The sequence below is a fragment of the Amphiprion ocellaris genome, chromosome 5, assembly GCF_022539595.1.
Source record: "Amphiprion ocellaris isolate individual 3 ecotype Okinawa chromosome 5, ASM2253959v1, whole genome shotgun sequence".
NCBI classification, from domain to species: Eukaryota; Metazoa; Chordata; class Actinopteri; family Pomacentridae; genus Amphiprion; species Amphiprion ocellaris.
This window is the reverse complement of record NC_072770.1, coordinates 24280064-24339218: the sequence shown is the minus strand read 5'-3', so window position 1 is coordinate 24339218 and position 59155 is coordinate 24280064. Positions and strand designations below refer to the sequence as shown.

General features: G+C 39.4%; 3 protein-coding genes across 5 annotated transcripts; 2 read left to right on the top strand and 1 right to left on the bottom strand.

Moving 5' to 3' along the window:
• The first annotated feature begins 3905 nt into the window (after positions 1 to 3905).
• Positions 3906 to 13635, top strand: avil (advillin). Its single transcript, XM_023287132.3, has 20 exons — positions 3906 to 4042; positions 4239 to 4352; positions 4550 to 4624; positions 4778 to 4974; positions 5058 to 5166; positions 5249 to 5359; positions 6763 to 6968; positions 7084 to 7162; positions 7320 to 7418; positions 7503 to 7656; positions 7789 to 7889; positions 8941 to 9078; positions 9188 to 9346; positions 9463 to 9642; positions 10586 to 10743; positions 10850 to 10994; positions 11553 to 11741; positions 11830 to 11898; positions 12059 to 12172; positions 13279 to 13635. Exons 2-20 carry the CDS (start codon positions 4293 to 4295, stop codon positions 13390 to 13392), a joined length of 2457 nt encoding a protein of 818 aa, XP_023142900.2. The 5' UTR covers positions 3906 to 4042; positions 4239 to 4292; the 3' UTR covers positions 13393 to 13635.
• A 1347-nt stretch (positions 13636 to 14982) lies between these two features.
• On the bottom strand, positions 14983 to 23601 carry si:ch1073-456m8.1 (leucine-rich repeat flightless-interacting protein 1). Of its 2 annotated transcripts, XM_035955799.2 has the most exons (6): positions 23382 to 23600; positions 23028 to 23102; positions 18727 to 18765; positions 18278 to 18439; positions 17998 to 18081; positions 14983 to 17737 (listed from the first exon to the last, which is right to left on the bottom strand). In XM_035955799.2, exons 1-6 carry the CDS (start codon positions 23478 to 23480, stop codon positions 17267 to 17269), a joined length of 930 nt encoding a protein of 309 aa, XP_035811692.2. In that variant the 5' UTR covers positions 23481 to 23600; the 3' UTR covers positions 14983 to 17266. The 2 variants fall into 2 exon arrangements, with proteins under 2 accessions (XP_035811692.2, XP_035811693.2); XM_035955800.2 differs by lacking the exon at positions 18727 to 18765 and having other exon boundaries at positions 23382 to 23601.
• A 5904-nt stretch (positions 23602 to 29505) lies between these two features.
• Positions 29506 to 50660, top strand: gdf11 (growth differentiation factor 11). 2 transcript variants are annotated; one of them, XM_023287120.3, is made up of 3 exons: positions 29506 to 30321; positions 41805 to 42178; positions 47177 to 50660. In XM_023287120.3, the coding sequence occupies exons 1-3, from the start codon at positions 29907 to 29909 to the stop codon at positions 47552 to 47554; spliced, it is 1167 nt and encodes a 388-aa protein (XP_023142888.1). In that variant the 5' UTR covers positions 29506 to 29906; the 3' UTR covers positions 47555 to 50660. The 2 variants fall into 2 exon arrangements, with proteins under 2 accessions (XP_023142888.1, XP_023142887.1); XM_023287119.3 differs by having other exon boundaries at positions 47174 to 50660.
• Positions 50661 to 59155: the final 8495 nt, after the last annotated feature.

The window sequence follows — 59155 nt, the reverse complement described above, 5'->3', positions numbered from 1 at the left end:
TGATGACATATTTGATGTTATATAAATAAGATTGAATTGAACTAAATTAAATGTAGTCCCATTCTGCGTGTGTCTGCTTTGTGTTCCAGCTGTAGCAGCTCCAGTAGTAGTAATGATGCCCATAGCCGAACAAAAACAGCAGTTAGAACTGTGAATTACTCCGAATAGGAAGGAAATAGTGCTAAAACTGTCTGTCTTGTAATTACATGCCCACTTTGCTACACAAAAACTGGATTACGGCATTGAACAAACTTTTCCAAAAGGTTTGCTTTATTGTTTTTCCACTTAGCTTTAAAATTCAGCCCAACACAAAGTAATTAGTGTGTATGTTGTTGTATTCATGCTAGAAATAACACCTAAATCTTCCTGCTGTATTTTTGAGTTTTACAGTTGTGTCATTCATTAAACTGTGGCTCTTATATGTCTGTTACATAACGTTCAGTAGAGACACACATGGAAAAAAGTTGTTCAAGTAAGACGTTTCACTATTTTCTGTGACTGTGAAAGCAAAAGCAAAAACACACGCATTTGCTGTTAAACTAGTACAGTCAGCTTCCCCAAGCTCATCTGAAGTGGTAAATGGATTTTGCAAATCAAAACAGTGTTATTTAATTCAATATGAACAACAATGGAATTCATTTGCATGTTCATATTAGAGGAAGCGCTGCAGCATGTCTGTCTGCACACAGTCTACTGCCATCATCTCCACAGACAGCATGAAGGCTTCTATTACTGTAATAATCAAACCAGAATCTGTGAAAGATGACATCTGCTCTCTACTGTTCAGCCCCGCATCTATGCAATAATATTATCTATGGCATTAAAATATTGTGGAATATCTATATTTAGTTATTTGCAGTGTAGCTGACAGACTGGTGACCTGTCCTGGGTGTTTCCTGCTTGCACAGACTTTGACAGGATCACAGGATTAAGTTTCAATAGATTCAATGATAATGTATCTAAATATTCTACACTCTTGCAGAATTCATGTTTTGGATATGTTTTTCTCATCTTTCTTTGTATATTGAAGGACCAGGCCTCTGATAAAGTTGAGGTGCGGCGCATGTTTTAAAACAAAAATGTGCAAATTAACGCAACAGATGCTGTTGATGCAGTAACATAATGTAGTGGTGGTTTTTTCTTTATAACCTTTCAAGTGCAACAACATAATGTCGTACTCTTACTCTCTGTAACATTTTAAATACAATTCAACAATATGTGTCTTCTACAATGTGTGTACGACTATCTGTCACGCCAAATCTGTACATATGAAAGGTGTACAGTTCTAATCTTAATTATTCTTATTTTTATATTTATTCTACTTTTGTGTTTCACATCATGTTTCTTTTGTTTGTTTTAATATCTAGCTGCTGTAATGTGTGGATTTCCCTGGTGAGCGATCTTGACTGGGTGCTCGTATTGGTATGTCAAAAACACTGCATTCTACGTTTCCAGTATGTGAGCTGTAATTTCTCAGACACTTCCTACTTTTTTAGTGCCCAAGTGATTCCAACCTTGCACTGCTTGTATCCAGTGCAGACTCACTGTTAAATAGTTCTTACTCTAAGCACCAAGTACTTGGACTGCAAACCATATGGGTGCAGATTCTCTGATGGGAAGAATTTGCTGCATGTCATTGCCCTACTTTCTTCCCCACATTTCCTGTCTCTCTCCATGGCCACAATGAAATAAAGACTTACAAATGCCCCAAAACAGTAACATTACAATAACGCCAAGAGCTTCAGAAAACTGAAATTCATGTGTAAAAGTAGTGGAGGACACATTAAAGAATTCAAATGCGATTAGAGTACCAGCAAACGATAAAACTATCATCAATACCGAAGTAAGGTAACTCTACTGATACCAAATCAGGTACTACACAAAGGCCAGAAAGACTAATATGGTATTTATGTGTAATTTAACTGAAAACAGAGCAAGTAATTTAGACCTCTACACCTCTGAGCTCTAGTGGCAGCTCTTCACCTGTGGATCTTTCCATTCCAGCATATAACCAAGTAAAATATGACAGTGTCGTGCCAATGGACCTGATTTGTGAGTAATTTCCTCCTAGCAGCAGTACTCTGCTGTATAGGGCTATAATTCATTTGTAAATCTACCAAATCTGCTCTGAAGCTCCATGTATGTAGATGATGTAGATGTTCCACCAGTGATGCTGTAGTTACTGTTTGACATCACTACAACTGAAGGTCTATTGTGTTGCTCAGCATTTACAATATGGTTATTCTTCCACTATAATGCCGTGTGAGGCATATTTATGGCTTCCCTCGGTTCCATCAGTGGTTGAGGTTTGTTTGTGTAAGGACGTGCTTATTTGAATGGGAGATTTTTTTCTGTTTAAATTAGTTTTCATTTTTAAAAAGGCATGAAAAACAAAACGAAGCAAAACAACACCTGGCAGTCAGGTAACTACAACAACCAGGATATAGACAGCAGCATTGGATTATTATTATTAAATGACATGTTTAAAGGTAGTTGTGTAGCAAACGTGTATGTGCAAGTGTGTGTAGGTGGTTCTGTGCAGGTATGAAAATGTTTTTGTGTTGAGAGGCCAGCAGGTGTGGCTTGTTAGTTCAGACAATTTATGCATGAGACATTTTCTATTTTAATTTTGCTATTTATCCTATTTTAATTCGTATTTTAACTCTATGGTCAACTGCTCTATGTGCCTTTGAACTGCCCCCAGGGGACAAATAAAGTTTTTTGAATAGAAGTGAACTGAAATTACCTTTATATATTGTCTATTCTGTGACAGATTCAATCACTAAGAATGTATTCAGGAGAACGCAGTCATCTAATAAATCATGATACATGAATCATGACAGTAACTTTAATATTGTCAAATATCAGTACTGATATCAGTGATTCTACTTGGTGTCAGGTCAGAGCCAAATTCTGTGGGAATTTTTCCCTCTAGCAACAGAAAGTGTACTGTTATAAATGTACTAATGAAGGATGGAACCTCCTGAACAGGAGTTTAATTGCAAACCTGCAGTCTGTATTTTATTTTAGAGGAATACTTCACTGATTCAACAATGCACACATGAAAAGCACACACTTGGTGCAGCAGTTCTAATAATATAATATTTTTTATTCTATAATTTCCTCTTCCTGGTCAGGATCTGGCTGCTGTAACTCCTGTTATTTAAAAAAAATCTTTATGTACATGCTCATTCAGGGCAGGACCCACCCAGGAAGTTATGTCCAGTCTGATGTTGCCTCCAACATGTTTTTAAACACCTGCAGAGTAAAAACACAACCAGGCCGGACACTTCAGGTCTGAGTGTGTCTGAATGTGTGACGGCTTTTATCATCATCATATTCATTTAATCTACAGTGAGTAGTTGAAGTGATATTACACTTTCCACAGCAATGGCTTTTAAAATAAGATCGGAAATTCTTGTGCCAGATATTGCTCAAAAAATGACAATAGTATGAGCAAAAATGCCGTCTAACAAAAATTCAGTAAGATATAAGATAAAATAAGACCAGAATAGAAAAGTAAGACGTAATACCAGCAATAACAATGAAGCAGCAAAGTAATACTATATATAATCTTAAAACATTGCACGTGAAACCAAATGGCTACTAACAATAATAGAAATATGGTTCCCAGTAACTACAACAATTACCTAATTAGAATATTCCGTTCTTGTAAAAGCTCATTAACATGTGTTTAACTCGCAGACAGTACGTCTGCTAGCTGTGCAGGTCTCCATATATGGTGTGGATGTGGTGGTACGGGCCGATTGGGCCGGGAAACCAATGGGCATCATGATCAGTGTTACTGTGTGCATTTGAATATGAGTCAATCCTTTTTTTTCTGCACATTTGCCTACAGGATTTCATGTCTTCTCCAGTGATTGGACAGAATGCAGCGAAAGGACCTGAAACATGCAAACACAGGCAAATCTTTTAGGGGCGCTGTCAGGATGAGAATTGAGGGTCTTTTGTTATCAGACAGAAAATCAGCTGTTCGCAGATCATATAGGCACACAGGAACCTCTTCATACGGGAGTATCAGGTATGAAGTGTTTGATAGGATGCAGTTTAGATGATTATCAGTCTTGAGGTTAGTATTTTGTACAGTTTGTCAATAGAAAAGAGAGACTAAAACTAGACACATTTTTATCTGTACAGAAGAAAATAGTATTTTATCCACTAAAATGAAAGAAGCTGGAGGTCTGCATCAATTCTTTTGCAACAATTTCTCCTTCCAGAAAAGGAAAGCCAAGCTACAAAGGTGTCGCTGAAGCTGAGTGTGTCCGAGCAACATGGAGTACACATTTAGAGCAGTGACTCAAAACCCTGGGATTATAATCTGGAGAATTGAGGTAATTTGATTTCAATTGTGGCGGTCAAGTGTGTTTTCTTTAATCAGCTAAATGATTTCATTGTTGTAAAAATGGTGAACTCATCTGCTCATTCAGGAAAAGTGCTTATAATTGAGCACTACTTAGAAATATTTTTTAAACCTGAAATGTAGATTGTTTGGTAAATGTAAAAATATTATCTTCTCTCTGTGCAACAGAAAATGGAGCTGGTTCAAATCCCTGAGAAATCTTATGGAAACTTTTATGAGGGTGACTGCTACATACTTCTGTCTGTAAGTCTGGGAAGCTGACTGATGAATCATTCTAGCTTTAGGTGCCAGTTCATGCTCCTGCTGTGTCTGTATTCTTTGCCTTTGGTCATTCAGTTTGTCAGGGTGCATCATCCTCCCCCACACAGTTTAACCACAGTTTCTCCACTTCTGCAGACCCATAAGGTGAAGAACTCTCTGTCTTATGATATCCACTACTGGATCGGCTCCGAGTCTTCTCAGGATGAACAGGGTGCAGCTGCTGTTTACACCATACAGCTGGATGAGTTTTTGGGCTGCACGCCGGTGCAGCACAGAGAAGTGCAGCACCATGAGTCTGATTCTTTCAGGGGCTACTTCAAACAAGGAGTAATGTGAGTGAACAAAATGTTTTAACAGCAGCCCGTTCATAAGAAATTAAAAAACCCCACTAAATTCATCATTCTCTTTTATTTAGCTACAAGAAAGGTGGAGTTGCGTCAGGCATGAGGCACACTGAAACCAACACATACGATGTAAAGAGGCTGCTTCATGTGAAGGGAAAGAAGAGAGTGATTGCCAAGGAGGTAAATTATGCGTCACAGTGATTCTATAACAGACAGAGGAGGTCATGTAGACAGAGTTGCTTTATGCTTTAATCTGTTTCAGGTGGAGATGAGCTGGAAGAGCTTCAACCTTGGAGATGTGTTTTTGTTGGACATTGGCAAAATCATCGTTCAGTGGAACGGGCCAAAGAGCAACAGACAAGAAAAGCTTAAAGTAAGATTTTTGTGACTACATGGGTATCTGCATATGTTGCCAAGAGCAGGATTTATTGATTAAAAAATATGATAAAGAAGAAAAAAGAAATCTTTAGTATGAAGATGCTCATTGTCAGATTTAGTTTGTGCAGAAATGACTAGTGAGGATGCTCTCAGTAACCTTGTGTAAACTGTTCCACATTATACCTGCTTATAGGTCTAGCTACAGGGCCAGAGAGTTGTGGGTGTGCACAGCTGAGGCTCATTTCCTTCTTCCTGCTGAAGGCTGCAGGCTCTGCAGGAAAAAAAAATAGCTTTGTATAATAACCTTGCACTGAGGACTGAAAGTTTTAATTATCAATATTTAGAATGTAGGTATTTACATTATTATGTCTGGCTTATGCTGTAGAAATTTCAGTCATGTTTAGCTGTTAGTGTACATGCTGATCCAAGTTATGTGTGCTGGAATAATAAAAAGATTTCCAAATTATCACCATAGAAAGACTAAAATTAACTTCAGATTACACTAGATCGGTTCTGAACAGATGTCCTTTTGCAGTTGTGGAGAAAGTATTCAAATCATACACAGTATACAAAATCACTTAAACGTGTGTTTCCTTTTATGAGCAATCTAAAACACATACTTTAGAAACACTGTATTGCAGATACAGGCCTCAGAGTAGGAACTCCAACTACCAATTTCATGAACATGGCAATAAAATGATCTGTGAACACCAGAACTTTTTCAGATTTGGACCTATGACCTGTGTCTATCTTTATGTCTGCATCATGGCTCCACAGGGAAAAGAACCATCAGAGGAACTGAAAATGTGATCGTAAGACTTCTCAAAGATGAAAAAAGATACAGGAAGATCTGTGACCAACTAAAGATTTATCAAAACAGTAACCAGAAGGGGTAGGAGCCATAGTGCCACTAATCAGAGCCATGCTGGCTGTCCTGCTAAAATGATGCGACAGATAGTGTCCTACTTGCGCAGTCTAACCCTGACAAACAGATGGGAAGGTGCTGAAGACTTGGAACACGGCTTATTGATGGAAACCAGAATTTATGTGACAGCACAGACAACGTGAAGGACAATGCATAACATCAACTTCTATAGGCGCATCCAAGGAAAAACCATTGCTTTGCTTTATAGCAAACATGAAACGTTGTTATAGAACATAAAAAGAAGTCTGATAAATACTTGGAGCACATTTTTCGTTTAGTCGAAACAAAGATAAATTTGTTCGGTCAGACTGGGTGCAGCATGTTTGTGTAATGTTACACAATAAGTAAGAACTAACACTGTACAAAATGTTAGATGACTCTTAGCAGTAATGTCAACATGTCAGACTATAAACTGTCATTACAGATTATAGTGTGGAGCCTGAGCATGTCTGAGTTTTACCTCTGCTTCTCAGGGCATGTTGTTGGCTAAAGACATCCGAGACAGAGAGAGAGGAGGTCGGGCAGAGATCAGAGTGATCGAGGGTGACGCAGAGAGCAACTCTCCTCAGAACATGGAGATTATGAACGATGTTCTTGGAGAAAGAACCTCTGGCCTGACAGACGGAGCTCCTGATGAAACCGCTGACCAGGAACAGAAAGCAAAACTCACACTTTACCAGTGAGCCCTGATCAGTGATATCTAATATCCTTAATGTCTCATGTAGTATGTGAGAATTGATCCATTTTCAGTTACAGCCATGCTTCATTTTCTTTGCTTGTACCTTTAATTTCAGTGTGTCAGATGCCGGTGGTGAAATGAAGGTCACAGAAGTCGCCACGAGGCCTCTGGTTCAGGATCTCCTCAATCATGATGTGAGTTGGTGCAAAATTATGCCAGTTTTTATGGAAATTAATACTAAAGATTTTATTTCTTCAAACTTCAGAATGTAGAAAAAGTTACAGGTCAAATATTTAATTTACTAAAATATGAAACAAGTGGTTTTGCATACCAATGGAATTATTATTTCAGGACTGCTACTTCCTGGACCAGGGAGGGACGAAGATCTTTGTCTGGAAGGGGAAGAAAGCAAACAAAGCAGAAAAACAGGCCAGTATGGCCAGAGCTTTGGTGAGTATCACACTGTTAGCTTGTGTCTGATTGATCTCGGGTGGCATGCTTATTTTATATGTTGTGTCTGGTTGACTACAACAGGAGTTCATCAAAGCAAAAAACTATCCGATCACTACAAATGTGGAGACGGTGAACGACGGTGCAGAGTCGGCTCTGTTCAAGCAGCTGTTCCAGAGGTGGACTGTGAAGGACCAGACGCAAGGCTTCGGAAAAACCAACACAAGAGGGAAAATCGGTGCGTATATCTGTAAATTCATAAAAACAGACAGCAGAAATATCTTCGAATAAAGCCAACAAACCCACACGCCTTTTTTTCTCACTTGATTGCTGATTTTTGATCATGTTGTATGACCATATTTGTTTTTAGCTCATATCACACAGGAGAAATTTGATGCCTCTCTGATGCATGTGATGCCTGAAGTAGCAGCACAGGAGAGAATGGTGGACAATGGCACAGGTCAAGTGGAGGTACAGTATTTCTAACAGTGCACTCTGAATTTGAAATAATTTGGATTAAACTTTCAACAGACACTCAAGATCAGTTAATCACCTATCTGTCACTTCTCCAACATTTCTGTTGATGATAACTTCAAACCCACTGACTAAACACCTGTCATTTTTGGCCATTTATTGAGATCACAGTACTAATATGCTGATAACAGTGTGCTTAGATTAAAACACGAGAATTTACATTATGATTCACTCAAAGTGTAGTTCAGTTTAGATCGACACAGCTGGACTACCTTCCACCTAAGTGTGCAGCCCAAAGACACCAAGCTGACTGTGTGTCCATTGCTTTGTTGAATTTCACTGATAACAGCTCAGGTAAGCAAAATGTTTGGCTCCATAATGATCTAGAATGAATAGCTCAGCCCAGGTACAATACGAATGATGTCTCACAATTGTTCCCAGTACACTGACTTGAGGCCAGGTGCTGAAACCAGGTTTGTACTAGCCCAAGTTCAGGTTACCGGAAATGGTCCATAGTTGATCTCAATGCAGCTAAATGGCCTGGATCTCAGCCGAAATTGACTCAAATTTACACACCCAAAATGAAGAGAAAGCTTAGTTTTGATTCAAAGGCAACTCACAAAAAATGTCAGGAGACGGCTGAGTGTGCTGACATTTAGTTCAAGTGGCCTGGTTCACCTGGTAATTTGTTTGGTAATATGAACCAATCAAGATCCCTTTCTCAGATCTGGCATTTATGCTGAAAAGTCATTTATTTTGTTATTTAACCTTTGCTTTCCTTACTGTGAGTTCTCGAAATGTGTCCCGGAACAAGTGTATTTACATGTAGGGCCTCACAACTGTTTTTCTACTGGGGCCCTCCAGTGGGTTCATCTGGTCCATTGACAGAGTAGAGCATAGTTTACTGACAGCTGAGCCAAGTTGACAATGCAGATCTTTTCCTACAAATTCACAGGACGGCTGTTGCCTTGACACAACTGGCCTGCAGTCACAAACGCAGTAACATTTTTCTGCAATTTTTTATTCAGTTTCCTTTTTTTGTGGACAGGTGTGGAGAATCGAGGATCTGGAGCTAGTGCCTGTAGACCCTGAGTGCTTTGGATACTTCTTTGGAGGAGACTGCTACCTGATCCTCTACACCTACCTGATCAACAACAGGAAGTGCTACCTGCTCTATATGTGGCAGGTGAGGAGACATTCACATTAAGTTTCTCACCCTCACTACCCCAGCTTTTTAATTTTCTCTGACTATCACCAAACTGTATGATCTTAAGCTACTTTTTCACCTATTTTAGGGGCGACATGCATCACAGGATGAAGTGGCAGCTTCAGCGTTTCAGGCTGTGGACTTGGATCAGAAGTACAACGGTGAGCCAGTTCAAGTGCGAGTGACGATGGGCAAAGAACCGAGACACTTCATGGCAATTTTCAAGGGAAAAATGGTCATCTTTGAGGTAAAACTCCTGATAGTATTTTATCATTTTGCTGGAAACATTCTGTTATCAAGAATCAGACGTGTCCTGTTAATGTTTTTAGAACTGTTGAAGATATTTCTCTTTTTCTCTGTTAGGGGGGCACATCTAGAAAAGGCTCTTCTGACCCAGAGCCTCCAATAAGATTGTTCCAGGTTCATGGCTTTGACTCTTTCAACACTAAAACCATCGAGGTTCCAGCCCTGGCCACTTCTCTCAACTCCAACGACGTGTTTTTACTGAAGAGCCAATCAGGGATTTATCTGTGGTGTGGAAAGGTAAACGATTTAGGTTTTGTTATCGCATGATAGTGAGAAATTGAGAATTTGTGATACTTTTACTTGTAATTTCAATTGTATTTTGTAACACCTAGAAATGTTTGTACATTTTTTGTGTAGGGCTATTTTGCATTGGTTTGCAGTAGACTTCTTTGTGCAAAACACGTTTTATGATTTATGTCTGATAGGAGATTGTTACACTTATCTACACATGAGGAAATGAAAGCATACAGGATGATGTGAGATGATAAAAACAAGATTAAAGACATGAATAAAATGGCACACCTGTAGGTTTGAGGCATAGGATTTAGGATTTCTGGAGAAGTAACCAGTGGAGGACTGCAGTTCTGTGTTGTTAGGGTCAAGGTCAATTATAAACGTGTTAGTTTTCCATGAAAATAGTGACAGAGAGTTTGCAGACACTCAACTTTTAATAGCTGGATAATGCTGTAAGACCCATAAAGATAATGGTAGTTTCTTAGTTTGGTGCTGAAGAACTTAACAGAACCCTGGCATCAACCCCATCAGCCCCTTACTAAAACTTAGCTGCAAACCAGAGCTTTTTGTCCAACAGCTGGTTGAGCCTCACTAATGATCTTGTAGCTGAAAGGATGCAAATCTCACAGCGAGGTTCAGAAGTAGAAAACTTTCCTAGAAGATTTACAGTAATGGATTGATGCTCATTAATCATATGTGGGTGTAATGCTTAGTTGTGGACATACTTTTACCACAGACAGAGTTTTGTTCCAGCCTGTCTGGCAGCGAGCTACTATTCTGTTGTGGTTTTCTTGAGTATGACACTTAATCTCTACCAGCTGCTGACTCACCGAGGAAATCTGTCCTTTCAAGAATCACTAATTAGACACAAGGTTTCTCTCATTTTTTGGACCCAGTTCATGTTTGATGAAATTACTGTAGACCGTAACTGACTGTCTGTTACCAGGGATCAAGTGGAGATGAGAGGGCGATGGCCAAAGAGGTCAGCTGTGTGATTAGTCAGAACTCTCAGGGAGGCAATGAGGAGATTGTGGCGGAGGGTCAGGAGCCCATTGAATTCTGGGAACTGCTTGGAGGGAAAGCTCCTTATGCAAGTGACAAGAGGTAAGAAAGATACGAACGCTAAAACCAGCAGTGGCAAGTTTAAAGTGACTCGTAGAAGGAAGGCTTTTGTTTTCCACTGATGTCCAAATTGTTTGCCGTTGTGCAGGTTACAGCAGGCGGTTTTAGACCATCAGCCACGGCTGTTTGAATGCTCCAATAAGACGGGACGTTTCATTGTGACTGAAGTGACTCAGTTCATACAGGATGACCTCAATGAGGATGATGTCATGCTGCTGGACACATGGGACCAGGTATGATGTGATGCTGTTTGTAATAATATTAATATACATTAAACCTAGATGATTTATATGCATGTCAAATTTTCATTTGAAGTATTTTTTTTAACCAATAGGCTTATTCTAGCTGGAAATGACATAAACAAATAAGAGAAAGCAATATGACATTGTGTTAGAAGACATACAGATTTAAAAAAAAAAAAAAACAAAAAAACCTGGAGTGGAACAAAATGCCACTGAAGACTTTCAGAAAGTTTGATAGCAATTATAAGGACTGGGTTGGATTTGACTTTGATTACATGAACAATTTTGGTTGTGTAACAGGATATTTATCATCTTCTCACACTAGGTATAAGCATCTTTTGTCACTTGTTTATGTCATTTCAAGCCATAAGAAACATATCAGTCAAATAAACTGTCACCATATATCAAAATTTGGCAAGGGTATGAATGATTTAGGCCTTAACTGTAAATGCAATTTTGTCATCACTGCCAAACAAGACTGACTTCTTTGTGTTACTTTGTGTCACTTCAGTTTTATCATATTCTGCTTTTTCTGTTTGTTGATCTCAGGTGTTTCTGTGGATCGGAAAAGAGGCCAATGAGGTGGAGCGCAAAGAGGCAATAGCCACAAGTCAGGAGTACCTGCGCACCCACCCAGGAGACAGAGATCCAGACACCCCCATCGTCCTGATCAAGCAAGGCTTCGAACCACCCACCTTCACTGGGTGGTTTGCAGCCTGGGATCCCTCCAAATGGAGTGTGGGTGTTTCATATTTTACCTTAAATACAGGATCACAGTGTATTTTAACAGATAAAAACTAAGCTGGCAAATGTTTCTTCCCTCCAGGGAGGAAAGAGTTATGAGGACTTGAAGGAGGAGCTGGGAGACGTAGCTTCACCTGCTTATGTGAACACTGTATGTAAAGTCTTCTTCAGTCTTCACTCATTTTTGTCTTTATTTTGATGATGACATGCAGCAAAGGTCAGAAAGTATTGCTACAATTACACAGTCAACATGCACTTTAGGCGTTAGATTAATAATTATATATGTGTTCAACATCTTTGTGACTTTCCAGGAGGAGAAGAACTGTGTTGAGAGTGAGAAAAGCTTCCAGTGTTTTCCACTCGACGCTCTGGTCAACAAACTTACCAGCGAGCTGCCTGAAGGTGTTGATCCCTCCCAGAAAGAGGTGTGTGTGTCTGTTTTCTTTATTTTTTTGCTCAGCAGGTATATTAAGGGCTAAGGATGAAAAGCTCCTTCAGCCAGCCACCATGTTAATAACTTTTCCCCTGGAACAGTTGAATTTTACTACATACCTTTTGTATAATAAAAAAACAGTCAAAGCAGAAATGGTGGACATGGACTAGATATTAGAAGAAAAAAAGCTTTAAGTTACTATATCAAGAACAACTGCAGCCTGTTTTTAGTTACAAGATCCTTTTTTGTTATTTTATAGTGAAACATACTGCTCTATCATTAGAAACAGATGTATAATCATCCAGAGTAGAATTTATTAACATGGTAAAGCTATATTTTACCATAATATTTTTTAGGTTCCTCTGATCATTGATTAAACTCCCTAAAATCTGATTTCTGTGTAACAAAACTACTATTTTTTCATGGAACAACAGCTTACTTACAACTCTGCTGAAATAATGTAAAAGTGTGTAAAAATAATGTCAGGTTTGTAATATTGGGGTGTTTCAGCCACATCTTTGTATCACAAACTGATTCTGAAGAAGAATAGTGATGCTTAAAGCCCCACTCTGCAAGCTGGCAGGATTGGTTCCTGGGGGTTGTTGTGGATGAAACCCTGAAAGAGTGAATTGCTGTTTTAGAGACTTTCATCAGAACACTGCAAGATTAAGGTGGAAATGCTGATTCATGGTGTTGACTGATTATTTAACTCACAACATGACTTCTAGCACATAAAAAACACCATATGGGCATGTTAACAAGTTTTTATAAACTACATTTTCACTGAAAAAAAGCCTAATTTGAACTTACATACAGAACTATATAAACATTGACTTGCAAGTGTTCACATTTGACATTACAGTCTAAAAAAAAAAAACCCATTAATTCTCCCCCAAGTCTTGACATAAGAATCATTATGTACCATTTCTTATTTTTTCAGACACAGTAAGTCTGTACCTTGTTCATTCATTACCTCTGGGTGTTCTGCATCTAGTTGTGAGGTTTCATTGTGATACTTTGCATATTTTATCAGTAACACACTGTGCCCTTGCAGTGCATTTGTTTGCTTCTTTATCTCAAACTAAATTTGCTTTTCAGAAACACCTCTCTGACTCGGACTTCAACTGCGTATTTGGGATCACCAAAGACGACTTTGCCAGCCTGCCACACTGGAAACAGCTGAGCATGAAGAAAGAAAAGGGGATGTTTTGATAATATTATAAGCTTTTATTAACTGCAGTACTGTCTTTGCACCCCTAATTTTACAAAACTTCCACTCAAGGAGCTCAGAATTTTCAGCGCAGTAATTTCTAATAATGTGTGTCATCATGCTGTAGTTTTATTGAGATTCAAATCACGCTAAAATAATCAGTGAATACTAACTTTATGCAATTGATACTATTTAATTAAGAACTGCTGTGGTAGGATTGCTTTAAAATACTACAAACCATATTGCTTATTCTCCTGTGCATGTGTTTGTGGCTTTGTTTACATCTGCTGAACCCTGCAGGAGGCAAAATATATCAGCTTTGGCTTTTCACATTGTGTGTATTAAACAGTGAGGCGTAGCAGATCTGATGGAAGTTAATACACGATTAAAACCAAAAGGCTTTTTGGAATTAAAAGCAGTTAAAAGTAAAATAAATAAGTAAAAATCCATCTGTGTCATTTCACAGCAACAAAGATGAATGTAATCTTTAACTTACAAGCCAAATCTAAGGAAGGTCTGATTTGTCTTTAAACAGAGTCCTGCTTTGCCATCTGTTGGACAAATAATGCTACAACACGTCATAGTCGCTGAGCTAAGAGGGGTTGCTGTGATATTTTCATTGGACTTGCTGTTTTTTGTAAAGTATTTTAGTGTTTTCAAGGATACACAGAAGCAGAAGGACACTTTCCCTCTGTATTCATGCATTTTAGTAACCAGACACCACATTTTCTCAGAATATGAAGTTAATCTGTTACGTTTCCCAAGCGGGACCCCAGGAAAATACCCAGAACCCCAAACTTTATTAAAGTATCAAAAGGAAAACCGTAACAAAACAAAGAACCCCAACACAAATAAACCAAACAAAAGGTCACAAAATGGGTTCGGAAAGGTGATAGAGGTAGATTGCCTCTATCACCCACTAAACCAGCCAAAATGGCTGGAATTATAATAAACAAAACCAAATAAAAGGAGGGGAGGGTGAAATAAATGTGCTTAGGGTGTAAACACAATTCAAAGGGGCTTTATTTCTCACAAGAGAGCTATCTGACACACGCTCTCAAACGAACAGAGAAATATGATGTGCAGTTCTGTGAAGTCGGAGCCCATCTGAACAGCTCAAGAGTCTGTCTTTTAAAGGAGTGTCACCAATCACTCCAGCAGGTGCGTCGGATGCAGCAGCTGTAGCCACTCAGCCTAATCAACCAGTGTCCCAACAGTGATCACATAGACACATATGGAAAAACAGCAAAACAACACAAATTTGCAGTCACAAAGCCACAAAACAAGTTTGAAATGGCCAAAAATACAAGACACAAAACTCAAGTGAACTGATCAATGTGTTTTAAGCATTATTTCCTTCACTGTGGTCACTCATGAATTAAAAAGTCCCCTCACAAACATATGGCCACCAAAATTGGGCAAGACACCACACAAGCTCATAACAAATCTAATTAAATGCCTTTTGAACACAGCTAATCTGCTTATTCCCTGATCTTTACTTTCAAATGTAAAGCCACAATAAAGCTGCTTATGATGGTGTTTCTTTGATTTCAGAAGTTCCTCAATATTTTAACACAAATGACAAACCAACGTCAGCATTATTCACTCATTTTATTAGGATATAAATGTCATTTACTTTTACATCTGAACATGTAATTCAAAGCTCAAGACAAAATCTGATATATTCAGACCCACAAAAGGCAACCAATTACCAGTCAGGACACATTTTTTTGCATTGTTGTGTGAAAATGGAAACCAAAAACAGAATGATTGCTTGATGAATTGTCAGAAGGTCTGCTGACCACATCAACGAATATGACATTTAAAGGATGCATGTTGATAGATAACTGTTGAGGACAAACAACCAGCAACTGTGGATGTTCACGAGTTATTTGATATGAATATGTAAAGAATTGACCACAGTGCCGCCACACAGCACTGCAGTAACAGCAACCTCCTGTAACAACATACCACCTCTGATGTTTTGTGCATTTTGGCAGCCAACAATACAGGGTTGTGTTGAGGTTGTGCGATAAGAGTTACAAAGGCAAATGAGTCACTGTACAAACACTAATATGCTGCTTTAAACCAACAACATGATATACAGCTGAATGAAGCAACTACATGTGTTGTACCCATTTTCAAGTTTCAATATGCACCAATATTGTATTGTTCTGCTTTTGTCTTCAGTGAAGCAGAATCATTTATCAAGACTGTGATCGTCACTTAAATCATCAGTCTAACCTGATACGTTCCAAACTGCAATCATTTGTTGATTATGCTTTTAAAAAATGGAGATTGAAAGAACGATACATGATCTGCCAACTGAAAACCTCTTAAAAACACCAATTTTTGCAGATTAAAGTAGTACTTAATATATGTGTGAAAGTACTGCGTGCAAAAGTACCAATTAATTATACAGATCAATGCATTATGTGCAGTTTGGAAATCAATATGCATTTGTATGTGTTCATGCAAACTATTTATCACAAAAGACATGAAAGGGTCTACTGCTGTCTCAAGCACTACCAAAAAAAAGTCATGTATCATTGTAAAAAATAAACATACAAAAATGCGATTACATATAAAGTGTTTACAGCATTCAAAGACTTCCTAAGAGACTAACTTCAGCAAGATCCACTGCAAATGTGCAAACATACAGTATTACCATGCAGACAGACAGAATTCCGCCTGCAACAGGTCAGACGGGCGTTTTGTCGCTGCTGTGTTTGGTTATAAAGGGAATGTTGTTTCTAATGTAATCTGACAAACGTATGGTATGCCACAATACAAGAACTTTAAAAAGTGCAAATGCAGCCAAATCAACTTCTCTACATTTTTCAGAGCAAAACAGAGAAAAGGGAAAGTATAAAAGATAAAAAAATAAAGGCAGTAAACAGATGGCGTTTTCCCTTAATTATAAAACATCCCTTCTAAACCCTTATAAACATCTGCCTTTGATACCAAGTACGAAATGATAGCTTACAAAGATCGGTGTCACACATGACGTAAACCTGCTTTACAGTGAGTTCGACTCTAATGACAGCCAGATTAAATATCATAACTCTAATGTGAGGTTATTTCTAAGTAAATGAAACTGTACTCTCCCATTTTGAAAAGGAACCTAGCTGTGTTTGTAATGTGTAGCTATGATTGAAGCTAAAACAGCAACAGTCCCTGTCTACGTACCTACAGAGCTTACTGTGTTTTGTGTACAGAGAAATCCTGATTTGTGTCCCTGCAAGTGCTCGTGTACAAAAACTGTTCTTAAAACACGATCAGTTAAGACTTAAGATAAGACAGATTTAAAAGAAATGATTGGCAGGTAATATAAAAGTAGTCATTAGTGGAATTCCAGCTAGTAAACTATCTGGATCCTGAGTTTCTTTAGTTGTGATTTTTAAAAGGAAATTGACATTTCTACTACAACTTATTACAACTAGGCTTGCAACTAACTAGTGTCAGATTAGCCAATGTTTCATTATAAATCAAGCACATCATTTTCTGAATTAAACTATCGTGACTTAGTTATAAAGTGACATCAAACTACTTGTTCTGTCCCACCAGCAGTCCAAATCCCAAAGATATTCCCCTACTGTCACCTATGACAAAGAAAAGCATCAAATCTCCACATCTGAGAAGCTCAAACCAGCATATGTTTGGCAATTTTGCTTAAAAAATTACTAAAACGATTAATGGATTATTAAAATAGCTGCAGATTCATTCATACTTTTGACTGACTAATCGGCAACTGTGAATGTTTCTGTTGGCCTCAGTTTTCCAACAACTAAAATACTATACTGCAAATTAAATAACTCTCGATTTTCACGAAATTATCTTTGACTTTTTGCCCAGTAGAAGATAAAACAGATAAAGTTAAGACAAAATGCAGGCATCAGAGTTTTTGTGGTCTTGGATCTCACCGTTGTTAGTCGAATTTTTTTCTTTATCCTCTGAATCGTTGGGCAGCTCTGGAAACCTGTCCTGCTCTGGAGTCTCATCAGATGCATCTTCGTAGGCACTTATGCTGTCTGAATCGTTCCTGTCCGGAGAGGGATCTCGTCCGTCCAGGATGCCGTTTTCGTAAGGCCTCTGGTGGACGCCGTCTTCAGAGTCTAGGGTGTCCAGTGCAAGAGAAGGCGGGTGGCCGAGCGGCTTGCTCACGATCCTCCGCAGCTTCGTCGTCTGCCTGTCTCCGTTGCTGCCGTCGGGTTCACACAGCGACGAGTCCTTTTCTTCTCTGTGTGCAACTTCAATCAATTCCTTGGCATCATCTTTCATTTGGTGACCTCGCCTCGCTGCTTCATCGATCATGTTCTCTGGAGCAGGTGGTTTGTTAGTCCTTTCCTGCAAAGAGAAAACAAGATGCCCATCAATGAAATCAAGTTGGATCAAAGGAAATCAAACAAGTTATTTCTATGCAATTTGCTTATTGACAAGCTTAAAATTACAACAACTAGAACTGATATCATGATTATATTTCAGCAGTAAAAACTACTGAGAAAAATCACCAAGTTGTTCAACTAGAACTAGTTATAAGACATAGATTAGATATCGATAAGACAAAAACACGCACCATCACCACTGCTTGCATTCAATAACCTTACCTCTTTTAATCTCTCCACTTCCTGCATCAGAGAGCTGACCATGCTCTCCAGTTTCCTCTTGGCCTCCCTTTCTCGCTCCAGCTCCTACAAGTGCAGAGAGACACCAGCATCATGAGCGGATCACCAGCTTGTTCATGTCACTTTTGGTTGCAATTAGGAACGAAAAATTTTACAACAGAAATCATGAGGAATAAAAGATTTAGAAAGTCTATACTATGACTTCAAATATTATTTTGGTAAAGTTAAACAGTGTTTCTGTTTTGGTGAAGCCTCCACGTACCAAACTAGCCTGTCCAGCTTCCCTCTGGGCTTCAGCCAGCAGCTCCTCTACACCCTCCAGCGTGTCCTGCAGGACGTCCACCTGGAACAACAGAGCTTCTCGCTCGACCTCCAGCCCACGCAGCTCCTGCACCGCCTCGTCATAGCTGGCCTGCAGCTCCAGCTACACCACAAGCACAGTTAGAAATCAGTGTGGGCAACTTCAGAGGAATGCATGCCAGTCAGTGGGAGAGAAAGAGCCTAGTGAGCTCTCAGCAGCAACCATCTGTGGGAGGCCTCATATGGAAGCATGACAATCTCTCCATATGTACACAAACATTTTTCACCGCAGTGTTTTCATCTAAGACCTGACAATACTCTGAACAATCCTTTAAAAAGCAACAACTGTCATTACATTTATGACAATTGCAAAGATAGTAGGAAAACAAAAATAAAAGAAGAAATAATCACCATTTCTGGGAGCCCCATGAAGAGGTCCTGGTCAGATTGCTAAAAAAGAAAAACAAATTTAAAAATAAGTTCATTTATAAATAATACTTGAGTGATTTTAAATTATTTACAGGAACCCAAACGTGCTCTAAAAGGGGTATTGGATACTGGCCACAAGTGATGGGATTAAAAACAACTACAACGTTGATGTTTAAAGTTACTGTAACCCTCAGGCTGACCTGTACTACATCATACATGAGTTGTTTCTGTTATTTAGCCTCTGATCATAAATAAAAATAACAAAATACATTCACCAAAATCATCAAACACTTAAATTAACAGCTCTTATATATAATATATAACATTTTGAAATTATTTACTACTGAATATAGCTGACGACATTTGTTCTGGAAAATAAAAAGTACTGAACCATTTTTGTTTCTGAACTTAATGCTGTTTTGCCTTCAGTGACGTGCTTCTTACTTAAACTGATGACATGATCAAAAGCTCCCTGATAGCTGGAGATAATAGACGGTTTGTCTGTAACTGGATTATCACAGCAAGAAAACACAGGCGTAAATAATTAAACACATGACAGCTAAACACCATTTATCTGTTTCAAGGTCCTGGTATTGAACTGTGGCTTGTTGTGCAATTAGTAACATCTGTAAAAAGCACCATAAAATGGGCTTATTAGTTCTCATTTTTCAAAATGAGATTGAAACAGGATGTATCTTGACTATGCGACTTTATATTTTTCATAGCAAACCTTTTAAACAGGATTGCTAATGTTGCACAAAATTCTCTGACTCACTGAGGAATTTCAGCTTTGTTGCAACTACAAACATTTTGAAACTTTATCACATACTTTATTTAGATTGCAGCTATATCCAAAACAGTGACTGGCATTGACGCTAAGCTACCTGACACAGCATCAACCTTTAAAAGCTGAAGTATCTCATCGCTGCCTCCCATCACCATGTGACTGCTCGTCATGTCGCACTCATTAAATCAGAGATGTCCGTCTGCTTTTGACTACAGGACGACCTTATCAGTTTGCCTCAGTCTTTAAGAACAGAGCTTTGTAATTGATATGATTTTACAAGACAAGCTTCACCAAATTAATGACAAACGAAAGCTGTAAAACAACTTATATTCTGACAAATTATTCAATCGTGACCTCAGATTTAATCCATTCCTTCAAAGGCGAAACCAAGGATTTGACCAGCAGATGACACAATTTATTTCTTACTGTATCAAATGTTTTTAAGCAGTGAACATTTTCCATAGTGTCTTTTGAAAATCAACAGTGAATAGGTAACACATTTTAATAGCTGTAAGCAAAAAGATTTTTCAGATAAATACAAGGACAGTCAGGAATGTTTACAGCAAAAACTGTCCGCTGAATGGTAGTCTGTAGACAAACATTCAGTGTAATGATTGACCCTTTCTGATAGATTTAATCATAGCTTGAAAAAGACGTCCTATCTATACTATACTACTAAATACTATCAAATACTGATCATATTAAATGCTGTTGAGGCATGATGATAACCGCCTTTAAAGTACATGATCAATTGTGTGATTTAAGTAAAAGATATTTATTTGCAGAGTCAGTGCAGCTGATCACAGGTTATGAGGAGTCACATAGGTTTGTGTAACACCAGTTTGTTAGGATTAATTTTGCATTAGATTATTTGAATTCCAACTGTTAATTATTTAGTACTGTTAAATTAGTGCTTACCACAACATAGTTTGTTGTTGTGGCTGTTAGTGCCAGCTGGACCACAATGTAAATGATCTTTACCACTTACACTAAGGGTCACTCAGACAATTTCATGTGTTCCATGAAAACTCACACATGTGCTAACATAATTGCACAAGGGTTTTCTAATCATCAATTAGCCTTTTAACACCATTAGCTAACACAATGTAGCATTAGAACACAGGAGTGATGGTTGCTGGAAATGTTCCTCTGTACCTCTATGGAGATATTCCATTAAAAATCAGCCGTTTCCAGCTTGAATAGTCATTTACTACATTAGCAACATCTAGACTGTATTTCTGATTAATTTAATGTTATCTTCATTGAAAAAAAAAATGCTTTTCTTTAAAAAATAAGGACATTACTAAGTGACCCCAAACTCTTGAACAGTAGTGTATCTGGACTTTGGTAAATACCACATCCGTCGTAATCACGTAGAACAAAACAAGGGCAGACAAAGCAGAGATAAGTCCACTTCTTTGCTCCTTAACATTACTTTACATCCATGTATCTCTTTCATCAACTGGGCTGTCAGTTTGGGCTTTTATTCATTTATCCTCTAATTCTGTTTTCATATTTATCAAATCTACAGTCTACAGTAGAGCGGCAGTACTGAAAATTCATGCCCAAAAGTAGAACCAAAGGCGAACACAATTGTGGTCCCTGACACACGAGTTATAAAACCTGTGACCACTAAAACCCAACTGAGTATACGTGTAACCTCCAATGAAGCATGAATGACAACATTCTTTAAAATAGTGATAAATTATATGATATGAGTATTTTAAAAGATAGTTCTATAGTCAGCACAGCTGGACACAGGTTATGATGAGTCACACAGGTTTATTAAGTTGTATTTTGCATTAGACTACTAGAATTTTGACTGTTTTTACTTTAGTATTGGTAAATAAGTGTTTAGTAGAAAATTGAAAAGACTAACAAAGATATTGTTACATCTTTAAAGACAAGATATTTGAGTCCAGACATTTGGATTTCAGTGGGAGACGTCATGTATCAAGTAATTAAAACTTATAAAACAAAATGCTAGTCATATTCATAAATTCTAAACTTTTTTTCCAGTGAGGGAGGAGTATGTATAAATAACTTGTAAATAACTTGTTTATGTAAAAAAAAAATACTGATAATTTGAGAGACAAATTATTATTACGTGTATTTTCTGCATCTTTGATCACTCCTCAGACATCTGAAATGTGACAGCTGAACACTAGCATGCACTGCATTTTAAAAGCTTACACTGTACAGCAGGACAAATCAATCGATTTCAAACCGTAATATCAAACAACACAATTAGCAAACCGCAAAGGCTGCAGCTATTAAATAATGAATAATTCAAGAAAACAAGCCTGAATTGTCTGACTCCAGTTTCTTAAACTTAATTACTTTCTGGTTTATTTTCTCCTCTTTGGCAGCAAATAGAATATCTCTGGGTTGTGGACAAAACAAGGCATTTGAGGGCATCATTTTAGGTTTGAAAACACATTTTTTTACCATATTTCACCACTTTATGACATTTTACAGACCAAACAACCAGTTGATTGATTGAGCAAATAATTGAAATTGAAAATTGCCATTAGTTGAGAGGCCCTAACTGTACTTCAAATGTACTGAATTTAGGCAGACTGAAACATTCAGAGCGTGTTCATACATGATCAGTACATACTATGAGGCACAGATATGAGCACACTGATGCGACTGACAAAAGCCCATTCTCATTACCTATTAAAAAACCTCGTACAACATGATCTAAACTGTCATTATGACAGTGTCTCCTTGTGTGACTGTCACGCTTGGGTGGTGACTAGTGGTAATGCTCTGTGGCACTTTAAATCTATTACACAATAAATACTGAACTGAAACTTTCCCTTAAAAACTCATAGCGAAAATGAAGTTGACATAAAAAATCACAACTAGACATTTTCCTCATATAGTTTAGCCCTACAGTACAGTATGCAAGCAATTAATCTAAAAAAAATGAAGAAAAATCTAAATGCAGCATTATTAACTTATTAAATTCTCTCCATTCTTTTTAATGACGGAGGGAAAAAAATATTCCTCCAACACACAACTTCTCCACAACACAATGGATGTATTTACTGTACTGGAAGTGACAAAGGGCAGATTGAGAGTGGGATCCAAGACAAGAAACCACAAGTTAGTAATAAGTCAGCATACAGTTGATGATTTTGTCTATGCTGACTGGGAACATTGCCTCATGCTATCTGATCATTGTCCTTCACAGCCACACCTGAGGAGGGTGTGGATTATCTCAGTGGTTAAGAACTTGTCACAGACTTCAACAGCTCAAAAACATTTAGTACACAACTGGTTGAACTGAACACTTTTATAAGCAAAACAGTACAAAAAAGTAAGATTTGTACATTTTTACTAAAGTCAGAAAAGAAGATTATTTGGATGCTACGTTTATTTCTTACTCAGTAATGTTCTGTGACGTGTCAGTGATAATGAGACATAACAGACAGGGTGGAGATGATCAGGACAGGCTGGATTACACCGTGTACAGGTGAGGGCTCCTTACCTGGCTGTCACTCCTCTTTTTCAGGGTTCCTGCTCGGCTGTCGCTCCGGTTCAGCCTCCTGGATGAGCTCTCAGTCTGTCGTCGAGACAAAAACACGTCTCAGGTGGAGTTAGCATCACAAACTGTCCTAACAAAAACACTGGAAGCTAACTCGGCTAATAAATGAGGAAGTGAAGCTTCAAGCCTGACGAAGACAACTCTGCTTATTCAGCTCTGTTTTCAGTGGTAAACAGTTGAAATGTGTCTTCTTTAAAAACACCAAACTAACTAAATTTACCACCGTTAAAACGTCAAGGAAGAGTAACGTTATCTTCAGCTCTGCCGTTAATGACGCCGTGATTTTTCGGCTCTCACCTCCTTTATGATGCTGCGGAGCGACTCATCCTCGCTGATTCCTCTAGAAAATGTCCGTTTCTTTGGCGAGCCGCTGCTTTCCAGGGTGACTGAATGCATTTTTTCCTGGTTTATATTGAGTTTTAGTTTACGTAACAGACACCTCCAGACTCTCTGGTTGAAGTGCTGTTTGGTTTGTTTCCTACGCAGCAGCACAGAGCGACGCCCAGGCCGTGATCTACGGAGAGCCACAGGGGCCAAACCGTCTTAACGCCGCCCTCAGTCCGCCCATGCTAACCAAAAAGTCAAAGATTAGCTGTTTGGCAGGAGACACGAGTCATGTTTAAAGCTGTACAGAGGTAGAAACAAATATTTTTTGTTTGGTTTACCGTTAATGTTAGCTATGGCGCATTTCAAGCGCTACGTGCTGAAATTAGTGTTACAGCCTGTCAAGTACCTTGAAGGTGAGTGTGACGGGCTGTGACTATTTCCTGGAAACTTGATGTAAGCCTTAAAAGTTGTCGGCTCACCTCTTCAGGACCCTGAAGTAGATGAGAAAAGCTCCAGCTACACTCACTATTTTTTCTCACATATACTAGTTTATATATAAATATATCAATTTGAAGTTGTCTTTAAGTCCAATCTCTGAACACATATGAACAAACATTCATGTAGAACTGCATGTGGCTGCATGTCACAATAATACAAAACAAAACACACAGAATACTTTATAATATCGAACACTTGGTCACAAAAATGGGGGAGAAAATGTTTTTGTTGAACTTTCATAAATGATTGAGCAAGAACAACAAGCTTTGCCATAAAAGCTAAAAGGCTGGTAGACTGCCAAATCCAAGTAGAACAGAATTCTGGAGTTTCAGAATTAATCAATTTTTACTTGCTGTGCGTTCAAGATAGACATTTTCATGATTGCTTAAATTTTCGTTTCCAAATTTCAACTCACACATAAGAGAATAATAATCTACTCGTGCAATATTGCAGATTCAGAATCAATGTCATGATGAGAAATGACAGGAGAAATTTCAGGTTTTTTTCATTAGTAGTTCCTGAGATATTGTCGTTCAAACATAGCCTCACATTTGAATGTGCAAAACAAACTTCTGAAAGTTGATCAACAAGCTATTTTAAAAAGAAACTATTCAATGTATCAACCTACAATTTCAAAGATGCCATTTTTGATAGCCAGAGTTTCTGATTAGAAGAAGTTTGTGGCACAATGCCACCGATGATTTGAGATGAAATGATCCTTTCAAAACTTTGACCACTGTCCTTCCACAGCTGTTCCAGTTGTTCCTTCAGCCTTCGGTTCTTCTTAACCTTTTAATCTGTCACAATTGTCCTCTTCCACTGTGTCTGATTGATTAGCCAGCAGCTGCTTGTCAGTCTGAAACTTAAAGTCTCAACTTAAAGGATCTTAGCTTCGCTGCTCTCCAACACTTTCAGTATTGAGTTCCATTGCAACTTGGGGACTTCTAACTCATACTCAGGACAGATGCCTCTCAGTGTGCGCTGTCCAAGCTTGCATGTTACAGGCTGCTACTGCATGATGGACTGTCTCTGTGGTGACTTGTCTGTCCACCCTGAACCTTCAGTCCTGTCTGCTGTGGTAGACTCCTGCCTCTATCATTTTTGTGCAAACACATCAAAGCCTCAGTGCTGTTCTTCACACCGACCTTCTCTAGCCACTGGGGATGTGATGATAGAAACATAAGCAGATACAAAATATACAGATTGGTACTTTTTTCTGCCTCGAGCCACTGTGAAAAAAAATTGAAGCACAGACAAATTTTTAAAGGGTCTTTAATTGCAATATCAACATGTATAATACAAAACTACTGAACTTGTTGTGGTTGCTAGTGGCAGATGGCCCACAATGTAAATGATCTTTACCACTTACAGGAACTTTGTTATCACCACATCCATTTTAATCACATAGAACAAATTGAGGTCAGATTATACAGCGATAAGACAACGTTTTTGCTACTCAACATTACGTTACACCTATGTATTTATGTATCTCTTCTATTAATTAATCTATCAGTTTGAGCTTTTCTTAATTTATTCACAAATAAGTTGTTTTTTTGTTGTTGTTTTTTTCCATCATTCCGATGGCGAGCTTTTTTGCATCGAAATTTCAGTCTGATGTGCACCAACTAGTGTATGTTCTGGTTGACAATAAAGTGGCTATTCTATTCTATTCTATTCTATTCTATTCTATTCTATTCTATTCTATTCTATTCTATTCTATTCTATTCTATTCTATTCTATTTTAATCAACATATTTACCAGTGACTCCTTTATCACACTATAAAAGGGACCAAATGTGTGTGCAATACTTTAGACTGACTATATTACCAGCAGAAGCCCAAAAGTAGAAGCTGTTGCTGTGTCTATCTGCATGTCTGCATCATGGCTCCACATGGAAAAGACTTATCAAGGAAGTCTGACAAAGGTAGAAAAGGATACAGGAATATAGGTGATGAAAAAAATCATTCAACAGTCTGCTACACTAACGAGGAAGCATGGAATAAGCCATGATACCACAAATTAGAACTGCAGTGATAAAATGACATCATGGACAACACACGAGCTGAACACTAGTTCTGAAAAAACGACAAGCAAGTGCTTCTGGCTTGGTACGGGGGTCATCAATGGAAGTCAGAGGTTCTGGGACACTTCAGACACTGCAAAGAAGATTGTATAACATCAACCGCTTTGGATCGTATCCAAGAAAAAGAACCTTGCTTGGTCTTTGGTACAAATCTGCTCAATTAAACTTTGCTAAAGACAGAAGCCTGATGAATACTGAAATCACATTTACTGGTCAAATGAGACCAAGATAGATTTATTTGACTCTGATGGCACCCAGCATGTTGCAAGTTCAGCATGAACCTGGCCAGCACTGTCACAATGAATGGATAGTCCTCACAGTGAAACATGAACGTGGAAGTGGAGTGATATTGGGCTGCGTGAGTGCATAAGGTGTTGGAGGGATGACATTTATAGATGGCACCATTAATGGCTGTGCATGTACCACAGTAGTGTGATCTTGCTGAAAAGATGACTCTCAGTCTCCACATTCTTGACAGTAGAAGAATAATACAGCATGATAACGATCCAAAGCACACTTTAAAATTCATGCAAGAGTTTAAAGATAAAAAAGCATGAATTATGACCTGGATAAGTATGTCACCTGAGAAAGATAAACACAACAGCTGCAGCAAAGAGCTGCTGAAAACATTGTGTCTGAGGAATGACAGAGCATCTCCCCAGCAATTTGGGCAACACTGTCTGTCATCAAAAATAAATGAGGACACACAAAGTACAAATCTCAGTGATGAAAGATGTATGAATTTTAGTTGCTTTGACTTCTACCGGGCATTTATTGTTTAATTTAGTGAATCTAAACTGGTATAAATGCGGCACTTTACACGTCTCTCTTTGTTTCACAGCATCTTCATCACACCTTAAAAAGTGGACTACTGAAGCACTAATGATGGCAGCTATTACCTGCCAGAGCATCAGAGGTTTGATTTTGTGCATTCTCCTGAAGCTTCCTTTGTGGGAAGAAGTTTCTTGATGCTCCAGACTCAACTGTTCTTTATATGCTGAAAGACTGGTGAGTATTTATTCACACATCCACAGACATAGTTCAGCTTTATGCCACAGATGTATCTAGAGACTGCAGGTCCTTTCCAAAAAAACAGACTCCAAAGCAGGGCATTTGTACAGATCCAGAGTAAGAGATATATAATTTGAATATTTGCATCCTTGTCAAGATAATTGATATGGTGATGTTCCACACTGATCATCATAATATAGTCTGATATCTTGATTTATAGTGTGTATATCTGTAAGCACTTGTAAATAACAGTTTATTGGCTCAGAAGACACATTTTTTTATAGCTTTACTAACATTTCGTAGTATCCTCTGTGATAACCTGAATACAGAGAGACCGAACTGGGTGGCACATGTAAAAGGAAAAAAAAAATGGTATTACCTCTGGATTTTTTCCCAAGCTTTCTTCCAAGCAATACTTTTTGTCAGTGTGTCGCATTTAAATGGTGAATGCTGGTTACTATAAGCAACATGACAAACACCAGCCTCCAGAAACAATGACTACCCAGCAGAGAATAGTTATTTCTGGTTTGTGGTATGTAACTTTTATTCCAGCAAACCCTGACTCCATTATTTCCTCCCTTTGTCGCAAAGACTACTCAGACCCTCAGATATTTCCTCATGGGGATTTTTTTTTCTCCAGGATTTTGGTGTAGTTCCAGTGTTTGGGTTTGGTATGCTAAATTTGGTTGTTAGTGAAAATCAGGTTGACAGCTTGGTGTCATTGATTAACATTCTGTATATTTAAACATAAAAACATACAAATGCACAGTGCAGAGACAAACAAGGTGTCGTTTTTGCTCAGATGAATACTTTGAACTAAGTGTCTTATCCCTTCAGTATTCATTAGCTTGTGGTAGAGGGAAATTTGAGCAAACAGTTTAAAAAGTGTCACTTATACTGTCTGCGAAGCTCCATCAAAATACATTATAGGGGGACTGATGCTGTAGTATTGTTCAAGGCCAATAGACCTGCAAGAGATTGTTTTTTTGGAGATTGTGAAATATACTGACATATTCCAAAAGCATAAAAATGTGGTCAGTTTTGACTAGCCTCTTTTTCACTGGCTGCTTGTATCCCATTTCTTGTGACAACTAAATGTATTTTTTGGTTGCAGAATCCGTGGAGTGTCCTTTTAACGTGAGAGACAGCAAAATTACTTTCAGCCTGAATAATATATAATCCTGACTTACTTAATTTAATGGGTATTTAGTGCAAATTAGTCAGAATTTTATCCATACAGATTTAAAACAGCCAAATGTAGAAACCTAATGGCCTCAGAGTGCCTGTTCTACAGCGAAACTCCGCATCAGACCACAACCAGCAGAGAAGGTTGCAGCTTTCAAACAGGACCTGTCCTGCTGCTGCAGCTCAGGTTTTTCTCCAGCAGGTGACACCAGTGGGTCAGTGATGCCACAAAGGAAACTCACTGCTCTTTAAGAGGTGTAATTTTGTCCAAATCAGAAAAGCTTTAATAATCCCTGCATGGTAATTGCTCAATTAAAAGACAAGCAGGAGCAACTGCACACATGACTGATGCATGCACAAAAACTACTGCTATTCCTCCTAAAAATAGTAGTATTAAAGACAGCCTTATATTAATAATTAAATATTAACAGCAAAACTTTTATTAAAACCAGTCAGTGATGCATATAAACAGAACTCTACCATGTTTTCATGGTCCTTGAGCAACATTTATATTAGGGGTGTCTCAGTAGGATACTGTGGGATGAAAAATGATATAAGAATTAAATTGCAATCTGTAATAATTCACTAAGTGACAACAATTAGGACTTGAGTCACATTTTCATGAGGTTTTCTCTGATTAGTACAAATTGCCTTTTTAGTGGGTCTATATATATTATTAGGTCTATCTATATGATAATTGAGACCAAACAGACCTGCTGTTGCATGACTGAAAAATCTCCTGAGCATATTTTTCATAGTATCATCATAATGTTGATGCCTTTTAAAATCCATTCTGGTGCACTGAAAGCTCCCAGGTTTGAACGAAAAGGCCAGTATTTACTTTCTGGCTGATTTTACGCACAGTTTGGAGAGCCTTGCATTGGAGCAGCTTGTGCTACTTCTGACTAATCTACATATAACCGTATGGACAGACCTGCATTGATGAATAGTCATGCGTAAAAATGCAATATAAATGTTTATATGGGTGTGATTTAGGAGAGGATGTGGTGAATTCGGGGGGAATCCGTGCAGCTTTATTTTGGATATACACCATTAAAATAGCATTTGTAACAAGAGGCGCAGTGAGTCATAGTTTGCCATCATCATAATAACCTAATTGGTCTCTATCTCTAATGTGAGACATTGTTTGTGCACTGTAAAAACATTTACTCTCATAACAGTGCGCGCTCCCTCCCTTCGCTCTGTCCCTCTTGACTTGGTGACAGACCTAAAAGCCTTTTGTTGCAATCTTAGCCAATGGAGACGGATTACGACACCGGGCAGCTGAGATATATAAAGAGCCCCTTTTTGACCGCACTTGCACATTTTTCAGTGACACATCTGAACATTCACACACCTCCATGGACTAAATTGTACAGAAGACCCCAAAACAGCCATTATACTACATGTGAGCGGGCTATGCATTCACCAGGCAGATAATCTGTTCACTTTCAGTCAAAACCGCCTAAACCGAGACACACTGGAACGCACTTTTTTGAAAACTTATTGCAAAGGCTGGTGCTGCTGCTGCACAAAAAAAAAACGCAACTTCGGGGTGATCGTATTGGATTAGATGCATGTCAGTGATTTCCTGCCTTTTGTAGGCTGAGGCAAGGAGCGGCGCACATCCGAGAGAAGGGATATAACGGGATAAAGCAAGGAAAAAGACGAGAAAAGAAAGAAAACAAAGTTGCATTTCCTGGTGTCCGCGCATCGTCATGCCGAGGTACAACTTCTTACTGTGCTTGATGGTGCTCGTCTCCCTGGGACGGTCGGGGAGCGACGAGCCCAATCTGCTGCTGCCTCCTGCCAGCGAGACGCCCACGGATGCCGGGCTGTCTCTACTGGACGAGGACGCCGGTTCCCACGAGTGCTCCGCCTGTGTTTGGAGGGAGCAGAGCAAAGTGCTGAGGCTGGAGACCATCAAGTCCCAGATCCTGAGCAAGCTGCGCCTCAAGCAGGCGCCCAACATCAGCCGGGAGGTGGTGAATCAGCTGCTCCCCAAGGCGCCGCCGCTCCAGCAGCTCCTGGACCATCACGACTTCCAGGGAGACGCGTCGTCCCAGGATGAGTTTATGGAAGAGGACGAGTACCACGCCACCACGGAGTCAGTGATCACTATGGCCTCTGAGCGTGAGTAATAGTTTACAACCCAACAACGATATTGTCTCCAAATGCGTCATGCGCGTAATTGCGGAGCAGATAGGTTCAAGTGGCTCAGGCCTGCTGCGCGGACAGTAGAGCCACTGGGTGCTCTTTCAAGTCAGCCACATAACCTACTTTTAATCATTTTGGTGAGGGGAGTTCAGCCCTGTGCGTCTGACTGATAAAAGTAGACAAATGGCTCTGTTAAGCGTTGGCCACGGCTGTCAAAATAGGGATTATGTGCGAAGCTGATAAATCAATAATCAGCAGCCTAAAGAGCCTCGTCACTCTGAAACAGACAGCTCCAAGATGGCCTGGTGAACTTTTGTTTTCATGGTGATGATGGAGTGGAGTGTTTTAGCTCCTCAGTCCACCTCCAGCTGTCATGTCAAAAAAAAAACTTTCCATTTTGGCGCATGTTCGACTGGCAGTATAAAGGCATGGCACAGCCGTGTGAATGTCAAGTGCATTATTAGTGTTAATGCAGCATTTGGCTGGCAATGGCATCACTTTATCCTTTATGTCTTCTGTTTTTGGGGTTTTTTTGCATTCAATCCTGGACTTATGATCACGTCGTGAGCCCCCCCCCCCTCCTCTGACAATTTGCTCGCCCTCTTATAGTTTCCTATAAATCCACAGATAAACCGCAGGCAGGCCCCTTGGAGACATTTTATAAAATTACTGTTGAACCCTGGCAGCTGTGCTCTATCGGTCTTTTATAGGAGGCTCTACCGGTTTCCCTGCTGTTCATCGCAGTGAGAAAAAGTGTGTCCAAAAAGCTGCTATTGTTCCCCTCATGCAGCGGCCCCCCTCGGCTGCACTTGCCTTTTAAATGCGAAGTTTATAGGCGCAGCTCGTTTTTTTTCACCACGAGTACACAAAGACAGAGAATCACTTCGGGTCGAGGGGAGTGTGTGACCTTTTCCTGGCGAATCGCGGGGTTCAACAACATTAACACACGTAATATATTCTGCACGAGGTGGATGAAACACACTCATAATCAGCTTTTTTCTTTACTCTATGACTGAAAGACAGGCCTATCTATCTATCTATCTATCTATCTATCTATCTATCTATCTATCTATCTATCTATCTATCTATCTATCTATCTATCTATCTATCTATGTTATTGAATAGTTTTTGACTTGGTGCAGGTAAATTGTAATATTTCCTTATTTTATACTGACACTTTTCCCTCCTGACCTGTCCAGACAGGCCCACCTGTCTCTGTCATTATACCACAGGAAAAAAAACATTAACTGACACGTGAACTACTTAAATATCATCTCAACATCTTTCCTTTTCCAGCGCTCCTGCGCCTGGCCTGTAATTACTTTTCAGCTATCACATCATTCATCACTTGGGTGAACCTCGGGCATGTCTTTAAATCTTTAAAATTGAGGATTGCTGTTGCTCTGGACCCATGTGAGCGACTCCTTTAGGGCATCATTGCGCAGCTTAAACCTTCAGTATTACAGGTAGATTATGGAGGATTTGATTTATCAGAGTTTGAACGGTTCACTTCACGTGGCGGTTAGCTTTCAGGGCTAGAAATGATAAGTACGCTTGAAGTAATCTATCTGTTTCTCATTACTTGCTCACACACACATAAATTGGATGCTGACAATGAAGATTCTCATGCATGTGATGTGCAGATGAATAGTCTCCATAATTAGTCTCCATAAATACAGAGGAGGAAATGCCTAACACACTTGCTGTACACTACAGGAAAAACAGCAGCTTCAGATTACATTCTTAACCCTCACAACCACACGCACACATGCATATACACACAAAGCGATTTGACACCTTGTCAAGCCAGAAAAAAGGCATTGACGCCGGCTAATTGTGCATTTCTGACGGCCCCATGCCAGCCAGAGGAGCTAATGACTGACATTACTGCTGAATCTGTCATGCTACAGCACTTCCTCTCTCTTCTGTTAGCTTCATCTCTATACGTCAGCTGCAGTTTTTATCATCTCCCCCCCTCTTCTTCCCCGTTAGCCCCCTCTCTTCTTCTTCCTCCTCCTCTTCTTCTTTTTTTTTTTTACTCATGGAAGAGTTGAGAGAATGAGTGCATCTCTTTTGCCTGTGGCGCCTTAGTGATCCCACAGGATTAAAAGTGCCTTTTTCTGTCTCTCTGATAGAAGGAAGGACTTCAAACACTATTCCCTGCGCACCTCAAACCTAATCACCCTTTCATGGTCGTGCACACTGCCTTTGATGGGCCATGGGGGTTCACACAGTACATACTGAACTGGACCTGTGCCAGAGTTGCTTCTTAGTATTCACTCAAGGTACGTGGGTGCCGCAGTGGGGGTTGAGAGGGTCCATGCTTCCTGGTCTCTAATTACTATGAAATTTCATGGAAAAGTACATCTATTTATATCATAGTGCAGCACTTTATGTACTAAAACATCTCCCTCTATACAGCGTGTCGTGTAGGTAACCGCTCCGCACGTTGCTTATGCATTAGAAGTGACTCAGTTCTGAGCAGTTCATCGGGGTCGTTTTTCAATGAGATCTGTATTTTTATTTATTTATTTATTTATTTATTTTACTTAAAAATATATATGCATCCATACATCATGAGAAGCTGCAGTATGTTGATTTATGTGTGCAACTGTGCGTAGGTGAAGTGTGTATTTTAGAGCTGGGTTTGTTTTGCCTGGGGTGAGGTGAGGATTTGACCCCACTAGTCTCCCATTTGTCACCTGTCCACAACATTTAGAGCAGACCTTCCTCTGCCACCAGCGACCTCCTCCTTCTTTTTGTCTGTCTGTCTCTGTATGTTTTGATGCTGATGAAACCACACACTATGTGACTTCTAGAAAATGCCTGTAAAGATCAGTAATAGGAAGAAGGAGTGGCACCTTACTGCTTTTAGATCATCATTTGTTGCAGTAACTAAAAGCTTATTGCATTACTGGTCTTTTTTATGCTTTGAGTAAATTTATTTTCAGTGCTGTGTCTGTGATTTTGTCCAGCATTGAAGCACCCAGCAGACAGCAACACTGTCTTTCTCTCCCTTTCCAGCCTTGATTCCATGTTTACTCCATCAAACGGAGATGTTGGTGAATCTAAAATGTGGGAAGTCAGTGGCTGCTTGCAAAAACAAAACCTTGGGGTTTCGTTTGAGACACAGGCTAAAGAAAAAAAAACACCTCTTAACAGCACTCTCACCTCTCAGATTTGTCACTTTTAAACTTTTTTCTCCCTTCATTTTGTTCTGTGTCGTAATCATGTGTCAGCCAACATTAGGAAGCACTCTGCCGCCATCATTATGTAATCCTGTTTAAATGAGGCACATTCGGTATGAGCGCAGGCTTACACAACTCTTCAGTCCATCTTCACACATGTAACGGTATGAGTGTGCAGATTTCCCCCGTGTGCATACTTGTGTGGACACATAGAGGATGCTCACACACACCTACTCACACAGTCACACACACACTCCAGAGAAAAGTTCTCCTGTTGACAAAAAGGGTCACAGAGTTCACAGCTTTGTGATATATTGGAAGAGGAGACTATTAACCTCATCAGGTCTCTTTCTTTGGCAGCAATGACGAACCGGTAGTAACTTGAACACTTATCCCCCCACCACACGCGCACACACACACACACACACACACACACACACACACACACACACACACACACACACACACACACACACACACACCCACACACACACTCATCTACTAACCACTCCCACAAAAAAACAAGTCTTTTATAGTGTTGACCCTATAAAAGGGTCATTTCCTGAAGGTGCAGGAACCATAAAAATTAAGAGGGAGAGCGCTAAAAGGACAGAGCAGCAGAAGTCAGACTGTCTTCAACTCACTGGTCAGTGTTTGCTGGAAGTTGATGACTATGTGAGGTTTTTATAGATTTATTTATTCCATGGAGGTCTCAGTTTGACGATGACACCTGTTCTCCTTGTGTAGTTGCTGGCATCGGCTTAGGGAAAGATAAACTTTGGTGTTGAATTGTTTGGACGCTGGGGCACGACCGGTTTGTTTAAAAAGAAGTAAAAACTTAAGAAAGGTCTGTAGGACTGTAGAAATTGCACAACATACTGTCAACTTTATGGCTAATAAAATTTCAAAGGGACCAAAGTCTATTAATACAGGGACAAAATTTCCCCAGGACCTCAGGAATCTCACTCCTTCCACCCTCCTTCCTCTATTCCCACGCTCCCATGTACCAGTCGCTGCAGCCGGTCCTCTCTCTTGGCATTTGGGAATATGCTGCTGTAGAATTTGATGCATTCTTTATCAAAAATACAACAAGACGTTCAGGAGAATAGATTAAAGGACTGCATTAATCTAAATTTGGCTGTGCAAGAATATTTTTTGCCTCCCGCTTTTTTCTGCTGGTATCACTGCCGAGCTCTTCGTTGCTTCTTTAAAAGATTTCAAAGATCGAGTTAGGTGCACCACGGCTCATGCAGCGGGTATGAAGGGGAGTGGAACGGAACAAGGGTAGTGAGTCCACAGGGAGCAACAAGCAGCCCAGTTCTATCCTAAAGGGACAGAAATAATGGAAGGGTTTTATAGGTACAATTAAAAAGACCTGAAACAGATGTTAGGTTTCACTAATAAAGGAAATAATTACTTCACACCAGTAATTAAGCCCTATGTAGGGACATGAGTGAGGAGGAGGAGGAGAGGGAGGAGGGGAGTGAAAAGATAAAATGGAGATCATTGAGGGGATTATTGTTGATGGATGCGTTCAGGCTCTGTGTGGTCGTGTGTGAAGAGGTGCTGAGGATCAGTTTATGGAAGAGTCCATTAAATCTAAGAGGCATTTAAGCAAACGAAATGCTGCATGGGCATAATGTTGGTTCCCATGAGGGAGCCACTGTGTTGGAGAGAAGCACAATTAACAGTGGATTACCTCATGATTATCTACATGAAAATTTAATTAGCCTCTTTTCTGCAGTGAAGGAGAGCAGCTTCTCGCTGTATTTATCACCTGTGATTGTGTTCCTCCTCACGGTGCCCACAGCACCGCAGGACATTCATTATGGAAGTTGTGAAATTGCACGGTTCAAGTGATTTCTATAGGGACGAGAGCCAAGTTTGATTTATATAATGTACAGCACAGATGGCTAAAGACAAGCTCATAAGGGGGACTATAGATATTTTATGTTGCTCGGAAATTCTCGAGGAAACAGTGTGGAGGGAAATGCTTCCTAGAGGGAGTTTTGGCACAATCTGGTCACACTGACTTTGTGTTTAATGAAAACTCTTGGCTCAGGCTCTGACAGATTTGGGTGGCTTCAGGGATTTTTTTCAGTAGCTGAGTGAACAGAAAACCTTCCAGGGAGAAGAGTTGCACCTTTTTTGTGAATGTTAAAGGGAAATGACTGGGAAGGAAGGAGTTTTGTGGTCAAAATCAAAAAAGCAGTTTACATGCTATTTCAGTGTCAAACTTGAGTGAGTGAAGGTGTTGGTCTGTGGCTGTGCAGTGTGTGTTGTAAATCACTTGTCGCATGTGATAATGTGGAACCAGCTTGTATCCAGGCAGGTGGTGATAATCTGTAGAAATCTGTTGCATAAAATAGCACTGACTGAAGAAATATATATCACATCATCACCATACGGAGTGGCATATGGCTCGCCTGCAAACCAGCAGATGATCTTTACATCTGTATGAGTTTCTATTATCTAAATGATAATGGACGGAGAGAAAAATAGAAGCACTCAATCGCCTCTGGAGTGATTACTGCCTTCCTTCCGTTTTCCACCAGTCACCGCTGTGTTACGTCCTTTTGCCTCAGGCTTTGGCCTTTTCTGAAACAATAATCTCACAGGAGGCCTGCTGCTAAACTGAATGCCACACACACTTGGGTGAACTAACACACTGTTCAGTTGCTGCACATTTCAGAGAAAGTCCTACACTAAGAAATTTCCAGAAGCTTTAGCCTGTAAACTTGACAAAGAGTCAGCTGTTGACATAATTTAGGACAGTTATAATGATAAATGTGTGTGCTGAAACAAACACTGGCACTGTTTCAGTGTATTTTGGGAAACTTGGTTGAAACTCAAACGATATTCAAGGGAATTCCCCTTAGAACTAAATACTATCCAAATCTGTGTTGCTACTTCTGATTGGCTTGAATCAACAAAAGTCTGCTCAGCTATGAGGGAGCAAAAATAAATGTTAATTATTTTAGTTTAACGACGACATTTTGGACTGACTTTCTCTAGGGGCTTGATGTTCCTTTAAATGCAACAAAAAGAACTTAATGGCAACATTTAATTAACATGTACGCATTCATTCCCACTCTGAAGCCTGTCATCAATACAAAACAGCAGCACTAAAAACAAAGCCTCCAAATCAATCCAAACCATCTGTCTGTCTTATCCTGTTTAGGTGTTTGCTTATGTAAAGTGTGTGAAAAGTTTTACATTTGACAGAGCAGAGCGCTGTGCCGTGACATTAATGTCTTGCTTGTATGTGTGGATGCACACAAACACAAGTGGTGGGACCCCGGCGTGCTTCATGCTGTCCAGCTGTCCACCTTATTGCAGTTCACTGCACGCTCACTCTTCCCGTCCTGCTGTCCAGCAGACGTTCCCCCTATGATACAAACATACATAACACTAAAAACAATGAGTTTCGAGTGTGTTCGCTGCACACGGCCAGTTTGGAGCTTGTGCATGTTGTGTGTTTATGTGCGGCTACATGTTTCCGTGTATGTGTGTTCACTGGGCTAGAACAGGGAGCATTAGGACGTGTCTTTTGTTGCTCCTGGGGGGCTACTGTGCTCAGTCCTAATAGGAGTCTTGTGCCTGCCGTTGTCCCAGGGGAGGGCTTCTGAATGAGGGGGTCTAACTTCACACACATACACACTCCCCCCTTCTATCCTCAGCTCCAGCTCGGCCTCCCCCACCACCCTCTCCACTCCCCTGGGACTGGCCGAGAGACAAAGAGGGAGTGGGGCTGGGGTGGGATGGGATGTTTGAGGGGGTGCACTGTGGCCCCTGTCTTATTAGAAGGGTCGTGAACGTGTCACGATGATTAATATGCCGAGGTGCGTGGGGATACCCTAGAGTCACATTTATTCAACGCGAAGGCTCCCAAACACACACTCACCACAAAATGGCACATTTGCATTTCCCATTAAGAAAAGAAAATATAGATATATATGCAAATGAAAGTCCTATCTAGGTTTATACCATTATGCATTATCCATTTGGACATTAACAATAGATGACCATTTCTCTCCCCACCCCATCTGAGCTGCGTATTTTCACCTGATTGGCATATGTTACCACACATCTACACACCATGCAAACAGTTTGGATAATGTTTCTTTCCCAAATGTGAGTGTCAAGGTCATTTTTAAAGCTTAGAAACATCTGTGTGATAAATCCTGTCAAACTATCTGACACTTCACTGTGAAGCAAATTTATCATCCAGTTTAATTTTTGTACTTTGCTGCATATTTGGCAAAAAATAACAAAAGGGTATGGAACAGGAAATCCCATGTTGTAAGGTTTGTTATCATGTTGTGATGTTTGTGTAGAGAGTTTTTTGTTGATGTAAATATAGTGACGCTGCCCTTCATTGCAAAAGTTGACAACATGAAGAATCATGGTCACCCGCATCATCAAAACTGTAAAAACCTCTGTGAAATTGCGATAACCAAAGAATAATTTATACCAGTGTGACTAATGAAGAATCACCTTTAGCCTCACTCATTGGTAACATGTAAGATTTTCATAGCATACTAACACCTTAAAGTCCCCGTCCATCTGTTTTCAACAGTTTAACTGCCTCAGTTCTCGTCTCCCCTCAGCAACATGGTTGTGTTTGGTTATTTAAAAGCATTTAAATGGGCTACGATCATATTAAAGTGGACAGATGGCATGGGGAATAAACCCTTATATTCTATATGCCTCCCCTTGCATGCATGTATAGGAGGCTAACTATGGAACACAGGTACCCAGGGACTCCACCAGATGTTTGATAGGCTCACCTGCAGGCCTGCTGTGTGTTGGCAGTAAAATTCATGCGCTGCATATGCTGCAATTATACCACAGGGAAATAAGCTGCTGTAATAATGAAGCAGGCTGGAAACATGAGGAGGAAAAGCAAACAAACCTGTTTCCTTTGGAAAAACACAGCCTTTGTCCATACTTCACGTGGGTTTCAGCTGAAGTGAAATGAGAGGAGCGTTCTCACTGTAAGTTCATCTTCATTTGGGCTGAGCAGAGAGCTGTTATCACTCCAGTAGGTGGTGCTGAACACAAAATCTAAAATGATATCTTTACTGCGGGATTGAAATCAGACTGTTAAAGCACTGAGCTGTAACTAAGTAAATTGTCCAGGAAATTAAGCCATAAAAAGAGCAGCCTTGCAGTTGCAGTAAAATTATAAGCTTTCCAGCAGTAATGTGTTCTGGTGGCAGGAGAAAAGTTAGTTCAGGTAGAAGGATTAAATGTCCCATTGGTTTTCTGATCTTTACAAGCTAGCTGTGCTCGTTGTGCTCTGGTGCAGCTCTCTGCCAAGACGTGGGGTGTAATTAAGCTGCAGGCATTTATCCTCCGTGGCTCGCCTCTAGCTTGTGCACTTACAGGATCTATAAAGGCACAAAATGATTTCACCTATCAATGCAGGCATTGTTTAACATGACGTAGCTCATATGTTGTGCATGTGTGTTTAATAACTGTGGTCCTAAATGGATCACGGTGTACAGGCCCGGCTTCTCAGATTACTCCTTCTCGAGAAAGGCCTCTGCTTGAGAACCTGAACCGTTTCAGCTCTGAAGTATTAGCTGGATTGTTTTACTTTCTCTTTTTTTCCTCAGCAACATAACAATGGCGATGAAAACAGTTTGCAAAGGACGAGCTGGTGTGTGTCCGTCCCCATCTGCAGCGATTAAAAACGACAAAAAGTAGTAATTGCAAGTAAACCCCAAGCAAACTGCAGAATCATTCATTGCCAGTTTTGTGCTGATGAGCAAACACAACACCACCCACGTTAATTGCTGTGACCCCAGCAACCCACCAAAAGGAACATTGACATATTGTTTGTCCAGCGTGAGACACTGTATAATTTACACTCACTAATGACTGTCCTTGGAAATACAGGCTGAAGGACCACGTCTGTCCCTGGCTTGGCCCTTATTCAATGTTCGCCCTGGACTCTTCTAATGGATAGTCCATCTGTATCTCCGTGAATTCATATCCCTCAATGCATGCCCATAATTCAATTACAACACTTGTTTAGTGTAAAAAAACAAAACAAAAAAACTGCCGGTTACAGTGTTCTCTCCTGGTCAGTTGAGGTTTGATAAACAATTCACTATTGGCTGGAGAATCTCCACCCTAATCAAAACAGAAACAAACTGTGGCTGATTCAGCGCTGTTGTGTCGCTGAGATTTCAAATGACTCTCTGGTGAAAAGGCGTGATGTGAAGAAAGACATATTACCATTGCCACAGGGTCGACCTTGACCTTCAATCTCAATCTGGCTGTTAGGGCTGCCCCTCCCCAGCACCCCTGAGATGTAAAGAGGCTGACAGTTTTGACCCCTGATCCCATTTCTTAACTAGGCTGAGGTGCCAAATAACCTTTTGACCCAGGAAGCATTTGCAGGTTGCCTGAGCAACCTCAGATTTAGCAATGATTGACAGGTCCATACTGTTTTTTTTTTCTTCTTTTCCTTTAAAATTCAAAACAACAACTCCTCTTCAACATAAGTGACAAAAAAATGACTTTTTTTTTTTTTTTGCCAAAATCTGTCGTTGTAGTATGTCAAATCTGCTTAGAGATAATGGGCAGATTAAATATTCTATTGTACTCGGTTGGCACATTGTTATGCCAGATAGATACAGAATAAATTTCCCTTAATAAATGAACGCTTTACATGGAAATGAATGTATGAATTCAATAGATGGATGTCATTATATCAGATGGAGGTCTATGTAAATGAACCATGTGCAGATTTGACATGTGGTGCAAATCACAGAAACACCAGAGCCCAAGATCATGACAGGAATAAATCTGCCTATTTTAGGAGACGCCTTGTGCTCTCTGACGTAACCCTTAATCCACACCCCTAATATATTTTCAGCAAAGGTGGAGCCACTAAAAAAACTTGGGATGTTTTAATTTTGCTGTTGGTAATGTAGGGGTAGACCATTTCATTATGACTGACCCAGGGGAATCTAAGGTTACCATCTGGCCGCTGGCCACCATTACTGATTCTTGTTTTAATATGCAAATGTATCTGTTTTCCAACCTTAATGTAATCACAAATGTAACCCGACTGAATAGACCGACCAGCAGGACCCAGTGCGCATATGATGACTGGCAGCCGTCATGCAGATAGACGGAGGACGGCCGTCAGTTTACCGAAAAACATAGTTCTCAGATTCAGTGCAGGTGTTGCTGTTTTACAGTTTGATGCTGCAAAAGACACACTGATCATTTTCTCACACTTTAAATTACAGGTACTTAAAATGTATGTTAAGTTTCACAAATAGAGTTAATATTGATCACAAGAACTTGATTGCATTCCATGTAAAACAACAAATATGTTGGCAAAAGCAGTGTGTTACTGAGCTGCTGATGGTATACTCCGGTTCTGAATTCATTCACTGGAGCTGCACAAAATGTGTCAGAATGCTGTCACTTCTCTCTGCCATGCAGAGCTGTGAAAGTCTTTATTATCGATGTGCAGAACACACACATCTTTCTTGTCAAGTTCAAAGAAAAAAAATTGCTGCTGTGATTTGTGGCTCCAAAGAATTCACAGGAATGTTAACAAAGCCTCCAAAAATATCATGTTTTTCAGGATTATAGACAGGGAAAATCCCATTTTCACTTCGGCAATAAAACCTTTTTGTTTGCTCTGTGAATTTATGAAAGTTGCACCAGTTTGAGTTGATACTTGAAAACTGCTGAGAGATGTTGCTGATTCTGTGTTCCCCCTTTCTGAGCAAATTCTCTTTTATCTGAAGTTCTTACTTGGCTCTGGTTGAAGGATACTTTTTTAGTTATTAATAATATATGCAACCGAGTGCAGTGGTTTCTTGTTTTTTTTGCAAAAGATAGATTTTGTTAGGTTCTTTGAATTAACTTAGATCCCGCTGCTGCTAATGATGGTCATGATGAAAATTATGATTTTGCATTTGCTTTTCCCAAATACTTAGTGTTAAATTACTGGTAAAACAAACAAACAGACAAACTCTGGTTTGCAGGACATGATGTATTCATTATTTCTCGAACTAGCAGCAATAATATTTTTTATTTATTATTTGTGATATTAAAAAAAATTGAGTTCAATGAAAAAAATGTAGGCTTAGGAGGATAATTCTGTGGTTTAACAGATAAAGTTAGGCTTTGATCAAGTGTAAGTGTGTAAGTGAAATGAAAGTCATTTTTCTGATGATAATCTTGATCTCATATGTATAGAGTGTCCATATATAAATGTGTCTGTGCTCTGTTCCACAGCGGAGCCCCTGGTGCAGGTGAATGGGAAGCCCAGTTGCTGCTTCTTCAAGTTCAGCCCCAAACTGATGTTCACCAAGGTGCTGAAGGCCCAGCTGTGGGTGTATCTGCGGCCGCTGCAGCAGACCTCCACCGTCTACCTGCAAATCCTGCGGCTGAAGCCCGTCACGGAGCAGGGCAGCCGCCACATCCGCATCCGCTCCCTGAAGATAGAGCTCAACTCCAGGGTCGGCCACTGGCAAAGTATTGACTTTAAGCACGTGTTGCAGAACTGGTTCAAACAGCCCCACACCAACTGGGGAATCGACATCAACGCCTTTGATGAGAGCGGCAATGACCTGGCTGTTACCTCGCTGCGACCCGGAGAGGAGGGGCTGGTAAGGACCCTCAGACCTGTCCCTGGGGCAAGATGGTGGGGGGATAATCACATCATTACAGCTCATATTCATGCAGATGTCAGTTCATATTTCAATCAACCAAGGGCAGCAAAAATCGAGTTTGGAGCAAAATTTGAGATGCACTGTACAATCATAGGTGGACTGGACTAAGGCTGACCTGAACAAATAGTCATTAATGAAAAAAGACAGCAACATTGTCATCTCATTTTCTTTCTCCTCACATTTTTTCTTTCATAAATTAAAAAAAAAAACGTAAAATAGACAAATCTAAAGTAGATATTTATACAAGGTTGCAAGCAGTCACTGGTAAGGCTACTATTACCGATGCAAGATACTGAACTTTTGTTGGGCTTCACCTCTGGCATTATATCCCTAATGCTTTATTTTTGTTTAAGAGTACATTTAAAAAGTTCCCAACCCTCTGTAGAGCATGCTGGTGTATTTTTTGCTTCTGAATATTGTTACCTGCATCCTGCTATAGGCACTGTTCATTAAATTATCAAAACCGACTTGCACATTGAATATGTTCAGTAGATTGTACACAATTATTAATCTTAAGTAAGTTTTAATGCTCGAATCAGTGATTCTAATTCAATCCACTTTATGTCAAATTCAGCCAATATCTCACCACAACTGTCATACAGGAAACCCGGCTCCTGCTTCTGTCTGAGAAGAATGTTAAATCTGACAAATGCTAACTATTAAACAATGTTGACTAGCAGAATGTCAGCAATGTTTCTCCAGAATCACAGACTCCACCTTTAAGGATTTGAAGGTCGTTTCTTCTCTTTGAATTAGATTCATGGTATCCAGTGACTGCACAGATCACATTCTTTAATGCGCCATGAATGAAATATGAAAAAAAGTCTAAAACAAACTGTCAATGGATTTGAGCCCCCCTAAAATGGAAGCTTCAATCTACATTATACATATGAAAAACTAGAAAACAATCTGAAGGAATGTTAATGTGCACCATACTGATATCAAAAGCCACTTTTTGAACCGTGACCAAAGCAGCTAACAGCCGGGCTTCTTTAAAGGAGCATATGGTTGCAGTAGGCACGTTTTTTTTTTTTTGTGAAAGTTTCATTTTAACCGCCTAAATTAAAAAGTCAGGCTGGAAACAGAACAGCTTCCCGCTAAAGTAAAGCCACTGATCCCAAGGATTTGAAGCCCGCTGCTTGCATAATACAAGTGATCTGTTGATCCTCTGCCACTTCTGTCTTCAAAAGTTTAGTTTGTTAGAACTATCACAAGAGATTTTTGAAGTTTATATGTAACAACACAGGAGGAGATTCAGTTTATGCCATTTAAAATAATGTCATAGTCTCTAATACCAAATAGTGTATATTTTTAAAAAAGATGCGCAATTAAAAATGTAAAGTCTATCAAACAGGGATGTATTGAAACACCATTTGTAGTTTTATCCTTAGTAGAATACTTCATTTAGATATGTTAGTCATGGCCAGTCTATTTAATTCAATCCAGAGAAAACACAGCTGCTTTGTTTGGCTTAGCATTTATCATTTATTCGTCTCTGCATCCCATCTTTAAATCCAGCACGAATAACAACAACTACACAGTTTACACAGTGCAAAGACTGTACGCACTCTTAAAAAAAAAGTTTATGTGCTTTTTTGTGGTGTTCACGTTGAGCATTTCCATATTTTCTTGTATGTATGTGGATGAAAATGTTAACTAAATCCTTATTTCATTATGGCTTCTCTTGTGACAAATGTTAATAACTTGAAACATATAAGTGAGACAGATCTCTGAATAGTTTGAGTTTCCTTAAACATCCTCAGTTGAAAGGATGCTTCTGTGCCTCAAGCGGGATTTTTTTATTGTATACAACATTTATCACTGCACTAGTCTTGACCTACATATTTGCTTAGATTGTTTTTTTAATGGTGAACCTCCGGGTCTCACGTAATGGATGGGGCTGCACGGATGAGTTCAAACTTCAATCTCAAAGCAAAACCATCCGTGAACCATTAATCCTGTTAGAAATCCCACACTCACTGCGACTGACAGTTACATACAACATCTATGTTGAATTATGTAGGCCACTTATCCCAGTTAAGCAACACCAAATATTTACCAAGTGGTTATTTGGGTCAGATCTTCACAACACATATCAGAGGTCAGCTCTGGTGTCTTGGCCAATAAATCGCTGCCCTCTGAGCACACAGCAGTGTGCAATATTATTCTTCCACAAAAAAAGGAAAAGATCAAAAACACAGGCAAGTGTATAAAAATAAAACAAAACACAACAAGCAAGAAAGAGTCAAACTCTGCTTCTCCCTGATCCTCTGGGTCTTTTTTTCTACAACAAAAGCCTTAAAGGCCAAGCTGACATGGTCTCACCACAACAGCCTTTCAGCTTATTTCCTCCTTTGAATGCGTCACAAAACACTGTGCTCGAGCCCAGCTGGAATCACTGTGGGGAGAAGAAGGCTTTGTAAAACAAACATGATGGAGTAAAATATTTGATCTGCTCGCTTTGCCCAAAGGTCAAGGTTATGGTAGCCTGCAGATGACCTCCTGGGTCATGGATCAAACCAAGCATACAGAGTTGGCCATCAGTGTTAGAAAAGGCTTGTTTCAGTAAGCTTTGCAAAAGTGCTCAAATGGCACATTGTGTTACTTTTTTAAAAAGTTACCAAAAGGTAATAAAGTTAGGTTAAATATGAAATGAGTAGATGTGGAATTAGCAACAGGTTAAAGCTTTTTCTGACTGACTTACCAGTAGGTACGAGAGGTAAAAAAACCCAGCAAACTATGGTAATGTTGTGCTGGACTAAAGTCATTTTTCCATCAGATATTTATGACCTTTTAAGACAACCACAGCCATCACTGATAACATTGAAGATAGTTCTGTTTAATCCAAGTGTCCCAGTGAGTCGTGGCAGTGTGGCTATCACTATCACACATGTTATTTACACCTTTGCTTTGCCTCTCGTGACACGTCTGTTCTAACTGTTTACACTGATCATCAGTTTGTGTTTTTAGCAGAAAACATTCACTTTGTAGCTCGGCTACATTTAAACTAGTGGATTCAATGCATGAGAGAAAGGTCAAAGGTCGTCCTCACTTGCATGAGTAAGATGTTTGTGGAGCTCTTTGTCTCCACCAGGCTGACAAAGATATGCATGAAAAGATGTTTGTGGAAGTAATGACAGAGTTCAGTGTCAGTTTGAGAGGAACACTTTAAACTAGCACACACTTGAAACAACAAATCTCAGAACTTGTGCTTAATATTTTTTATTACTAGAGTTAAATGGGAAGATTGATACTACTTTCATACCTATGCATTGAATATAAACCTGGAGCTGAGCAATGGTTAGCTTAGCTTAGCACAAAAACTGGACGGAGGGACAAACAACTGGCCTGTTTTTTTCCAAAATACAAAAATACTCCTCTCAGCCCCTTTAAAGCTCACTGATTAATACATTTTATCGTAATCATTTAATGTTTTTACAAACAGAAATAAAAACAAGTAAAACAGAAGTGCAGAGAAGTCTTTATTTTGTTGCCAGGCAACCAGCAGAGACACTTCAAGGAAGAACTATGTGGATAAACAAAGTATTTATCAAAGAGTAGCCTCTGTAAACCTCAAAGTAGTTGTCACTTTTACATCCCTGTTTCTGTACAGATTAATGCTTGCGTAGGAAACTTCATCATCGTTCTACTACAAACACATTCGTTTGTATTACTTCAAAACGATCGCTACGGGTGGAGCTGAGCGAAGGACGCCACAACACAGTCTCCTCGAAATAGTGATAGAGTGGCAGAATGGTTAATTGACAGAAAAACTTGGTAGGACGTTACTGAATGATCCTCTGCACAGCTTGAAATTGACAGTCTGGTAGCTGCTGCTCAAAGGTTGTTGTCGCTTCCTGTACTGAGGGGAACTTTGACAGTGGTAACACGTAGTTTGCAGAAGGCTAAGAGAGAGAGTACGTGAAATGTGCAGCCAATGGCAGGCTTATACCCATCGTTTACATCCAGTGAGTCAGACTAGAACAGATGAAACTAACAATACATGGCCTGTTAAATAATGAGCCCTGGAGCATTTAAGCCTCTGCTGACTCTATCCTTGAATGCGAAGGTAAGCTAATTACTTCCTGATATGTGAAAATGGTACTAATCTTCTCAATACATGCTGAAGCCCCTTTCAGACATGTACTCCTTTCCATTTATCTGATGGCATTTAAACGTGTCGTCCTAATGTGTGAATGAGCACCCTGATAATTTTACTATAAGAACTGGGATGACAATCTTACTAGAATGGATCTAATAACAGTTTATGTGTCACTTTCAACGTGGCACAAGTCTGAATTGCAGGCATGAAATGGATATGAATGAACACAAGATTACTGTTGTAGGACTTTGTTATGTGTAGTGGGTGACACAACAAATATCTTACTGTGGCTCTGTTCGTCACAGTTGTGGGAATGTCTGAGTGCTTTAAACTTCAAAGAAACTTTAACAGAAAGTTACATATCTCAAAGGGCTTACAGATGTTAGTCTCTGTAATACGAGTAACTGCAAGTCTCAGAGGTTTAAAAAGGAGCTAATGTGCCAAATCTCAAATCTTCCACCATGTGGAAGTTTTCTCTATTTTTCTTTATATTGTTGTCATCAGAGCTTTTCCATATTTTTCAGAATAATATTGTCACAAAAGGAAAAAAAAAAAAGCATCCTCTTCAAGGCCAATTTCATTGTCTGTCATTTTCTTATCCAAGAAATAAGCTCAACTTTCAGAAAAAAAATAAGCATATTCACCAAAATGTTGATTCCACTTATAACATTACATTATGTTAAAGGATGTTTTAATGTGCGTTCTTTTGTACTGATGAAAAGAATCTTCAGCTACTAGTCAAATATTTGTATTTTCTGCGATGACTCTGCTGTTGTTCTCTTATAACCACCTCTTTCCGTCTGTCCTGCCCCTCCTCCCCCTGATTCCAGCAGCCGTTCCTGGAAGTGAAGGTTCTTGAGACGACCAAACGTTCTCGGAGAAACCTCGGCCTGGACTGCGACGAGCATTCCACCGAGTCCCGCTGCTGTCGCTACCCTCTGACCGTGGACTTCGAGGCGTTCGGCTGGGACTGGATCATTGCCCCCAAACGCTACAAAGCCAACTACTGCTCCGGCCAGTGCGAGTACATGTTCATGCAGAAATACCCGCACACCCACCTGGTGCAGCACGCCAACCCCCGAGGCTCGGCCGGGCCCTGCTGTACCCCGACCAAGATGTCCCCCATTAACATGCTCTACTTCAATGACAAGCAGCAGATCATTCACGGCAAGATCCCGGGGATGGTGGTGGATCGATGTGGCTGCTCTTAGGCTGCAGGAGGAGACACACACTCGTGTACAGCCCACATCAAACCACCCAAAACCCTTACGGAGCTCCTCCCCGGCACCAGAACCCACTTCTCGGCACCAGATCTCACTTTTGCTCAGCCACAAAAGCATCCCACTGGGTTTCCATTTTTCCAGTAATTAAATTGATTCTAACTGTACAAAAAGTTCTGAATGAAATATGAATCAAAAAAAGAACTATGCTATGGAAATACAGTACATTCTGAATGATTTGAAGAGGTTGTGCTTGTGGAGCAGCTTCAGAAAACGGTAAATGAGACACAACTATGTCATAGAGTACGTGTTAGTTTTGTGGGTTTTTTAATTATTTTTTTTTTTTATGGCATCTTTGTGAAATGTCCAGGTTAGTGGATTGAGATGGCGGGAGACATAAGCATTTACAATATTTTAAAAGCAATTTTCAGTTCTAAGGTGAGTTTGGAAATAACTACTATTGCAGATACACTTACTTACGGGTGAGATTTGATCCACGAAAATATTTTGCAAGGGGGCATGAACAGAATTGTTTTGCAATCCATCACTGTAACTAAAAAGAAAAACACAGAATACGCATTAATGTGAGGAGGATTCACGTCTGGAGATACTGTTAGGATAAATCCAAAATCTTGTTTACAGATGTTTAGAGATGTAAAGTGTTAAGGAGATCCAAAACCAAACCTATACCCACTATTAATGTATAACACCCCAGTGTGACATTCTCGAGTATCTACGAAAACCTCTTCACAGTTACTTTGATCTTTTATTTGTAGTCTTGTAAAACTTAAAAAAAGGAAAGAGAAGAGGTTATACTAGTTTAACTATATCTTTCAAAGCAGATTATTAAAGTCGGTATAGCTGTTTCTGCCATTCTGCAAAGGTACGTAATCCAGTTTTAAGTTTGTCTTGCACACTAAAGTCTAAAACAAAACTGAGATGTAGATGCACTCTCACATCTGGAAGAGGAGGAGGAGGAGAGCAAGTCCTGTAGGATGACAACAACCTTTTATCCAACAAGGGAAAATACACTTTAACACATTCAACAGAGAAGTAAATGCACTGTTTCATCACTTGAAGAGGCTTGGGACTGAATATGTAATAGCAAAACAGAATCCACACTCTGAAATAACATACGCCAGGGTGTCGTCGTGCTCAAATGTTCGCTCTGTTATAATCTAGGTGAATTATTGAGCTCAAAATAGCACAAAACATGATTCCAGTTGTGTCGCTAGAAGTTTACATATTTCTACTTAGATCAGTGTTCGCATCTGTGTAAAAAAAAACAAAAAAAAACTGAAACAAAAAAACACTTAAATTAAGAAAGAGCAGTAGCTACATTACTCCTGTCAAGCCACTTCATTCACTTTTTCTTGATGGTAGTTTCAGAAAATGCAAAATCCTTTAACTGCAGTACTGTACTAAGAAAATATAGCTTTTATAATCCAAAACAAACCACATAGCGTGCAAAAAAATGAAAAAATAAAAAATCAAGAGAATGTAACTCAGCCACTGACTTTAGTTTAGAGAACATGTTTGATTGCATTTTGAAATGTCCCCATCCACTTCAACCTCAACCGTATCATCATTGTCCTAATGGAGAAAATATTGTTAGTGCTTGAACACAGAGTAGATTAGTATGCTTGAAGCTTGTCTTTGTCTCCTGGATGTCAAAGCAAAGATATCCTTTTGTTATAAACGAAAGCACTATGCTGTTGGATAAAGGAAGAGCCTTCTGACATTATATATAAATGATATATGTATATATTAAAAAAGGGGTACAAAAACCTTTTTTGGGGCACTCTACCTTACCAACAATAAATTTTGCACTATGGGACGTTCATGGCGTGAGGAGGTAAAGTGTTGTTTGTGTTTTACCAAGCACAAGAGAGCTTGTACAGTATAGGATTTAAAAAAAAAAAAAAACTATTCAAGCTTCTGGTGATAAACCGTAAACTAGAGAGGTTATCACCCTTCTTTTTGATACCATCACACTTTCCTGACTTTGTCTGAAGCGGGGGCCTGTCCATACACTCACACACTTCGATCCAATCTGGAACCTGGACGTACTGTACCAGCGGCCTGAAAGGCCTCCAAGCCCACTTTGGGTGATAAGTCATGTGTGTAATAAGTGTCTGGATCAATGAACATAGAATGCTTTAACTGGAAGTGGCCCGCCCATCAACTTTAATCTGTTACCACGTTAGAGAGAGACTTCATCCTTTTGACTTAAACAATGTGTCGACTGTCTTGCATAGACGTGTTTTTGCCTTTGTGTGTGTTTTAAGTGAAAGCACCCATGTAAGAATGGGAGGAGTATCCAGGGATTGTTAGCCAAAGTAGAGGATGACATGTTGTGTGCTGTAACTTTTGTGATCGCAGGAATATGCTAGAACATTTCAAAGGGAGGAAAAAGTTGGTTTAGGGGCAGTGGTTGGAAAAAAAAATTAAACTGGTCAATTGTCTATTTATTAATAATAATTACAATGCATTTCAAAGTCTGTCTACCTCACTTTAGCCTTCTAAACACCTTGCTTTTTTTTAAATAAATTTTAAAAAATGTCATTAATTAATCTGTGCAAGCATTTAACTCGTAAGAACCTCCCCTCATCCCCTCCAAAAATAATGTAGATGAAACCACAGGGTCCCCTTGCTCTCAGGTTCAGATTGAGTTATTGACAGAGTGACTGATGGTAGCGGCTCTTGTAATGTGTGGTCAAAAGAAATAATTAGCTGTGCCCACATCTGTGGCTTAACTATGGTTAAAGCTGTTGAGAAGTTGCATTTTGAATTTTAGTGTTTGTATACTGGTATGTGTGAGAGTTTTTTTCATATAAATATATGAGAGTAAGAAATCTCTATGTAAATACCTACCCAAATGTTGACATTTATGATGTTTTGGACAGGTTCACCGCTTCTAACGTTTTTCTCACTTTCCCCCTTCATTCCTCCGTTCTTTGTGTAGTTAAGAAAAAAAAATCACCCCAACTTTGTAGTTTAATGGTTGTGCATATGAATAACTGTTCAATTATTTTTGCCTTTTGTTGTTTATTTACTGTCATTTTTCTTTTGTACAATAAATCATTTATTTAGCTTATGGGATTTGCTGTTTACTTTTAACTGCTTTTAGCACGTCTGTGCAAATATGGAACTTTGCATCAAAACAACAACAATAAAAAATTTTAAGTAAAGAGTAATAGATGCATAAATACATAATAGTTGCAAAATCAGAAAGTGTTACTGTCACATAAATCTAAAGTTTGCTGATATTAGCCACCTGAACGACTAGTTATGTGTTTAAAATCACTGCCACTGTTCCCTTATTTATTTTTCCCTCAGAAACACTCAACAGTTTGTTCAGCAGAGAGCAGTAAATTCAGATTTTAAACTTTTACTAGTCATCACCAGTTTGAGTCAAGGTGGACAAATGTACAGTTCAAGCTGCAAATTGTGCATTTTCATGAAGCAGTGCCTTGCCAGTTTTTGGAAAACATCTGTTTACGAGACAAGGTGAAAGGAAAAAAACAGCAAAAGCAGATCCGTCTTTATTTATATATTTGCATAAATAAGAAATTTGAGTTTTTGTTAGTACTTTTAGTGGCATTAAACATCATCATGTCTAATTAAGTGCATTATGTGGTAGAAGTATTTTAAAATATTCTGTCTAATTATTAAACAGAAATTCAGACATGTCAAACATCAGGCTGCCTGTTTCTTTACTCTAAAGCTGCAAGATAACCTCAGCTTTAATTAGCTGGTTCTTTTAAGTTACGAGTGGTTACTAATAAAATATTCATGCAAGTATTAGTTCATGTTTGTGCCACCTGCTTCAAACTGCTAAAGCTTACAGAATGGTGACATGATTCACTGCAGGATTCACAGTTTGGAATTTGAAGTGTTATTTTCAGTCATTATTATACAGGTGACTGTAGGTTTTTACTCTTCAATCTAAGGTTATGTTGTCTGTTAGTTCTTTGATTGACTATACCAGCTCTTCACATTTCTGAATGCTTTTTACAAAGTGTATGATAACAGCTTATATTATTTATTCATTCTCAGTGGGTGCCAGGTGTAACGGTTTGTTCGGCAACTGAGCTAAGAGGGAAAATTAATGTTAGAACATACTCTTTTAGATGAAATGCTGTTTATAATCACGTGAACTGAGAATATTTGAAATTATAACAACATGCATTAAAATCAGACTAAATGATTCATTGTCAGATAGGTCGGTGTAATGTACTTATTATATTTCCCCTCATTATTCATGAATACTACAACTGAAATAGATAAAACATTTCCAGAGGATTCACAGTTCTGTTGAATATATTTTTTTGCCGCCTTAGAACTGAGGCAGCAAATTTCTCGGGGGGAGATGCTGACACATTTATTTATTGTGTCATTGTCCAAAAATAGAATGTGAACTGCTTCAAACTTAGCCAAAAAATACAAACGTATTTAGCAGTTTGTACTTATTTTAGACAACAGAACAAATAGATTGGACCTGGCTTTAGTGTTTTCAATAGTAGCAGCATCACTGTGTAACACCTTGACTCACACACACACACACACACGCACATACACACACTCACACACTCTTACTTTAGCCACTGGTGGCATCCTGATTCTTGGAAAACGGTAACGGGCAGCAGAGGTGGCAGGGAGCAGATTCACCGCGAGGCTAATTGGTGAAAGAGAGCGCTCAGGGGACAAAGGTTTAGTGTTGGGGTTCGCCTTGCCATTATTTGGATTTCATATAAGATCCAGCCTGACCCAATTAATATGCCACCTGATAGGAGGGCCTCTCATCAACCTAATTTAGAGAATCAATAGGGGACAAATGGGAGTGAGAACGAAGCTCTTTTCGGATGCAAACAGACAAAGACCACCCAGTACAAGCTCGAGGAGCCTGATGCCAGCAATGACATAAACCTTTTGACAAATTCTCACTCGACATAAACAAACATTCACACAGTCCCCTGCCCCTCAAGTGCATCAATGTGCCGTACACATCATCAGTCATAACCGCCCTACATAGACAAGGGAGGACATTGATGGATGTTTTTATTGTTTTGCCACATATGGAGCAGTTGTACGAGCTGGAAATGAAGTATTGGAGGCTGAATGGTGGCCCTGAAGCCTTAAGACTGCTAACATGATGAACTCTGACCCAGCTGCATTAAATAAAGACTGAACTATACCACGGAGGCACTTGTGGAAGAAAGGGGGAAAAAAGTACAGTACAATGGGAATATTGAACATGTCACAAAGCCCTCAAGAAAGGCCAGTGGGGCCTGGGAGGATTTAGGAGGAGCTTTATGGCAATTATAGCCATAAAGTTTAGAAAGAAGGTGAATTGGGGGCAGCACTCAATAGCTTAAATTGCTGGACACAGTCATCAGTAACACCTTTTTGTCTGGCTCGGCGACTGGACGCTGTTTGGAGAGGGGAACTGTTCAGGAAAGATCACACACACTCTTATGGGATGAAAGAGTCTCACATGACAATAAAATAAACAGTCACAATGACAAATCCTCATTAAACGTTCTGATCATCGGCGCTGCAGCGAGGCTGACTTATACTGCAGATATTGTTTTGGTCAGTACCTGTTCAAATAATAAGTGTAATTTATGCTTTCGTTAAATCATAAATCATCTCCACCTTCTACAAATGGAGATGTGAGGAAATGAACGAAACACTTACAATTTAAGAGCTTTTTGCACATTTGTTTTCACACTGATGTCCAGTCTTGGTAGTTTTTATCAGGCACACATTTTTATCTTTATTTTATCTTCTAAAATATCTTCTTAAAGTGCAGCTTGAGCTTCATTTTATATACCTAACATCTTTTGTACTTTTTCCCTTTTATTTTTGATGCCTTGATCCTGTCATTTTTACATTTTGATGCCAAAAAAGCAGTTAAAATACCATTGTTGCATCTTTAGTACCAGAAGTTCTTCAATTATATTACTTCAAACTGCTAATATTGTTCTTTTAATTTCAGTATTAAGTTTTGCAAACACTGTAAGAACATATGCTTTATGGTACTTGTACCACGCATGCATCTGCTTTCATTTTCTCTGGGTAAACTTGCAGATCATGAAATCCCAGCTGACTGACGAGGTTCAGTGTCTCGGCTCTCGTGAGTGACAGCTGTCACTCTTTTGTGCTCCCAGCAAACCATCTGGTTCACAGCTGACAATTGCTGCCTCTGCTATAGACGGTGGTGAGGTGCAGCCTTGCCGGGGCATGTTGCCGCGCTGTCCCATGGACCTAACAGTTTACCTGGGGACAAGATCACCTCCCCTACCCTGGAGGAGTTCCTCTCTAACAGTCGGGGCCCAGGTAGGAAGCAACAAAAGTCTGAATTATGCTCAGGGCCGAACACCCTCTTGGATTTCTGATGCAGTGGAGGTTTTTTTTAATTCTCATGGCTGCAACACTACAGCCTCAGTAATATATTTGGACGTTGTCTTCAGTTTTTATAGATGCAGAGTAAATAGATTTATTATAAAATAGATTTATTGAAAGGCAGAAAAGAGTCTAAAGTGAAAATTATTACTTTCACTAACTAAAATTATAAATAACGACACAACGCAGGTGGGCATTTTCACAGAGCCAAGTCATTGTTTGTCACTTTTGTTTAGCTTTTATTTTGTTAGATTATATCTGTAAAAATAAATAAATAAAAGTTCTTTATTGACTCTTTCAGCGTCAGTTAAAAGGAGAAAATTGTGCTGAAAACACTTTGAAAAGCAACAAATATCCCTTCAGTAAGCCTCTCTGCTGTAAGCTAAAGCAGAATTTTCAAAAAGTAGAATTGATATTATTTTATTTATATCTACATGTAAAGTAGATGTAGATATTCTAAAGGTAAAATATTATCTTTTGAAGATGTTTCGGCAGTGTTTCTGTGCATATCGTGCAAAATCCGTTAAAGTCAATGAGAAGTCACTCAAGTGAAATATTAAAACAATTTCAAGCCACAAAGGTTTTGAGGTGAATGAGCAAAATAAACACTCCTGCAGGAGCATTAAATGTTATAAATGAGTTCTCTCTCTGGTTCTCGTAGGTACAACATCCTAACGATGACTAAAACAGCAGCTTCTCCTCTGCCAACACACACCAATCTGCACATTCTGTCCACTTATTTTGAATGCTCCTCACAGCAGTGTGTGATTACTTGAAAGTCAGTCGGACATCTCCCTTTTGGCAACAACAGCAATCAGCCCAAGAGTGAAAAACAAAACCTTTCGTCCCACGCTGTCACCCTGCAGTCCTGGTAATAATCCTAAATCTGCCTCATTTTTGGAACATCTTCAATCTGTGGCACAACAATGAAGCAGATATAGACTCAGAAATATTATACAGCGCTATTAATAAACCCACAGGCAGATTAAAAAAAAAAAAAAACACCAAATAAATGTAATGACACCAAATAAACAAACCTAAACATCAAGATGACTCTGTATGTATAATGTAGAAACTGTGACAAAGTTGTGGGTTCATCTTGTGGAGCTGTTTCAGATCAGATTAATTGGGATGATTTAATAAAAACAGGAAGGTTACGTGAGGACACAGCTGCACTCCCTCTCTAATGTGGTAAGGCTGAAATATTCCAGGTCACTGATCAAAACTCCAAAAACACAACCTCTGATCAACTCAGTCTTAAGTCCCCTTTCACACCCTCACATCACGTGCAAGAAAATGGCCAGAAAATAAACTAATCAAAGCAATTTGGCCTAATTTTTAATGCAAATACATTTTAATCCTCAAATACACTTTGAGAAATGAAGGCATCATAATCTCACACTGCAGAAAGTATGCATGTGTTTTCAGAATTCTTTTTTTAATTTCATATTTGCCTTATATAGATGTATGTAAATGAAAGATCCTGTGTGTCAGATGCCCTTTTTTTTTTGCATGATTTGAAACTGAGCAATTAATATTTTTAAGTTGTCATCGGAGAGCCAAAAATTTCCCTTTTCATGTAGCTCCAATGTTTTCATCCTTAATTTTAACACAAACTTTTTCATTTTAAAACAACAAAGACCAGTGAAATTGCTCTATGCTCGAGAATTGTGCTTTATAACTGCTTTTGCCTTTAAATATTTTTCCCACACGATGAGGATAAAGTGAGAAACCCACAGAGAGGCGTTGCTCTGCTGCTATTCTGCAACACTCTCAGATTCTAATCCCAGCACTGTAGATTTGGGCTTTAATGAAACATGGCGGCAAAAACAGCAATAATGAGCTGCCAAAATATAGAACTCGGGAGGTGGGGGAAGAGATGCCATCGGTTACAGTGCTGGCCAATTTAAAAAAAAAAAAAAAAAGAGGGTTGTGGATTTCTTTGAGGCTTGAGCAGTCAGTGAAAGGCACTGTGGGGTCTCCATAGTTCACATGGCAAACTCTCAAACACCCACTGGGGGGAGGTTGGGGGTGTGTGTGTGTCGGTGGGGGTGTCCTCCCTCCCTCCCCTGTCATGCCTTAACTGAGGCTAGTGTTGACACAGTGCTGGCCAATCTAATTTTGATTGTCAGGAGCAAGGAATGGTGATCCTCCCCCCGCCCCCTTGAGATCATCAAGTTCATTTCTGTGGTTGCATAGGGATTTTTTTTTTCCTTCCCTATCCCCCACCACCCACCACCACCCACCCCAACCCAACCCCATCTCCCCACCGCTAGAACAATATTCAGCCGTTCCTGGGCCTCTCAGAGTGAGCTCACTGGAGTTAATCTCTCAGGCCTCTCTCCTCTCTATTGCTGCCTCTCTCTCCCTCGCGCTCTCTCCCTCTCTTTCTATTCAAAAAGCCATTCGAGAACAGCTTGAATTAGTGACAGTTATTATTCAGACTAATGAGTAAAATCTCAAAGGCAACAAAAGTAGACTGTGACATCAGCTACACCAGCATTCATAAATCATTCATTCTTGGCAAGAGTGTTTTTTATTAATAAGTGGGTGACAAATGCAATTTTTTTTGTGCAACTTGTAAAAATTTTAACCGTGGCCACATAAGTGAGGCGACTCGGTGAGTGTTGGGGTTGGTGTGAAACGTTTAGAGGCAAATCTGTGAAATGTCACCAAGCTTTCATTGTTTTCCCAGATCTGTAGCATCAGAAAAGACAGATGGTCCTCTATGCATTTGTTTGAATGCGTGTGTGTGTGTGTGTGTGTGTGTGTGTGTGTGTGTGTGTGGGTGTGTGTGTGTGTGTGTGTGTGTGTGTGTGTGTGTGTGTGTGTGTGTGTGTGTGTGTGTGTGTGTGTGTGTGTGTGTGTGTGTGTGTGGCTAGAGGAAGGAAAAAAGGTCAGGTTTATTGGCAATATTACTTCATTGCTTACTTTTTGTGCAGAATTCTTCTCAGTGTAAAGACGTCAATTCCAAAATAATGATTATAAAATCGTAATTATCTTTACTTATTGAATGATAAATGACCATAGATTAGCAAATTAAGATTCATTCATTATTCATGCATTCAGTGATACACTAATTTACTTCAATGCTTTCCATCATTTCAGATTTAGGTATGCATGATGAGTTAATGCAAAAAAGGGGTTTTGTGAAAGAAGGGAGGGAACCTGCACTCTGGCAAGCGATGACATTTGGTGGACGCCCCTGAGCCGCTGTAATCAAATTCAAGCCGTTTGAGACATTAATGCAGACGTTCATTTTCTCAATGAATTCGACCCAGCAGAGTGTAGCTTTGTGGCGTAATTAAAATGAGGGATAAAAGCAAGGATGAAATTAGGGGGAGAGAATTCGCTGACATGATTGGATCAGTCAGGCTACTTGAATACAAAGCCTGCATTAAAGCCGAAGGGAGATGATTGATCATAATGCTGCAGAACAGTTTGCATGATCTTATTTAACGTTGGCATTTAAATAATGCTTATATTAGCGATCAATAAATCATCTGTGCAGAGTCTTGTCTTGCCACTGTTGTTGTGAGTGCACACAATAGCAGAAATTTGTATTTCTAGCTGCAGGAATTGCAGATGCAGAGTTTTAAATGCAGTGTGACAAACTGGCCAGATGGGGGCACTACAGCTAAAGGTCAAAGTTTAGATTGGTCTCAGTTCTCATATTGACATGATCCCTCAAAGTCTGCCATCGTTGTTAAAAATGTATTTTTTCTCTCTTATTGCAAAACTGTCAAATTAGATTTGTGTGCAACGTCAGGCTCATAAGAAACCTTTGAACTCAACAATAGAATTCATCTTAAACCACATCAAACATTCATACAAAGTTTAGTTACAAATATTTATACTTAGGTTAATATTGGTTGCTGTTGGTATTAATTGTTAACCTTATTAAGATCTGTAACTTAATCTCCTCATGTGAAGCAGCTAAAATCAAAATTCATTCAAATCCAGAATTCAGTGAAAGACCAGATAATAATTCAGATTTTATTTGCAGTTTATGCATTTAAACTTGTAAAGAGCTGACATTGACACATGATGATATGGTGATCCTTGAAAAATGTTTTAGCATTAAACAATGAAATGTGACATTTTCCAATGTGAAGACTTAGAATAGAAGTAGAGACAAAAGCCGGAAACAATAAAATTTAAACAATGAAGCGGAAACAAGCTATTAATTAGCAATATTTAAAGTTTGTCTGACTTAAAAAAGCTACAAATAGAAATCTTACACTCTTAAACAAAATAGGCTGGAAAGAAATGTAAAATAGGAGAGGCTAAGCTCACAAACATCGTGCTTTTAAACCTTAAAACTCTCATTTCTAAAATTAGCAAATGGCCGTTTGCACTTGAGCTGCGAGCACAACTGCAGCTTGTCAGAAGCAATCTTGACATTACTGAAAACAATTTTAAATTGAAAGATCAAAGGTCAAAGGTCAAAATTATTCTGTCAGCGGTGGTGGGTTCACTGAGGGGGAAAACTGATCAAAACAGAGCTTCAAACCTGCAGAGAAAACACGCAAAAATCTGATTCAAACACACATTTAATTCCCTCCATAAAATATATGCGCAGATTTTTAAAATTTTTTTTGGTGATTCAGGAAAAGCACGTTTAAAAACTCTGAATGGGGTGAAAATTAAAGAGGGGGGAAGGGCGGCGTGAGCGGCCGTAGGTGCATGATTTGCAAGCTGTCGGATGACGGCCTTGCGGATGAAGAGCAGTAGCCCCCACTCTCCGTCCAGCGCTAGGTGCTCCCCACCCCCTCGCTCAAACGCCTCTCCGTGCCCCATGGGAGGAGGTCTGTTGCGCTGTGGCCACACTAAATCAACATCGTCCTAATGAGGTGTCACACTTGACCCCCAGCAGCCTCAGCCCCTCACACGGGTGTCAGAGCCACAATGAGCGGCCCTCCATCTCCAGCGCCTGGCTGACACATTTTGATTCATGAGAGAGCCTGGGCCCTGTCAGGTCAAAATTACCCCTATCAAAATGCCACCATCAACACATTCATCAACCCTACCTCTGAATCCGCCTTTTTCTTTCTCCTCAACACAAAAAAAAAAACTATTCTTCTCCAAAATCAACAATACTTCCATGCTCGTGCTGTGCATGCGCCTGCCCTCTGCCTCCCTAGAAAGCCACACATTTGCACACAATCATAGCTCTCGACACCT

Excerpts from the sequence above, each read along its gene's own strand:
- gdf11 (XM_023287119.3), top strand. The coding sequence starts at position 29,907 with ATGCCGAGGTACAACTTCTTACTGTGCTTGATGGTGCTCGTCTCCCTG. Across the intron at positions 30,322-41,804 it reads GATCACTATGGCCTCTGAGC|CGGAGCCCCTGGTGCAGGTG; the intron begins GTGAGTAATAGT and ends TCTGTTCCACAG. Across the intron at positions 42,179-47,173 it reads GACCCGGAGAGGAGGGGCTG|CAGCCGTTCCTGGAAGTGAA; the intron begins GTAAGGACCCTC and ends CCCTGATTCCAG.
- avil (XM_023287132.3), top strand. The coding sequence starts at position 4,293 with ATGGAGTACACATTTAGAGCAGTGACTCAAAACCCTGGGATTATAATC. Across the intron at positions 5,360-6,762 it reads ACAGACAAGAAAAGCTTAAA|GGCATGTTGTTGGCTAAAGA; the intron begins GTAAGATTTTTG and ends TCTGCTTCTCAG. Across the intron at positions 9,643-10,585 it reads TTTATCTGTGGTGTGGAAAG|GGATCAAGTGGAGATGAGAG; the intron begins GTAAACGATTTA and ends GTCTGTTACCAG.
- si:ch1073-456m8.1 (XM_035955799.2), bottom strand. The coding sequence starts at position 23,480 with ATGCATTCAGTCACCCTGGAAAGCAGCGGCTCGCCAAAGAAACGGACA. Across the intron at positions 23,103-23,381 it reads TCCGCAGCATCATAAAGGAG|ACTGAGAGCTCATCCAGGAG; the intron begins GTGAGAGCCGAA and ends TCTCGACGACAG. Across the intron at positions 18,766-23,027 it reads AAAAGAGGAGTGACAGCCAG|CAATCTGACCAGGACCTCTT; the intron begins GTAAGGAGCCCT and ends TTTCTTTTTTAG.